The 72,089-nt window shown below is 38.5% G+C and overlaps 3 protein-coding genes across 3 annotated transcripts in view; all 3 read left to right on the top strand.

The window, feature by feature from the left end:
• The window catches only part of LOC149178100 (uncharacterized), a 37,380-nt gene extending 36,287 nt beyond the window's left edge, over positions 1-1,093 (top strand). Inside the window, exons 14-16 of the mRNA XM_089421982.1 lie at positions 1-92; positions 216-348; positions 476-1,093. The exon at positions 1-92 is cut by the window's left edge and continues 457 nt beyond it. Coding sequence (XP_089278108.1) covers positions 1-92; positions 216-348; positions 476-726 — 476 coding nt within the window. The 3' untranslated portion in view covers positions 727-1,093. The remainder of the gene's footprint in view (positions 93-215; positions 349-475) is intronic.
• Positions 1,094-13,347: 12,254 nt separating this feature from the next.
• Positions 13,348-15,434, top strand: LOC149178099 (uncharacterized). The gene is made up of 2 exons (XM_089423537.1): positions 13,348-14,649; positions 14,760-15,434. Exons 1-2 carry the CDS (start codon positions 13,473-13,475, stop codon positions 15,353-15,355), a joined length of 1,773 nt encoding a protein of 590 aa, XP_089279663.1. The 5' UTR covers positions 13,348-13,472; the 3' UTR covers positions 15,356-15,434.
• Positions 15,435-29,181: 13,747 nt separating this feature from the next.
• LOC149178098 (uncharacterized) lies at positions 29,182-64,796 on the top strand. Its single transcript, XM_089421981.1, has 16 exons — positions 29,182-29,371; positions 53,856-54,036; positions 54,132-54,272; positions 54,671-54,932; positions 55,737-56,860; positions 57,465-57,604; positions 57,725-57,906; positions 58,054-58,512; positions 58,608-58,733; positions 58,818-58,883; positions 59,036-60,876; positions 60,967-61,246; positions 61,445-61,678; positions 63,272-63,820; positions 63,944-64,076; positions 64,204-64,796. The coding sequence occupies exons 1-16, from the start codon at positions 29,182-29,184 to the stop codon at positions 64,452-64,454; spliced, it is 6,159 nt and encodes a 2,052-aa protein (XP_089278107.1). The 3' UTR covers positions 64,455-64,796.
• The last annotated feature ends 7,293 nt before the right edge of the window (positions 64,797-72,089 follow it).

Here is a 72,089-nt window from a genome sequence, read left to right as displayed (position 1 = left end):
ATGAAGATTTCAATCAGGACCTCAAAATATCACTACTCGAACCCATCTTCAAGAAGTTGGGAAAGGTTTCACTTAAAGTGCGGGATGTACAGGTATGATCAATTGCACTTTCCAACATATAGTCTGTTATATATACATATGTACGACATTTATTGACATTTGATTCTTAGATTTTACTTCTTGGGCGTTGGATCCTAACACTAACCTGTTTGCAGACAAAGTCCATATTTGAGTGGTATAAAGCCATTTCTTTGCAAATGGGTCATGAAGGAATTCAAAGCCATGGAGCAACAATATTGCTACCACTGTATAAAATCACAGAGGGTTTTGCAGGGAAGGTGATTTCTGGTGAGGAAAATGAGACTTTTGATTTTTACATGGTAGTATTAATGAGGATGGTTGGATAACTCTTTGCTTTTTTTGAAGAGGTTGAGTAGCTTACATTAATTTCTTGGTTATTTAATCCTTTATACAGGGGACTTGAAGCTATTGGCAGATGATGTTCTATGTCACATGAAAGACATCATGGGGGTTGAAAGTTTTGTACAAGCTTACAATTTAGTGAGACAGAATGTGAAGTCAACACGAGACAAGAGAAAGAAAATAGAAAAGATAGCTGCAATCGTTAACCCAATGTGGCATGCACAAAAGAAGATGAAGTTAACAGGAAAACGCCAAGCTCAGAAGAAAACGAAGATTTTTAAAAAGAAGTTACGGAGAGGTTGATTTCTCTGAGCCTAATTATCTTGCTTGGAATTTGCTCGGTTTTCTAGTATTCGAGTATTGCACTCTGTGTCATGAAAAGGGAAGGCATAAAACGCTGCTTGGAGACACTTGATTCAACGCTGCTTGGAGACACTTGATTCAGGTTTTTATGTGCTAACTGGAATTAGCTTTGCCAGTCCACAACTGGAATGAAGTCGTATCATAATTACTAGTCATTTGATCGATCATATAAGAAATACCCATGAGCATCCATAGGTTTTTGACAGTGACGTTGTAGTTGTGTGGTAAAATTGTTTAACAATATGGTGGTTCAAGGCAGATTGTATATAAATTTGTTCTAAATAATATTTTATTTAAATTATTCTTAGATTGTATCTAGAACTGATCTGTACTATTTGGCCTAGTAATTATCGTGTCATTTATTTCATTTGCAATGGCGCTGTGAAGATCAAATTGACACTTCAGACATCACAGCGAAAAGTTAACTAACTGACAAATGTGTATTAATGGCCAGGTTACATACTTTTGTAATAATCATTTTTATAATGCCACCCTTCCAACTACGGTAAGCTTGTTTTTGAAAATTCCAAGGAGATTATGATTTTGGCCATCTTCAAAAAGGAATATATATATATATATATTATAGTGTTGAAAAAGTTGGCAAATCGTGGTACATATTACAAAATATAAACTATATTATTTTTTTTCAAATAAGGAAAAATCGGTAAAAGAAAAAAATTGGAAAATTCCAAGGAGATTATGATAGATTATTATTTTGGCTATTTTCAAAAAGGAATATATATATATATATATCTATATCTTATAGTGTTGAAAAAGTTGGCAAATCGTGGTACATATTACAAAATATAAACTATATTATTTTTTTCAAATAAGGAAAAATCGGTAAAAGAAAAAAATTGTGATTTTCCAGACATCATAAAAAAAATCAGCAATTTCATTGACATATATAGAGATAAATTAGAAAATAAAATTAATATATAAGAAGTAAAATATGCGATCAAGTGATACATTATTTATTGATTCTCGATTATTTTATTTTTATCAGATCTTGTAAGGCTGATATACATCACATCACAAATATAATAATCATGATTTATAATCATGAGCAAAGTCATCAGAACTAGAACTGTGATTAGTGTGGGTTGTGAACTGATTTGTGCACGGAGTATTTAAATGGTTTCTAAAATCCCCAAAAATATTAGGCCACAACAACTACATTTAACAAAATTGCCACCTATATAGGGATGATAATCGATATCATTAGTAGCACACCATTGATCCTTTACTCTAGCTTTTGCCTTTATCTTCCGGGACATCAATGAACACCTAATTTTAATAAATTTGCTATATCTAACTATTTAACTATACTTAGTATGTCTAGTCAATGATTTTGTTTGAGTTAATTACAAATTTTTAGTATTTATTAATGTTGTAACAAAGGAATTTAACAATTAGTGCAACCTACTAGAAAGTACTTGGAAATTTTTGTTGAATTTTTGGATAGTTGTGGGAGGTTTTCCAGATACAGAAGTTAAAAGAAAGAATTTAAATTTAAAATTAGAAAAATTTAATTTAATTTAATTTTAATTTTTTTTTGCAAAGAGAGACGCGTCTCTTGGGCACCCTAAAATCACTATAAAAAGACAGATGAACTTCTGTTTTCACACATTCATCACTGACATCTCTCTCACACATGGGAAGTAATTTGAGGAAGACGTTGAAGTTTCCAAGGACTCAAATTTCTAAAACAGTCAATATTTGACCAATTGAATTTTGTGTGATTGCTTAATGATTTTTTGGGGTGTCCTAAAGTAATCATAAATTGTTCGAAGTAATTACTAGATGCAAAAAATTGTGTTTGTCTAATTAGAACTAGAAAATCAACAATTTTGGTGTTGTTGGTTAAATGGAAACATTGCAATCTTGTCAATGCATAAAAATATAAAATTTGAATGAGATATGAAATTTTGCTATCTCCGAATTGAGTTGGAACCAATTGTCAAATAATTAATGAGACTGTTAACATTTTAAGCAAAAAGATACAAATGAAAAAAACAAAAACAAAATGGCAACTTTTATATTAAGAATTTAGTATTATTGGTGGGACACAAGGTGACAAACTCTTTAAGGCTCAATCCCTTTCAATTTTTCTCAAAGGCCAAAAATAAGGTTATAAATTGTTATTGCAGTTAGCAAGGTGATATTTTCCTTTTGATTTACAATATTTATCTAAAATATTTTGGTATGTTGGAAGTAGAGTAACATTTTACACCAATAATATCAACACACGCAAAATTGCTTGATATATAGTAGTGTTGACAATATGTCAATGATACATGGAACATTGGAACTTAGCTGGCATGTTAGTATACATGACGAGTTCCACTGTTTATGGGCAATAATAACAAAAACAAGGTAACATATCTAAGTACTAATATCTTGAATTACCATGATAATAGTCATGTACCGTCTAGGCATTCATTATTTGGTGCATACGATTATCATGATGCGTACCATCCAAGCCACCATACTAGTTATTATAAAGGTGTCTAGTTTTTAGAAGCATTCATAATATTAATAAATAAACTTGTAGTTACAACTCCTTTGTTGATTTGTTATCCATTTCTTTTTAGTTACTAGATCTTTTTAGAGAATCGTACTTAATGCTATCTATAAAGTTTTAGTTTATTAGTTAGGATGGGGTGTTGTCATGTTATCCATTTCATTTTAGTTTCTAGATGTTTTTAGAGAATAATACTTAATGTTATCTATAAAGTTTTAGTTTATTAGTTAGGATGGGGTGTTATCATGCAAATAGAGCATGTTTGAATATGGTGCGTATGGAGCCCCTTCTATGTGAGAGGGGAGGTATTGAATCTCTATGATCAAATGGTTTTGGATTCATTTCAAACATTCAAATGAGTTAGCAGATTACTTATTCATTCTCACAATTACCAAACTTGGATGGTAATAATTTATATTCGATGGTTATTATTACAATGTTATACTTTTGTTTTGTCCCTCCCTATACACAATATTTGTGACTCAATTGCATTCAACTTAGTTTTATGTTAAAAGAGATTCAGAAATATTTGCACCTAAGGATGTAGCGGTATCACTGACAATGTCTAAAAGAAGCAATAGGACTCTCTATGAAGTCATAGCACTCATGATGTCTAAAGTAGTAGGGACCTAAGAATGTCTAAGGCTACAATCGTATCACTCATGACGCCTACAGGAAGTAGTAGGACTCGATATGACATATAAACCTCTTACAAGTTTTCATCAAGAAAGTTGGCGGTGCTTGAGGTTATTTAAGTTTCTGAAGTAGTTTTGATATTTAAAAGATTCTACAAACAACATGGCTGTGTAGGTCTCATTGATACTTTTCCAATGGTATATTCTAATTTAAGAAACTCCTCCCGGATGAGAAGTTATGGTTGTTTTGATCCAGGTGGATGTTGGTGGCCACCCACCTATCCCATTTGGACCCCCACAACTGTCTCTTTCAGTTTTTCAGTTTCCTTGATTGTAGCACAACTTACTATTTTTAGCAATTTTTCGGGTCCCGAACTTCCAGAGCCGTTTTGAGGCCCTAAACGATGTTCTTTGGGAAAACTGGGAGCAACACCAATCCTGGTTTCAGGTGTTGCTCTTCCCAAAGTTGTAGTGCTCGGATAGATCTTTCTAACGAGCTATTGTACGTGTCAAACGAAGATTGGGTGCCAAAGTTATGACCCTGGGAAGTTGATGTACCAACTTACCCAAAATGGGGTCCACAATTTGGCGTTTCATCTTCTAGGGTTAGGTTTTGGGATGTTAAGGGTTTTCCATTGTTTCTCAACAATAAATAGGCCTTCGAGCCTCATTGTAACATAGTTCAGAGGCATGTAGCCACCACATTTCTTCTCAGAGATAAGCTACCATTGCCCTAGTTGTTCTATTTGCATTGTTGTTTGTAAGCATATTTCAGTGTTTTACATTAATGAAATGAAGTATTATTTTCGCTGCATCTTTGTGTTTATGGTTTTCTGTATAATGTGTTGCGTCCTTGTTTAAATCCGGATCAGTGGTATTAGAGCGGTCTGCTTTTTCTTTGTTTTTCTTTGCATGTCCCCAACGAGGTCGGGATATAAGGAGTTAGGGTTTGAACTGGTCGAACCTTTGCAAGACTAGCCTCACAAATCCCGATGGCCTCCCATGGCAGATGAGAAGAAAGACGAGGGGGCAGGAGATCCTATCAAAATCTTGCTTGAAGAAGCCCTCGAGCGGCAAAGGAACACGATGATGGATATCTTTGCGCAGATCCTTCAGCTGGTACCCAGAGGCGACGCATCGACTTCTAACGGCTACTCTGGAAACGCCACACCGTTTAAGGTACAAGTTAATTTTGAAATCCCCATATTCGAGGGTTATATAGACGTAGATGCCGTACATAAATGGTTAAATCTGCTAGATGGGTAATTTTCTGTTCATTAATTTTCGAGTCGGGAAAAGATTGTTTTTGCTCTTCTCAAAGCAGCCCCCCACGTTAAGAACTGGTGGGAAACCTACTGTGAGCAGAAGAATAAAAGTACGGGCTCACTATTTTCAGCCGTACCCACTTGGGATTCATTTCGGGATGTCGTCAAGCAACAGTTCTACCCTGTCAAAAGCTATGAGGATAAATACATCAAATGGACCACACTGCGACAGGAAATGGAGCAAGATGTGCCGGAGTTCACAAACATTTTTCATACCCTTTGCACACAGTTGGGTATCAAGGACTCTGAGCTACATTTGGTACTCAAATACCGCGACTGCCTACACAGATACATCCAGAAAGAGATGGAGTTCCTGAACATCTCCTCGCTCGACATGACGTACTGATACGCTGTCAAAATTGAGCAAAAGTTCAAACAAAAGAAGCGAGACTTTGGATCTGCAAATCCGAAGACCAAAGGACAAAGCCAAGGCGGGGTGACCCAAGACAACCTGTCGAAGGCGCAAGAAAAGAACAACACCACGAAGTCGAAGGAGGACACAGGAAAGTGGTGTGAGTTCCACAAGTCCCACTCATAACACAAGTAAGTGTCGGACCAAGCAGTCGCTAGTGGCCAAGTTGACGGCTTCAGAATTAGATGCATGTTCCGACCCTGAGTCAGAACCTGACAAGGGGAATGGCATAGGGAAGTAGATCATGGATGCAGAGCCTAGCGTCACTGTTGCCACCGCCAAGATCCAGAGGAATGAGCTCGAAGACCTAGAGGAGGGGGACCGTCCTTTCCATTCACAGATTTGGTTGAAGGGTTTGCCACTGCAATTCATTGTCAACTGTGGTAGCCAAAAGAACCTCATTTCAGCAGAGGTCGTGAAGCGGTTGGGCCTACCGACTACACCACACCCATAGCCGTACAATATCGGGTGGCTTCATGAAGGACGAGATCTCAAAGTTCGCCAACAGACGAGGTATTGTGTGATGCTACACCTCTGGATGTTTGTGATGTACTATTGGGCCAGCCATACTTGTGGAGGCAACATGTTGTGTATGAGTCAAGGCCTCGCTGGTAATTCATTATACAGGATACCGGAGGTAGCCCCACCTACCGCCACCTCCTTGATCACTGCCAAGAAAGGCAACAAGCTCATCTCCCAGACTAGGAAATTCATTTTTTGTCTAGTTCGCTCCGAAAGTAAGGGGAAGATCATCACCACATCTATGACCCCCGCGAAGGGTTCCTCCACGCAGCAACAACAACAAAAGGATAAAGTCATGAAAGAACACAGGAACATCTTCTCCTTACCCAGATGGGTACCGTTACACTGTCAGGTTAAGTATTCATTTGATTTGACTCCCAGAGCACCTCTACCTAGCGGGGCGATATATCACCGCTCCATTCTGAAAAGTGACAAGTACAAGAAGCGACATGTTCAACATTGGGCGCCACACAAGTTTACACACAGTATTCCCCCATTCCTTCGCTTGCATCGAGTGTTCAATGTGGACCGCCCTTGACCATGCTTCCCACCATTACTAGACATGTCAGAGATTGTAGAACAGCTCACCGGGGACCAAGTTCAACAGCAACTTCCTCATCTCATGGAGGATCTCAATGCAATGGGGACCATTGCTTCTTAAGGGGGGAGGAATGATCTAGGTGGATGTTGGTGGCCACCCACCTATCCCATTTGGACCCCCACAATTGTCTCTTTCAGTTTTTCAGTTTCCTTAATTGTAGCACAACTTACTATTTTTAGCAGTCTTTCAAGTCCTGAACTTTCGGCGCTGTTTTGAGGCCCTAAACGACGTTTTTTGGGAAAACTGGGAGTAACATCGGTCCATGGACCGATGTTGCTCTCCCCAAATTTGTAGTGCTCGGATAGATCTTTCTAATGAGCTATTGTACGCGTCAAACAAAGATCAGGTGCCAAAGTTACGACCCCAAGTAGTTGATGTACCAACTTACCCAAAACAGGGCTCACAATTTGGAATTTCATCTTCTAGGGTTAGGTTTTGGGATGTTAAGGGTTTTCCATTGTTTCTCAACAATAAATAGGCTTTCAAGTCTCATTGTAACACAGTTCAGAGGCATGTAGCCACCACATCTCTTCTCAGAGATAAGCTACCATCACCCTAGCCGGTCTATTTCCATTGTTGTTTGTATGCATATTTCAGTATTTTACATTAATGAAATGAAGTATTATTTCCGCTGCATCTTTGTGTTTATGGTTATCTTTGTAATTTGTTGCATTCTTGTTTAAATCCAGATCACGTTTGAAGATCATCGCTAATTGGAAGCCAAAAACTGTAGGGAGAAACCTCCATCACTAAAACGTTAAATAGTGTGTAACTTCTAGAAGATATAGTGATGGATTCACGACAACATGTGCACTCGTTAACTAGTGTGGTCCTAGTAAAACAAATTATTACATGTGGCATGCGTAGGCTCAGTGGCCTTTTGGGCTTTGTTAGTTGAAAGGACACATGGGTATGAACTTATAACTAAGCCTCTAAGGGCATTAACCCAAGGATCAAGGTATATGTTACAACTAAGCACGATAAATAAGGCCATGGCTCCATGACACAGTTCCATTAAGTCATCCATGAAGGGTCATGAAATAAGGTTTAAGGAATGAGGATATGGTTAAGTCTTGGACACAAATCATCACATGTCGGGTACTGTGAACAGTTGACCACATCTGACTCAGTTTGAGGATGGAACATTGATTGAATATCTTTTCGCTCGGGGCAAGCTTTGTTTGGTAATGGTGGTAGATGTGGTTCTCTGAGGTAGTGGTAGAAGTGAGACATATATTGTTTATCAAATGGTGGCTTGAAGGCTTGCGATCAGATTCAATGAAGTCGAGGCGATGATGGCTTAGACATGGACATATATTGCTTATCAAGTAAGCCAAGTCAACGAAATTAGAAGATGTCGAGATGTGGTTCGAAATAATGGTGATTGTAACGCTGAGACAATGGAGATGTGATTTAATTAACATTATCAAGATGGTGGTAAGCTAAAGACATGGTTTGTTTTGCAAACAACGTTGAGGCAAGATTTAAAGTAAAAAAGAATCATAGTCTGAAGGCCGTGGCCACCAAGTCGAGAGTCAATATATATACTTGCTATGTGACAGTGAAGAGCCAAGCTAAGATTGTGGAGTGTTGATCACTATGGCCGTATTTGATTATGTGGTCGGATCTCCATAAGGATTCTTTTGGGAGCCTGTGACGAAGTTCAACGCAAACTCTATGACCTAAATGCAACCAAGTCATAACAATGGTGGCTTTGCATGCTAATGGCAATGACTTTCGTTGACATATTGCTTAAAAAATTTGAATATGTAACAACCCATAATTAAAATTTAAAAACTTAAATATATCAACCATGTTATCGATACAAATTTTCTACTAATTGGAAAAGAATTTTCAAAATATAGATTAGCAAATAAAATGTATCAATAGGGAGAAGAATGAAAAATAGATCTTACTAGTGATTTGAGGTTGTAATGCCATCCAGATCCTACTAAGCACAAGAAAGTGTTGGGGATGACTCTCCACCCAACCTTAGACATGTTGTCGTAAATATTTCTTGCATTTGTTACGCCCGAGCCCTCAATCAACTTACTACTGCCAGTGTCATTTGTCTTGCAACATTTCTTTCCTCAAAGAATGAGTGAATTAATGAATGCTTATCACCTCTCTTTTCTGTCATTAAATAGAACTAACTATTCTAAAAATGGCAAGGGGATTGGAAAGGGGTTCGCATGTGCACAATCCATGTGTCATCATGCCAACTTTTAGTTATTTTTATTTTATTTTATTTATTATTTATTATTTTATTATTATATTTTCTCCATTAGTAAATATTTTATTTATTATTATATATATATATTTTATATTTGTTATTTTTTTTATTTATATATTATTTTTTCATTTTTCATTATTATTATTTATTAATATGAGACATTATATACTTCCCTTTTTTAAGGAACTTCATCTCGAAGTTAGTATATTCATTTATTATTTTATTTATTTATATTATCAATTATTTATTTATTATCCATGTTTGTCCAACTCCCTCTATTGAACTAATATACCGATAGCCATCGAAAGTTAGACAACACCAGGGAAATCCCAAGAAACTTCAAGTCCTTTTTCCCAACTTTCGGAACCAGACATAAAGCCTCACCGGTTTATATCATAGCCCCAAGACTTGCCCCATGGCTTAAACGTCATCAACCCCAAGGCAGACATCTGATCTCGGTACTCAATGACTTTGAACATCTTGCAAGGCTAGACCAATTCCATCCACAGCCAACTAAGGTACACAACATCAAGAATTGAAGTCCTTACACCACTTCTGGCTTCACCATCCCAATCCAATTCTAGGCATTCGACCTCCTAAAGATGGTCTCATAACTCCTTAAGAGCTATCCATCAAGAGTTACACAAGACAAAATAAACATTGTCATATGTAGTGTTGAATGAGTCTATCCCCAACCTATATGGTTTACACCTTCTCCCTCATAAGTATGGGCTCCTACAAGATCATCAAATAATTTGACCCTCTTGGCTCATTGGTATATTTCCTGTCAATCACCACATCTCAAGATGCAACTATTGCATTAGTTATAACATCATAATATCATAGAAAAAATCCACATGCCTACTCTTGCATACCATAAGAACATAAGATTATTGTTATCACCACATTCTGAATAGTAAAAATTAAAATATGAATGAAATAATCAAATGCTTCACATAATCATAAGTTATAACTTCAACATATTTGTATCAAAGATATATCATAATATCACATAATAATTGGATCCATCTATCAATATAACCTCATTAAATAAAAAAAATATGATATAATTATATATACACGACTTAAATTACTCATGTAACTACCTTACATATTAGTATATCTTATTGTATTATAATATTATTATCAAAATTCATGTTTAATGTGCTTACATAACACCATTCAAACATAAGTCCGATAAAGTTTTTAAATGGTTGATCATCTTGATTATATAACAAGCTACATAGTAGCGAGTGCCTAGTTTAAATATAGCCAAATTAAATGAATGATTATTTTTTTTGTAAGCTTGTAGGACTACATCTTCATCATGTCCAATATATCACCCTATTAAACCGGTGATTTCACATTAAGAAGTGCCTTAACAAAACAACCAATCACTGTCTATCTAAACTTTGTGAACAAATTTTAAATTTATATAAATTTATTTTAAAATGACATACAGTAAATTATTAAACTAAACAACAAATATTTATTAAACAAAATAACTTCACAATTAAATATTAAATATTTATCACAAAATATAATCAATTATATTAAATATCAATTTATAATATAATTTTTTTTATTAAAAAATATTATTTATTTTTAAATAATATAATTTTTTTTTATTAAAAATATTATTTATTTTTAAATAATATTTTTTTGGTTATATAATTAAATATATTTATAATTTATTTTAAACCTCAATTAATTTTTCAAAAACAAAATTATCTCTATAATTGTTTTCCTGGATTTCAATTTTAAAAGTGAAGTCTTAAAAATAGTATATAAATACCATCTAATTAAGCTCATGATGTTTATTTTTAACTTAAAATTTCCATATACAACAATAAAACATATTCCAGGAATAAAGTAGCTTTCCCAACAAACAACACATTCATATCTTATATACAACCATGAAAAGACTCGTGGCTAAAATAGTTTTCCAACATCAATAGATTTTTATTAGATAATGGATTTGTTATTTATGATGACAATTATGTTATATATATATAAAAGATAATATATATATATATATATATAAAAGATTATGTTATATATATATTAAATAATAATGGATTTTTATATGATAATAGAGGGTTTTTTATGAATTTTTTTTCCAAATTAAAATATATATATATGGGGTTATTCATGAACATTTTATTTAAGTTATTATGAAGTGCATTAATTTTATAACTAAAAACTGAGCGGAAAAAAAGCACGTGAACTTTGAGGTTTCCACTAAATGAGGTTTGCATCCACACAAATATCAATTCCACTACCTTGATTTCCATGAGCGGCCAGAGGGACTTTCATATTTATTATTTTATTAAATTTATTTATTTTTTAAATATAAATTCTTATCTTTCAAGTATAATAATGTTTTGACTTAGTAATAGAAAAGAGAATATCTAAAATGAATTTAAAAGATTATGGCATTTTAAAAATGAGGTTTAAATGTGAACATTTTTTAAATTAGGGAAAGACAACACATGGAGATATGAAGAATGAAAATTTTAGGGAAAGATAACATAGGGAAATATGAAGAATGAAAATTTATTTATTATTATTTTTTTTTTTTCATTTAAAATTATAAAATAATAGTATATTTGTTTTTATAAAAAAATTTAATTATTCAATAATTTAGATTGATTTAAAATATGTTTGGTTAGTTACGAATATTTATTTTTCATACAAAAATTTAATATTAAAACGAAATATATGATTTCTAAATTTTAAATAATACAATGTTTCTTAGCATGTTAAAATTTAGTTATTTATATAATTAACAAAATAGAAAACAATATAAATTTCATATTTAATAATAATGAATTTTGAAATTATATTTTTCTAAATTATTTAAATCACCTTTTAAATAATACTCTATCTCTGCATGTAAATTAGTGACTCGAATGTATGGTGAGTAACTTAAATATTCGGATATCAAATCTATAATTTTGAATTTCAAATCATCGTTGCAAGTTCCCCTTGTTACAAAAATTTTATTCACTATCAAATCATAGTTTTCAAAACCGTTCCGGTCTGACCGGTTACCGGCCTAACCGGCCGGTTAGGAGGCTCACCGGTCAGAACCGGTGAAAAAACTCGGTCAGCACCCTAACTTGCCCAGATTTTAGACCTAACCGGTCAAAACCGGCCGGTTTAGGTCCTAACCGGCCGGTTTTTGCCTAACCGGCCGGTTCCGTCCTAAACCGGCCGGTTTAGGGACAGGCCGCCGGTAAAGGTAAAAAGCGGACGGTTTTTTGCAGCTGAGGGCGGTTTAGGGTTTTTGGGGGTGAGGGAAAGGGATTTTCCCTCCAAAAAGACCCTCACAATTGCTATAAGACACCCCTCTCACCCTCATTTGTCTCACACAACTGATTTGGAGTGTTTGTGAGTGTTTGTGAGTTTGTTTGTGAGCTTGGAGAGTGTGGAGTTTTTGCTGAAGTAGTCATCTTGGAGTTGGAGTTGGAGCTATTTTGGAGATAGTGTGTAGCTGTCAGTGGAGTTGCCATCATCAAGAGGAGGCTAAGGGAGCTACTTTGCATTTCCAGGTAAGGATTTGCACTTGATAATTCCTCATTTGGGTCTGCTGTCCATGAATTAATTTTTTTGTGCTATAAACTTCTCATTTCAATGATCTATCATCTATGCTAAGCCTATGAACTCTCTAGCTCTATGCTATCAAATTTTTTAGCTTGCATGTGCATTTTTTTTCCTACATTTATCATTGGTTTTCCATGTTCCTTAGCTGCAATTTTTTTTTTAAATGGCAGATTTATTTGCAAATTGTTATTATTTCAAGCAAACATGGCTCCAAAAGGAAAGGACAGTGCATGGGCTCATTGTGATGTAGTTGAGGGAAAAATGATATGCAAATTATGCCATAAATCTATTGGAGGTGGGGGTATTCTTAGGTTGAAACAACACTTGGCTGGGGTAAGAGGCCAAGTAAAGCCATGTGATGCACCAAATGCACTGTTAGGTCCTATTAGGGTAGAATACATTGCCAAGCTTGAAAAATTTTATGAGGATAAGGCTAGGGAGAAGGCCATCCAAGATGAAATTGCAAGGAAGAGGGAATTAATGGAAGCCATGAATCTTATGAAAGACAGTGGGTATGATGATTATGAGATTCAAGACTCCACTTCTATCCCTTCCACCAATGACCCCTTTCACTATGTTCATCCTTCTGTTGGAGTTGGCCAACCATCAAAAGGAACAAAGAGACCAAACATCCAAAGTTATTTCTCATCTTCTGCCAACATTGCCTCTTTTAAATCTAATCCCACTTCCTCCCAACCAAGTTCTCAACCCACTTTGGATCAACATTGGAAAAAACAATGCAAAGAAACTTCTCACCAATACATTGCTAGATGGTGGTATGATTCAGATATCCCATTTAATGCTGCTCGCTCACCTTATTACCAAGCTATGTGGGACTCTGTTATAGCTGCAGGAAAGGGCTTCAAAGGCCCTAGTATGCATGACTTGAGGGGAGCTCTTTTGCAAAAAGAGATATCTTCCATTGATGAGTATTTGACTGAGTTTAGAGAGTCATGGGTCAAAACAGGTTGTTCCATTATGTCAGATGGATGGACCGATGGAAAGAACCGCACTATCATTAATTTCCTTGTTTCTTGCCCTCAAGGAACCATGTTTTTGAAATCAGTTGATGCATCTGATAGGGTAAAGGATGCAAGCCTTCTATTTGAGCTTTTGGATAACATTATTCAGGAAGTTGGGGAGCAGCATGTTGTGCAGGTCATCACTGATAATGCCTCAAACTATGTTCTTGCTGGAAAGATGCTTGAGGCCAAATATAAGACCATATTTTGGACTCCATGTGCTGCACATTGCATAGACCTCATGCTTGAGGATATAGGCAAGGTGGAGTGGGTAAAAAACACTGTAGAGCATGCCAAGTGCATTACAAAATACATTTACAACCACTCATGGGTATTGAGCCTAATGAGGAAACACACTGGAGGCAAAGAGCTTGTTAGGCCTGCAATTACGAGATTTGCAACTCACTTCCTCACGTTGCAATGTCTCAATGGTCAACATAGAAACTTGCAGAAAATGTTTTCCTCTGATGAATGGTCTGAATCTCGGTGGGCTCGTAGACCAGATGGAAAAGACACCAAAAAGAAAGTGTTAGACACTTATTTTTGGAAAAGGTCTGTAGAGCTTGTGAAAATTACCGAGCCCCTTGTTAAGGTGCTAAGGTTGGTGGATGGGGAAAGATTGGCCATGGGCTACATTTATGAAGCTATGGATCAGGCAAAGGAGCAGATACGGGCAGCTTACAATGACAGGTTAGCTAAATATGGCCGTATATGGGAGATCATTGATAACAGATGGAACAATCAACTCCATCGTCCTATACATGCAGCCGGGTATTTTTTGAACCCAAGGTATCACTATAAAAATCGGCTAGGAGATCAGCATGATGGGGAGGTCAGAGCTGGATTGATTGATTGCTTGGAGCGCATGGTCCCTAACCATGTAGACCAGTTGGATATACATAGACAGCTTACTATTTTCAATCAAGCAAGTGGTACTTTTGGCAAAAACTTGGCAAAGATGGCAAGAGATGTGGACCAACCAGGTAAGCAATTCCAATTTCCATTTTGTTTTTCATTTCAAGTTAAAATTGTTTACGTTCTTTACAATTCAAATTATAAACTAAGTTACTAATTATTGTCTTTTTCTTTGCAGCACATTGGTGGGAGTCATTTGGTGGCCAGTGTCCTCAATTGCAAAGGTTTGCAATTAGAGTCCTCAGTCAAACTTGCAGTGCTTCAGGTTGTGAGCGCAATTGGTCTGTTTTTGAGCGCATACACACGAAGAAGAGAAACCGTTTGGAACAAAAACGGTTAAATGATCTTGTTTTTGTGCAATACAACCTTCGACTGAGGAGGAACCAAATGATGAGCAAATCACCTGATCTAGATCCCATTGTGTTGGACGATATTGATCCAACATCAGAATGGGTGGAGGAGACTGAAGATCCTGTGTTTGAGGCTGATTTTGATATCGACATGGCTTTAGCGGAGGATGAGGCAGATTATGTGGCGGCATCAGAACCAGGATCAGTAGCGGCATCAAGGAAAGGCAAGGAACCAATGGAAGGCACTAGTCGTGCAGGTCGACAAACTCGTGCTTCCACTAGGTCCACTTCTATTGTCATTGGTGGCATTGATACTGATGTTGCAGATGAGGCAGAGGCATCCTCAGACTCTGAACCAGATGATGTCTATGTAGCTCCTGATGATGATCATGTGTCTAGTAGTGGTGATGATCTTGATGATTGATCATGTGTACACTGTAGACTTGTAGTAGGCCAATGGCCTCATAGCTTGCAGCATGGTTTTTGGACTCTATAGGCCATTTAGAGCCTCATTTCTTATGTATTTTGCTATTCTGTCGATGATATGTATTGCACTCGGTGCCATTTTGATATATTCACCTTTGCATGGTATATAAATGAGCAAACTTTGCATATTTTGTCTCTATTGGCTTGGAATCATGGTTTTACATCTTAAAAATAGTTTTTTTTCATTAAAAATTAATTATTTAATGTATTTTTTAAAAACCGGTTCGTTTAGACCAAACCAGTCCCGGTTAGACCGGTTCCGGTCGGTAAACCGGTTAGCTAGGTGGACCGGTTCGGTCACCGGTTCCGGTTTTAAAAACACTGTATCAAATACATCAAAGAAAAAACAAAATGTAAAAATGTTATGCGGAAAGGCCAGGAACATGAATTGCTAAATAAGGAGGATTCCACAAATACCTTCATCCTACATGCTATTGTCAATTCGAGAATACCAACATTTTATGGTTCATAAAAGCATGAAATCTTCATCTCAATTTATCCATTACTTGCCTTGCAAGAAATCCCTTGTGCTCATCTAATGAAGAGACTAATGGAGGTGGAGGATGCCAACATTTTCTAGTTCATAAAAGCATGAAATATTCATCTCAATTTATCCATTACGTGCCTTGCGAGAAATCCCTTGAGCTCATCTAATGAAGAGACTAATGGAGGTGACGGTTCTAAATTTGGGCGCTAGTGAAATTCAAATAGTGAATTAATGACAGCATGTGCAATGAAAGACTTGATGGTACAACTAACTAATTTTGTGATACACATGTAATCATTGCAAAGTAAAAGATGAACCAATCAAATTTCAAATAATATATTAAAACATTATTAAAAAATAATAAAATTCAATCTCTAATGTTAAACTATGGAGAAACATGCAAATTTTTTTGGTTAAAGTAAACTGATAGTTGGTCAAGCAAATGAACACAATATATCCCGCCTGCAACAAATATATTAATGATCCGAATTTAAACAAAAACGCAACAAATTACAGATATAACCATACATACAAAGATGCAACAGAAATAATACTTCATTTCATTACTGTAAAATATTGAAATATGCTTACAAACAAAAATGGAAATAAACTAGTTAGGGCGATGGTAGCTTATTTCTAAGAAGAGATGTGGTGGCTACAAGCCTCTGAACTGTGTTACAATGAGGCTCAAAGGCCTATTTATTGTTGATAAACAATAGAAAACCCTAAACATCCAAAAACCTAACCCTAGGAGATGAAACACCAAACTGTGGGCCCCGTTTGGGTAAATTGGTACATCAACTTCTCGGGGGTCGTAACTTTATCATACGATCTTCGTTTCATGTGCACAATACCTCGTTAGAAAGATCTATCGGAGGGTTAGAAAGACCCATGTTGCTCCTAGTTTTCCCAAAAAACGTCATTTAGGGCTTCAAAACGACTTCGAAAGTTCAGGGCCCGAAAAACTGCTAAAAATAGTAAATTGTGCTACAATTAAGGAAACTGAAGAACTAAAAGAAACAATGGTGGGGGTCCAAGTGGAATTGGCAGATGGCCACCAATATCCACTTGGATCATTCCTCCCCTCTTAGGAAGCAATGGTCCCCATTGCGTTGAGTTCCTCCCTGAGATGAGGAAACTTCTGCTAAACTTCGTCCCTGGTGAGCCACTTGCCCTGGTGAAGGAGTTGGGCTGCTTTGACAACTCGATATAGTGGGGTCTTCTGCTGGCGAGTGTTCTTGATCTGTGTGTCCATGATCTGATCAGTTGTAGATTGTTTCATGCAATTTGGATTTAAATCTATGGGTGTGAGCTGTTATGCAGTGTCGAATGTGTCTAATAATGGTGGAAAGTATGGCCGAAGGCGGTCCACATTGAACACTGGGTGCAGGCCAAGGAATGGGGGAATGTTGAGCTCAAATGCATTGCTCCCACAGCCTTGGTAATGGTGTAAGGGCCATATCAGAGTGGTCTGAGTTTCCGATAGGCTTCGGTAAGGCGTTCCTTTTGCAAATGAAACTAGAGTTTGTCGCTCGCCTGAAACTTGTGTGGCACCCGATGTTGATCATGTCGCTGCTTGTACTTAGCATTTGATTTCTCCATAATGTCGTGGACCTGTTGGTGAATATGTTGGATACGCACAATGAAGCTGTTTGCCTTATTTGTTTCGGACTGGACATGAGACGAATCTGCCTGAGTAGCTGCAAATGGCATGGCCACATCAATGGGACATAGTGGCTGGAATCCCATGCCCACCTGAAAAGGGTCGTGGCCAGTCGAGCTATGGAGAGACCGGTTATAGCTGTGCTGAACATAAGGGAGGCTCTCATCCCATGTGCGTGGATGCTTTGAGTTGTACATACGCAGAATGTGTACGATCATCCGGTTGACAACCTCTGTTTGGCCATCAATTTGGGGATGGAAGACTATGGACTTAGTGAGTTTGGTGTCCAACATCGACCAGAGACTGGACTAGAATGTACTGAGGAACCTGCTGTCCTGATCCGAGATGATAGAATATGGGATCCCAAAGTGTATCCACACTTGTTCAAAGAAGAGTTTAGCAGTGGCTTCTATTGTGATATTGTTCTTGCAGGCCGCCATAATGGCCATCTTCGAGAACTTGTCAACGACCACAAAAGCACAGCCGTTTCCATGCTTAGTAGAAGGAAGGCCCGACATGTAATCCATGGAGATGGATTCCCAAGGTTGACTAGGGGTAGGCACAGGGGTATATAGGCCTTGCTTCTTGATGGTCTGTTTGGCAATGGCGCAGGCAATGCATGATCTAATGTACTTCCCGACATCTTGTCAAAGATTTGGCCAATAGAATTACTTCTACAACACTTCCACCGTTTTCTCGTCCCTGAAATGCCCAATAGCTCGATTGTAGTGTGCTTCCCAAATCATCTTGGCATGCTCGCTTGAAGGAACACGAAGGTGACCCAGGTGGCATAACAGGGCATCCTGGAGGTGGAAATCTGGAACATGCTGACCCTCCAAGAGTGTCTGGTATGTGTGGCTGAATTCTGGGTCGCTTTTGTAGAGAAGTGGCTAATCAGAAGTCTTGTGTCCACAAGAGTTGAGCACGATGGTTAACGCCATGATAGATGGTCGACTGAGCCAATTTGCAACATTATTGGTGCTGCCCTTCTTATACTTGATATTCAAATGGAACTGTTGCAGGTATGTGGACCACTTATGATGGCGATCATTCTGCAATTTCCCTTGGGTCTGTATGAACTACAGGGGTCGGTGGTCTATGTGGATGACCATTTCCTTCCCCAAAATGTAATGCTTCCATCGTTGGCAGGCCTGCACAATGGAATACATCTCTTTGTCATAAGTGGGATACTTCCGGACTGTGTCTGAAAGTGTCTCACTGTGATATGCCACTGGATGCCCGCGTTGCGTAAGGACTGCGCCAATAGCATAGTTAGAGGCACCTGTCTTGACCTCAAATGGTTGTTGCAAGTATGGTAATACGAGCATTGGTGCCGAGCATAGGCGATGTTTCAACTCTGTGAATGCCTTCTGTTGAGATTTAGACGAAAATAATTTTGCTTTCGCTCCTCCCTTTGTGACTTGACTCAAGGGCCAAGTGATATGAGAAAATCCCAACATGAACCTGCGGTAGAAGTTGGCAAGATCGAGAAAGCTGCAGAGCTCTGTTAGAATGGTTGGAGATGGTGTTATGAAACCAACTCACAAAAAGATAGAAAAGAGAGATCCACGCCTTAGAATTCAGCCTCTTCGAGGGGGCAACCTCCTTTACATTACATAAATGAACAATTCTTGGATGATTCAAATGACAAAACCTCCTTTCTATATATAGGAGTCTATGGAGCCACAATATAATCCAGCCGACCTAACAATAATAATATAAAGCCACAAAAATAACAATAGAGGGATTCTATGGGCACATTAATAACAATATGGGGGTAATGGGGGCACAACAATATAAATAATGGGTATAACTACAATAGTAATGGGGTAATCACTAGTATTATAGGGACCCAACATGCCCCTCTCCTTCAAAAAAGTGTTGTCCTCAACGCTTGAGTAGTTCAGGATACTTCTGCATAAAATTCTCATCCTCCCATGTGGAATCTTCAGCGGATAAGTTCTTCCACTTGATAAGGTACTCTGAAATTGATCGATTTCGTAGCTGTCGAGTTCTTGTTTCTATAACTGCTTCCGGTTCCAATATAATTTTTCCTTCCTTGTCAAGTTCTGGCAATATTGTTTGAACTGGGAGCTTGTCGCCTATAACCTTCTTTAAGCATGAAACATGGAAAACTAGGTGCAATCGAGAAGCTGCAGGAAGATGAACTTGTCACCTCCCAACCGCGCCTTCCTTTGTTCACAAAGATTGCATACTTAGAGCAGCGGTAATACAACCTTAATTCTTTGCACGTGTGAGGGAATACCTTCAGAAAAACTATGTTAGATTCCTTCTTCTTCCTTCGATTGTGTAGCCTTCTTTCTTGCTTGAATGAGAGGCCTTATAGGCACTCTTTTCTAGCCCAAACACTTCTCCTTTATGATTGCAATAGGAGAGCTTGATATGACAGCATAATAGCCTTCTTGCCTTTGCACGTGTGACTACAATTAGCCCTAGAACAGTTCCCAAAAGCGTGCTTTACTTCCTTCTTCGCTGCACTTGGAGACCTGTTTCCTTGACTTCTTCGTACCCTTTACTTGTCCTCTTTCTCCTTGATTTAAGAGATGTTATGATTATACTTTGAGGAGGTCGAATGGTTCCTTATATAGGAGCGTGTCTCCTTCTTTTAGGCCCTTCTTTTAGGTTGACATGAAGACTTGAAGCCGGGTTGCTCCATATAATTCGGATTGCTTCTTTTGATGGTGCCAACACTTGGAGGAAGCTTATGAATTTGCTTGGAGGTCTTCTTATGACTCTAATACATATTATTGCATAGTGTAACAAGCCCATAAGGGTCTTTAATAAATACATTGACTCTTTGATTTCCTAGAAGCACTTAAATATGTGCTTGACCTAATCAATGAGCAAGAAACTCATTGTTATAAACAACAAAAATAATATTTGCTTTACTTTACAAGTACAAAGATCGGAATTACATTTATGAAGACCTGACCTAGTTACACTTTCTTCAACAACTTGATGGTGTCAAGATGATCTAAGCCATCGATTGGAGTTAGATAGTGGCAATTGGTTTCTCAATGTGAGATTATAAGAGAAAATTGATGGGGTGCTTGGAAATCACATTCGAGACACAAAATTGCAATGATTGCAAGGGCATAGTGATAGTGTGAAAGACACTAGAAGTGGGGTTTCGAAAAAGAATTTGAGGAGAGAACTGTCGGAGAAATTCTTCACCGAGATTCCATTATTGCCAGAAGAGAAAGGAGGCCAAATTGTTTTGCAAAGAGAAGGCTAAATGAGGCAGTGCGTGAAGCTAGTTCAACCAATGCGAGTAGCTAAATGCTTGATTTAGTAGCCAAATTGATCCAATGAGGTACTAGCCTAGGAACATTAGGGCAAAGTTTGATCTAGAGCTAGGGCTTGGGATATCTCGCAATCCCACTGTCAGAATTTCTCCAAATTTGGAGAAGACCTTGAGGACACATCAGCGTAGTAGAGGCTAGGAGATTGAACTTTTTCCATGGCTACTTTGTCAGGAAAATGATGGCCAAGGTGGCCCAACATGGCTAGACCTAGAAAGAGGGTGGGGGGAAGTTGAAGAAAAGGAGGTTTTAAGTTGATAACCTTATGGCCGTTTGTGCCTAATTCCTTTGGGGATATGGAGTCATGAAGAATTATGAGAAAGGATCTCGTTTCTAGCTCAAGGAGGCTATAAGGGAAAGTTCGTTCAACGTTAGGGAAAAAAAGAGAGTGACCTTAAAGCATTTATGCTTTGTTTGCAAATGAAGATGGCTTATCAAGATAAATTTGATTTCTAGGAAAATTCGTTTAACAAACATGGCCCATACATAGAGATATGCTATATAGAAACATAATGCCACAATGAAGCAGCAAATGCATGCAACAATTAGCCCTAAAATAACGAAAATCCCATGATCAATGTATGTGACAGTCGCATACATTGATTCAGAAGCGTTGACACAGAGGCTGACACAGCGCCAGAAGGGCCACGTAGAACCAGCGTAAAGGGAGAGAGAGGAGTCTGAAATCTGTAGAGGAATTCGATTTTCAGAAGTTGGGAGCCGGGGTGTGAGATTGGGAGGCAGAAATTGAATTTCCTGGGCAGCAGATCGACCAACCAGAAAAGTGACGCAACACCCAGAGAACTTGACACTGGGCTGACGCAGACACTGCGTATAGGCAGCCAGAAGAGCTGGGGGGCAGTTAGTTTGGGGCTAGATCAGCCAAGATTTCTCAGTGATTGTGTGAGGTAAAGTCGCAAAGCTTCTTCCAGTATTTCTCTTTGTAATTGAATAACCCTGTGAGGTATTTAGTGATGTATTTAAATTTTTCTACTGATTAATAATGATAAACCCTTAGAGCTGCTGCACCGATTTTCTTGCATTGGGTTTTCCTGCGGACTATTTGTCCAAAAATCACTGTGTCCTATGTGTTTCTATTTTCCTTGCTCAGTTTCTATGTTTCAGAATCATATTTAATTGGTGTAGGATGCTTCAATAATTTACTTCAATGTTTCATGAAGAAATTTGAAACAAGCTTGTAATGTAATTTACAATCTAGGTGAAGTAGATTCAAATGGTTGCAATAGGATTCCTCAGACTGTTAGATCTAGGAATTTTCACAAGAGAAAGGAGCAGAAGGTTGACTATCGTTGACTAAGGATCTTGTGTCTTGGTCTTGGAGTGGCAGATAGGTCTAGGGTATTGATCTTGATATTTGTCAATTGGAATCTCTATAAGAAGAATTTGTTCGGGTTTTCCTCTCAATGAGAGGTTTTGGCCCTCGCTGATAACCTATATTTTGTGTCTCTTGTCTCTTTATGGTTCATGCATTAGTAACTGTTTGATGAAGAAGAACACTAATAACCTAACTAAAAGAAGATCCTAATATAAAGAAGTAAAAAACTCTCACAAGCTGTTACTAATAGAAGAGAAATCACATAATCACTATGCCCTAGATTTCTCAACAGTGGGATCACATCAATAACCTTATGGGTCTCCAAGTAGGTCGAAAATAAGTGTAGACTATCTGTACGGGCTTAGATGATGGAATAAACGATGCCACATCAGTGTACAAGTCCCAGGTCACCTGCCAAGGGTATGGTGCAACTGTGAGGCCGACTGAGCATGGTGTACTAGGTGCATCTTTCTCGTCCAATAGGTGGATCTCGGGCAATCTTTGAACATTTCTGGGGATCCACGGAGTGCTGTCTATTGCTGTGGAGGCCCATTGCTCTCTACACACACCCTACATATGCCAATTTAGCGTTCTAGAGAGTTAGGACCCCATATAAGAAGGCCAAACTTAGAATGGTCACCATCTGCAATCCTACGTAAGATCCAATGCGTCCCCTAGCCTTCCAGCACAATAGTCATTAAAGTAATCATGTAAAAGAGCTTACAAACCATCGACAACAAGTGGATAGTTCATAATGGCATGCGCTTCCGTAGTAGGTTTTGGCATGTGCTAATGTCTCCAAGCTCCAAAAGGGGTTAACCAAGTACCTTATTAGGTGGTTTCTACCTTTAGAGGGGATAATGTGTCCAAGGTACATCCTTCAAATGATGGTGGCGTGTGATAAAGGGGTGAATGGAATAAGGAGTGAAAGGGGCAATCCTAGGCCACATATGATGGTACAAGGGTAGCTAGAAGAAAGGAGGCCCACACCAAGGTATATAATGTATAGGCGGGAGCAATCATGGTACATGAGATGCCCCGTTGTGGCTCAAAGGATAAGAGCATGATGTGTAAGATATATCTGGATACCCCCTTTCTGGTAGGGCAGTTCATTTCTCACCGGGGGTTGGGACAATCATGGGTTCCTGAATGATAAAAAAGGATGATGTAGGGCCCATGGAACTAGGGTTATGGCCATAGCTCATGTATTGTCTTTTGCCCACGTGCTAAATATGTTTTTCCAACCATCTTTTGCATCTTGTGGTACATTTTCCTGTTGAATGTGGCCATTTATGCTTTTACTTTTTCTTTTCAGCTGATTTAACATCTGGGGCATAATTCCAAGCCTTACCCAAGGTGGGGGCATGGGAAAGGGGAGGCTAACCCTATGCGTATCCAGTGAGGAAATGTGGACCTAGGTGGTAGAGATGATGAATGGGATTATAATAAGTAGAAGGGGAGTGATGTATGTGGACAAGGAAGTGGGATCACAAAACCAAAATTGGGGTTTCCTAAGTAGTACCACCCTAAAACGAAATGGTCAACAAGGGAGATCCCACGGAACTAAGATCCAAGGGTAACATCCAAAATAGGTCAAGGGGACAAAAGTACAAACCTAGCTTACCCTTTCCACCGAATACCCCCATTAATCTATGTCCATCCATAAGTGTCCATGATAAGCAAACTGAATACTAAATTTCCAAATGTCAAGACATACCTTTAGGTTCGGGAGGCCCACCTTCAAACACACGATTAAGACAGATGGGTGAGGGACCACATGGTTGGGTTAGGTGGCGGAGAAATGGCACAATGAGCTAGTTTGTGGCTGCAAGGGGCTGTTGGATGTCATATGAGGACCATATTGGAGAAATTTTTTCTGTTAGGGATATCACGCACAAAGTGGTGGGTAACAGGTTTCATGCTCAAGAGAAATTTAATTTTAGGTCAAGCTCCCATTGAGTGCTTCTAGGATTGTCATAAAGTCAATTGAGTCATTGTCATGTATTGAAGACCCGTTTGGGCATGTTACATATTTTAAAGAAAATTTATTTGAGTCAAAATATAGTCAAAAGACCCTCCAAGACCTCGTCATCGCACAAAGATCAAGTCGACCTACATGAGGAGACAAGTTGGCCTAAAGGAGCAATTCGACCCATTAAGAAGCCTTTATAAAGAGGACTTCGACGTGATTTGGAGATGCCTTTATAAAGAGGACTTCGACGTGATTTGGAGATACTTTACTCTCACACACGAGTTCGATCACAAGGACTAGAAGAATTGTGAAAAAGAGGAAGACAAAGGAAGGAGGAAATGTTGAGCTATTTGGATTTTTTTCTTGGGCTACTTCTCTCCACACGTGCAAATAAATTAGGGCACATATTGTTGCAGGGAAGCCGAGTGGCAGAAGTGAAGTTAGGTCACCAAGAAGAGTTATTTTGGAAGCTGAGTTCTCTAGAAGAGAGAATCTACCTAGGCAAAGAAAAGTTGCAGTTGAAGTTACAGTTTTTGCCCAAGTCAAATTTGTAGTTTTTTGTCGAGTCGAAGTTGCAGTTTCTGTGTAAGTCGAAGTCGAAGTTGTAGTTGTAATTGCTTAGTATATCGAAGTTGTTGGAAGGAGAAGCTATTCAAACAAGAAGCATTGACTTGGTCTTGTAGGGGTTCTTGGTCAAGGGTCTAGGTGAATTCATCAATTGAAGATTCTATAAGAAGAAGAATTCTTGTCGGTTTTCCTCTCAGGGTTGAGAGGTTTTGGCCTTGGCAGATCACCTACATCTTGTGTCCTTTGTCTCATTGTTCTTTATGGTTTATTCGCTGTTTGATAAAGAAGAACACATAACAATAATCAAGTACCAGAAGAACCTAATTAAGGAAAATAAAAATTCCTCACAAATAGTTACCATTATAAGAGAAATCATCTAATAAGTCTGCCCTAGTTTTTTCAACACCTTGACCTCTTCATTCTAGCTGTCTACCTACAATGAGCTATGGGAAGTAGTCCCTATGAAATGTGAAGATGGAAAGACTCGTCGTAACCGACTAGTCCTGGAGACAGAACTGAGTGACCCAACAACTTGGTTAATTTAGAAAGGTCAATCATTAGATTTAGATTATTTGAAAGACCAGCGCCTTGATGGAGTCAAGTACTTGGAGACAAATTACAATGATATTAGAACAATGAAGTACTTAAATTTATAAGCGGAAACTAGAAACTGAACAAGAAATAGATACAACACAATGACACCGTTGGAAGCCCGACTGGTTATTCGATGTAGAGAGAAACTGGAAAAAACAAATAGTGAGATGATCTCACCCTGTCACTGGAAGAATTTGACCCTTATCTCGCTGGAAGGAGGCTTTGCTTCCCTTCTGTATCAGCCTCTGCGCAGATCTGCATCAATCCTACGCAGTTTCTTTGTCACCTCTGTTGGGGACTACGTTGCTCCTCTTCCAGATCCTCTGCTGCCCATAAACTTTTATTTTATGCCTCCGATCTCACACCCCGGTTCCAACTTCCTGCTCCTTAAACATGTTTTCTTTAGCATGAATTCGATCTCCCTCTGCGCTCTAGACGTCGTCTCTGTCTTGTACTCTTCGGCCCAGGAAAACTTCCGTCTTTTGGATAATATCTCTGCCCCTCAATGCAAAAGACACTTGAAAATTCTTTCTAGTAGTTGCTCTGCTTTAGAAGATCGATCTTCTTTTCTTCACTCGATGTGTTCTCCAAGTGCCCATCAAGCCTTCTCCTATAATCCTCTCGTTGATCAATCAACGACCCAGATTAGATCTTAATCAATGGCTAGGATCATATTGACTTAATCTCCGCCTTCTTCTAGAAGTTTCACTCATAGTTTAGATTAATACCCATTAATTATTTTAATTTCCTAAGTTTAGACTTAGGGTCCCATTAAAAATAATTAATTATTTTAATAAAATTGTCTCTGCGTGGAATTTCCCAAAACGATTTCTGGGTATTGGAGAATGCATGTGTCTAAGCCTACCTACAAAATTCGAGACTTAGAGCACATCTGATGCTACCAGAAATCAACACTCCCTCTTGGCGAGGAATGTGCTCTAGCAATGCACCCTTCTGAAGCATCACTCTGTTCTGTAAGATCTCCTTCTGCGCTGTTGATGTCTGACATCCTGTCCACCAACTACTATGCAAATGTTGCATTTGTACTGCTGTTGACCCTGCCACTGTCAACACTACATCCGTAATGCAACCCCCTCTCAATTTTGCGTCCGTACTGCTACTGGTACTGCCACTGCCAATTGCATCTGCACTGCAACCTTTTCCAACTGTTGCTGCTATTGCTACTGCATCAGCAACAAAAAAGCGTCCCAAATTACTGAACTAGTGTTCAGTATGATGCATCTCGCTGCTGGAGTCTGACTGCTGTTAGTCTCTGCGCTGACCCTTTGATTCCTCTATGTTCCTGCTGATGTTGCTCTGTGCTATCTGCACTGTTGCCAACACTGCTCTGCGCTGCTGAGTCTTTGGCACTCCTAATCATTGCAACTGTCACTCTTGCACTCCTTTGCACCAACTGACACTAGTCCATCCTGCTACATCTGATTTGGGCTTCCGTAGCAAGGAATTGATCCGAGAGGTAGGCTCCTTAAGGATCTTGCCCATCTGTAGCTCTTTCGAACTACAACTCTGAATCATTCCACCCCCCTCTTGGAGGTATCTTGACTCTCATGGCAAACTCATCTTCCTCGATCTTCGCGGCCGCAACCTTTAGATCATGCTTCTCATCTTGGTCCTTCTTCTTGAGAGGACACTGTGTTGCGTAGTGACCCATTTCACCACACCTGAAGCATTTAATCTTCGAAATGTCCTTCTTTCACTTCCGTTGCTCCTGTTGCCCCTTGGATGCAAGGGCTGCATTCTCATCCTCCTCCTTGGGCTTTGACCCACTATTGTTGTTTCTGTCAAGTTTACACTTGACCAAGTCTCTCCTTAGCTCCTCTTGCTTAAGAGCCGCCCACATCTCATCCCAATTTGGCAAGGTCGCCCTGTCAAGGATACTCTAGACAAAGACTCGCCAATCTTCGAAAACATAATTAGGGCAAGTCTTACCATCTTGAACCCTTGAGGTGTAGACCCCACAACTGCTAACTCATCTCGGGTCTCTTGAAGCTTCGTGAGGAACGGATCAATGCGTTCCCCCTTCTGCATCTGTATGGATCTCATCTTCTGCTCTAGGTACGTCTTCCGCTGCTCGAAAGATCCCTGATACAACGTAGACAACGCATCCCACATCTCCTTAGCAGTCCCTCTGCTAACGATGTGACGGACTACATGATCCTTCACTTTGTCGAGGATCATTCTCTTTGTCTTCTCCATTTCTCCTCTGTACTTGAGCGGATTTGGATCCGCGAGCACAACCATCACGTTGTTGACGTAGGATCTGAGAAAACGTTCATCTATAATGCACGACATCCTTGCCTTCCAGATTACATATTTGGATGCCCTATCCAACCTGTCCTGATCTCTCAGTCCACTGGTTGCCATCTCCGCTAATTAGAAAGTCGAGTGACCTCCTCTCTCCTTTGTGTTGTTGCTGGGCTAGCCTATGCACTCCCTGCTGGATTCAGTAGATTTGTTGCCCCTTGCTGCTGCTCAGCTGATGAGAATTCAGACTTCTTGGCTGGAAGTCCTCTGTGGAAGAATTCCCTCAACTGTGTCTCTCTCTTCCATTTGAAGTCTTTCTGCTTAGCAATTGCTTGCAGAAAATTGTGTCCCACCATAAAAACCCCTCTTCATTGAATCCTTTGTTGCATTGCTCCCTTTGTCGTTGATATATTTCGATCTAGAAATCTTACCTCTTTGTCGACTCACTCAGAGAGAGATTTACTACGAAAATCTAGCCCTCTTGTCCTGAACTGCGCAAAACATCTGTGGATTCAAATTACTTCCTCTGTAGGAATTTCGAATTCCCTGCTTCCTTCAGTGCTGGGTCTTTCAGCTCTGTTCTTCTTGCTTCACCTATAGCTCTGATAACATGTGAAAATTCAAGAAACCACCCGAATCACTGCTGCAACAAACTGATATTGCTTCCACTTGTTAATCCATGCAAGTTATTTACGGTGTTCTACTATAAATATCGAAGTAAATACAATTGCAACCTACACCATTTAAATTTATAATCAAAAACAAGAAACTGAACAGGAAATAGATACAACACAATGACATTGTTATTTCTAGACAAACGTCCCTGGTAAAACCCAATGCGGGTAAACCGATGCAACAGCTCTGAGGGTTTTATTATTATGCAATAGTAAATATGGGTACAATTCGTTGGAAGCTTGCCTGGCTATTCGATACAGAGAGAAACTGGACAAAACAAATAGTGAGATGATCTCACCCTGTCACTAGAAGAATTTGACCTTGATCAACGACTAAGATTAAAACCGACTTGATCCTCGTCTCTTAGAAGCTTCTTACCCTTATCTTTATTAATCGTCATTAATATTTTTATTTTCCTAAGTTTAGACTTAGGAGCCCATTAAAAATATTAATTATTTTAATAACTCCTCATTCGGGTGGAACTTCTCCAAACGATTTTCGGGTCTTGGACGATCTCATGTATTCTAGCCCCTCCACAAAATTTTGGAGCTAGAGCACATTCGATGCTACCCAAAATCAACCAGACTCAGAACACTTGAATATGGTAAATGAAACCAATGCACTCAACATCTTACTTGTGAATACTTATGCCCCCCTAGAGCTTAGGAAAACACGAATCAATGTTGAGCAAGCTGAACCTGTGTTAGCTGTTGAGAATACTGGAAGATTCATGAGCCTGCAGTATTCTGGGAAGAATAAAGATTAACCCCAAACAAGCTCTAGTGTTGAAAATGCATCTCAATCGAAGGATACTTCCCAAGGGAAAGTGCAAAAAAATCGAAGCCAAAACCTAAGAGTAATGAGATTGAGTTGAATGTTGACATGGACAGTGTCTTGGGTAAGGTGACTGTGCCAATTTCCCTTAAAGATATGGCTAAACTTCCTCCCCAAAGGAGGCAAATCAAGAAAGCTCTAGTTCTTGATGATGAACCTGATTACCCACTTGTCATAGTATTAAATTTGCACATTGATAAGAACGAGGGTCTTGATCCTTTCTTGGTATTTCGAGTAAGTAACAATTTTATATTGCATAGTTTTATGCTTGATTTTGGGTTTTGGCAAATGTCATGCCATTGAAAGTATTGCATCAATTGGAGATGGGAATTACTAGGCTATATAAGAATACATGTGGATTTGATTCTAAATCTATATTGTCTATGGTCTTATTAAAGATGTGAAGGTATCTTGGTTAGCTAACAAGGACATTTATGTAATAATGGATATTGTTTTCATTGATGTGCTTAATGCTTGGTGGTGGCTTTTGTCAAGGAAATGGTTTACTCCAATTGGTGGACAACTACAAATGGTTTTATCATATGCCACCATTCCTGAGCTTGATGGAACCCCTTTTTGTTCTCTATAGGGAATCTCAGTTGCCCGAGCATGTTGAAGATCTTGAACCATTCCCTTTCTCGTCGCACAACACTTATAGGACCACTTCTGAAAAGACTACAAATGACAATCTTGATCATGACTTTTCAAATCTTGTGAAACCTCTCGCTTCTCAAGAGGTCTATCAGATTAAAAGAACAAACACAAGACCAACCATTCTTAAGAAGCAACTGGTCTAGAGCGTATAAACTCAAAAAATATGAATATATATATATATATATATATATATATATATATATATATATATATATATATATATATATCTATATATATATATATATAATTGAATGATGTTTTGTTTTACAGGCAGGGCCTTGGCTTAAATAAGCCCTTGAGCACCTGTATGGGAAGGGGCATGATCTTTGATCATGCACGAATTACATATTAATTAATTACATAACATTGCCTTCCTCTTGAAAATATGCTTTGTCCTCAATGCATACACAATGATGAGTGTTTTTGGAAAAAAGCTTCTGTCTCCCATGAGGCTTCTTCTTCTGGTAGATTCTCCCACTTGATAAGGTATTCTTTAATTACTCGAGATCGCAACTTCCTTTCCCTAGTGGTAACAATTCCTTTTGGTTCTAAGATGAACTTGCCTTCATCATCTAATATCAGAAGCGTTGTTTGAGTTGATTAGTGTTTTCCCAATGCCTTTTTAAGACAAGATACATGGAAAACGTTGTGGACTCTACTTTTGTTTGTAAGGCTTAAGCTGTATGGTACTTGGTTGATCTTTTTGTTAATTTGATATGGTCCATAAAACTTTGGTGCCAATTTTTTTTTCCTTATTGTTTTAGGGATAATTGCTTGTAACGCTGAAGTTTAACAAATACCCATTCTCCAACTACAAATTCTCTCTATGTTCCGTGTCGGTCGACCCACTGCTTCATGCGATTTCTTGCAATATTTAGATTTTCTTTTGATGTTTGAAAAACTTTTTGGGTTTCTTCTAATTGCTCGTTTACTGCTGGAACTTGTCTCGGAAATGGCCAAATCCTTCCATTTGGGAGGTTCATATCCGTACATAGCTTGATATGGGGTCATCTTTGGGGAAGTGTGATAAGTTGAATTATACCACCATTCAACGAGATGTAACCACTGTGCCCACTTATTTTGCTTGTCTGCTGCATATCAACGAAGGTAAGCTTCTAATTTCTCAGTGATTTCTTTTGTTGAATCTAATTTCTTCATTCCTATGAAGCGTGCATACTTTGTGACTCTGTCTACTACTACAAGAATTTTATCTTTCCCCTTTGACATGGGTAATTCTTCAATAAAATCCATCGATATTTCTTCCCATTTTTGGTTTGGGATATTAAAGGGTGGAGCAACCCTTGGGTCCTAATGTTCTCACTTTTATTTTGTTGACATTGATCACATTCTCCTACATATTTTTGAATATCACTATTCATTTCCTTCCAAAAGAATGACTGGCGTGCATTCCTACATATTTGGCTGACAGTGAATCATGCGACTCTTTGATAACGTTGGCTTTAAATTTGGAATTTGAGCCCAGATGAATTCTTCCCTTGTACCATAGAATATCGTTTTTCCATTCAAATTTTGAATTCCGCGGAAGGTTATTAATTATAGCCTTGACTACATCTGCGTTGCTCCTTCGCGGTAACTGCATGGGCTTGAGTGGAGCTCTCTGAGGCTCTGTGTCAGCTCTTATGCCCATTGTGTCAGCTTTCCTAGTAGTTCCGGTAGTTCAGGCTCTCTACGTGGAACACAACTTTTTGTCACTGTGCTGGCCCCTTTTGGCTCTGCCTCAAGGCTGCGTGGGCCCAGACTGGCCCAACGTCAACTCTCCTAGCTACTGTGCTGCCTCCACAAGCTTCTCTCTGCCTCTCTGTCAGTATTCTTGAACTATCCCTGCCCCTCAGCTGCAAGATCTCCCTACTCAATTTCCCTCTTGAGAACTTTGTACCTTAGAAAATTGATTTCCTCAATCTCTCTGTGTTTTCTCCAACTGATCCCAAGCCTTCCTTTATACTTTTCCTGTTGAGATATCAACGGTTGTGATCTAATCTCTAATCAACGACTAAGATTAAATTAGACTTGATCCTCGTCTCTTAGAAGCTTATCACCCATATTTTCATTAATACCCATTAATATTTTAATTTTCCTAAGTTTAGACTTAAGCAACCCATTAAAAATATTAATTATTTTAATAAAATACAATCCGTGTGGAATTTCACCAAACGATTTCTGGGTCTTGGAGATCTCATGTGTTCTAGCCCCTCCACAAAATTTCGGAGCTAGAGCACATCTGATGCTACCTAGAAATCAACACGTGTTTCATCCTTTCCCCACATGTAGGATGCTTATTCCCTACGATCGACGGTTGACATGTCAGTGCAATGTGATTCATCCTTTCCCCACGAATAGTATCCTTGCTATGGTTGGCATGCATGTAGGAAGTGGTGTATCCTTTTCTTACTCTTGGTGATTTGTATGCACTTAGGATGTGGTTCATCCTTTCCCTACGTATGGTTATGACATGTCTTTGTAGGATGTGGTTCATCCTTTCCCTACGTGTGATTATGAATTGTGTTTGTAGAATGTGGTTTCTCCTTTCCCTACCAGTGGTTGTGAGCAAGATTTGATATATTCTTTCCCTTTTGATGTTCTTGCGTCATCCTACCCATGTAGTAGTGGACGCATGGGAAGTGCCTCTCATCTGACCAATGAGTTGGAAAAGTGGTTTGGGACCATAGCACTAACGATGGATGCATCGTGCATTGCTTTACTCCCTATGTTTAAGATGAATAACGTTTATCAAACTTGATCACTTGGGATCAAGTTTGTTTGTGGTTTTACATCTAGGTATGTGTACTAACTTTAGTCATTGGAGAGTGGCAAAAGTCTTGTGACTCACTCTCGATAAATTCTTCTTCATTATCTTTATCAGTGTTCAACAGAGTTGGGACGAGATGCAGAGATGGCACATAATGAGAAGATGTCATGTTAATGAATGGATTGTCAGGTGGAAATCTCCCTAGTTGAGAGGGAGTGTTAAAATTGGAAACCAGGTCCAAATTCCACTGTAGACAGGTCTTTTGAAGAAGATAATTATGACATTGAATTCCCCTTTTCGAGAGGACCAAAATCGACCTAAAGATCGTCAAATTTGGATAAGGAGAAGTGGGTTTTTGAATTTATGTTTTCTCACATGTAAATTATCAAGGTCGGCTTCACCTCTATGTCGGCTCATCAAGCCCAAACGGTTACATCTATTGGCACCCATCAAATTGTATATATAGAGGTGCCTTCTCCCTCATTTTACACACATCAACATGCTTGAATATGTGATTGAGGCCTTGAAGGAGGTCGAAGGATTGTTTGGTTGTGTGTTCTCTTCTGTCATAGGGTCGAGTCTTATGAGAGACAACTGCAGTACTTAAAGGGTAATTTTGGGCACCGTTGAAGTTTGATGTGTCTCCTTTAGGAGGCCGAATAGGAGCAACAAGCAACCACTGTGATTGAGTGCCGCTGTAGGTGTATATCAAGTGTTATATTGAGGCCGAGCTTCATACCTGTTATCACCTGTCGCCTACACCTACTTACAAGTTAGTGAGAAAAGCCTTCAACCCCACAAGGTTTGGTCGGTGGCAAGGAATTCAGAGAAGGGGCTGTAAAACTAATCCCGACTCTCTCTGTTTGAACTATCTCATAAGTTAGCTAAGGGGCGCGGGCCCTAATGAAAAGTTAAGTTAAAAGATGTGAGTTTCTAGGAGAGTGTCATAGTGAAAATGGATTACTTTTAAGGATTTATGAGCAAATATGATGTGAGCAAATTGAAATAACAATGCCAATCATTAACATGAGAAAAACCATAAAATCAATGCCTTATAAGGAATTTTCTCAACAATTTGCTCAAAGTAAAATGTAATGCTCTCAAAAGAGAAAGCAAAGTAACCCTCAAATGTAAAAGAATTGTTAGCACAAGATATGTAAGATACAAAATGCTTTTGAGATAATCAACTTTATGAATCAAAATCTATGAAACATATCTTGCCAAACCCAAAAATTAGTAATTAACTTCGAAATGTAAAAGAAAGGAAGTGCTAAACCAAGGCATCAATATGCAATTAGACTTGAAGCATGAAAATAAAGTACTTGTTTGAAAGGATTACAATACAGGCTTTTGGAATATCTTTGCATATGAAAACTCAAACCCTCAAGAGACAAGTAAAGTAAATGTAATGGAAAATGCTCTTGGTTAATTTTATCAATTGTCTCTACAACAAGATTACAATTTAACTCTTCAATTCTTAGACCTCTTTTGTGCTGTTGTTGGATGGCTTATTCATCATGACATCTTTGCAGAGTTGAAGCAGTCATCTGCACCTTAATATCTCTAAGGCCTTCATAGGTGTCAAGGGTCCTTTGATATTTTTCTTCCTTTGTCAGAGTTGTCGTGCCTTTTTTCGTGAGATGTCTTTAATGGATCTTGTCAGATAGTGATTCTTTATGACCATGGTGTTGTTCACATGCTTGATCTTTCATTTGCTTCTTCTTGAATTGTTTACATAACAACCTTGTACTTCCTCATGAGAGCACTTTCTTCATCACTTGCTTCTTGGACTAGTCAACGTTTCTTCTTCACTTGCTTCTTAATTAGCAATCTTATACTCCTTAAGAAAGTATTTTTTCTTCACTTGCTTCTTGGACTAGTCAACAACATTATACTCCTTATGTGAGAATTTCTTTTTGTTGACCTTTATTAGATGTAGTACATGCTCTTGACTATGTCTTCGGTGAAAGAGATCCTTTTGTACTTGATCATGTTTTTAGAACTATACCCATGACTCAATAACATATATGATGACATGACTTAAACTTTGATGCATACATACCTCATCTTGATTTTTCCTTTATCATCTCGACTTCGTTTGATGGTTCTTTTTTATTGGTGTAGCCTTTCTTGGTTCATCTTTTCTTGCCTGCATATCATCCTTCCTTGTATTTCGTGAATGGAATTCCCATTGACACATTTGCTCTTATTTATGAATCTTCTTTTGAAGATTCTTGTGATAGGATCTTGAAGATCCTCATCCTGCAAATGTTTCATCCTTTTGATGATGGAGGACTTCCATGATTTTTTAATCATGATCAATTAGTCTTTTATCATGGATGATGTCCTATAATAGGTATGCTCCTTCTATATGATTATTTTGAGCTATGTTTACACCATGCTCCTACATTCAAGAGAGAGAGGCAGTGAATCATGCAAATTCCTTGACGTAGAGGCTGACGCAGGGCCCAAAGGGCCACGCAGAACCAGCGCAAAGGGAGAGAGAGGAGTTCGAAATCTGTAGAGGAATTCGATTTTCAGAAGTTGGGCGTCGGAGGTAGAGCACATTTGATGGTACCCAAAAATCAACATGTGTTTCATCCTTTCCCCTCATGTAGGATGCTTATTCCCTACGTTCGACGGTTGACATGTTAGTGCGATGCGATTCATCCTTTCCCCACGAATAGTATCATTCCTATGGTTGGCATGCATGTAGGCAGTGGTGTATCCTTTTCTTACTCTCAGTGATTTGTATGCGCTTAGGATGTGGTTCATCCTTTCCCTACGTATGGTTATGACATGGCTTTGTAGGATGTGGTTCATCCTTTCCCTACGTGTGATTATGAATTGTGTTTGTAGGATGTGGTTTCTCCTTTCCCTACCAGTGGTTGTGAGCAAGATTTGATATATTCTTTCCCTATTGATGTTCTTGCATCTTCCTACCAATGTAGTCATGGACGCATGGGAAGTGTCTCTCATTTGACCAATGAGTTGGAAAAGTGGTTTGGGACCATAGCACTAACGATGTATGCATCGTGCATTTCCGTACTCCCTATGTCTAAGATGAATAATGTTTATCAAACTTGATCACTTATGTGTACTGACTTTAGTCATTGGAGAGTGGCAAAAGTCTTGTGACTCACTCTCGATAAATTCTTCTTCATTATCTTTATCAGTGTTCAGCAAAGTCGGGATGAGATGCAGAGATGGAACATAATGACAAGATGTCATGTTAATGAATGGATTGTTAGGTGGAATTCTCCCTAGTTGAGAGGGAGTGTTAAAATAGGAAACCAGGGCCAAATTCCACTGTAGACAGGTCTTTTGAAGAAGATAATTATGGCATTGAATTCCCCTTTTCGAGAGGACCAAAAATCGACCTAAAGATCGTCGAATTTGAATAAGGAGAAGTGGGTTTTTGAATTTATGTTTTCTCACATGTAAATTATCAAGGTCGGCCTTCACCTCTATGTCGGCTCATCAAGCCCAAATGGTCACATCATATATAGAGGTGCCTTCTCCCTCATTTTACACACATCAACATGCTTGAATATGTGTTTGAGGCCTTGAAGGAGGTCGAAGGATTGTTTGGTTGTGTGTTCTCTTCTGTCATAGGGTCGAGTCTTATGAGAGACAACTGCAATACTTAAAGGGTAATTTTGGGCATCGTTGAAGTCTAATGTGTCTCCTTTAGGAGGTCGAATAGGAGCAACAGGGAACCACTGTGATTGAGTGCTGCTGTAGGCGTATATCAAGTGTTATATTGAGTTCGAGATTCATACCTGTTATCACTTGTCGCCTACACCTACTTACAAGTTAGTGAGAAAAGCCTTCAACTCCACAAGGTTTGGCTGTAAAACTAATCTCGACTCTCTCTGTTTGAACTATCTCATATGTTAGTTAGGGGGCACGGGCCCGAATGAAAAGTTAAGTTAAAATATGTGAGTTTCTAGGAGTGTTATAGTGAAAATGGATTACTTTTAAGGATTTATGAGCAAATATGATGTGAGCAAATTGAAATAACAATGCCAATCATTAACATGAGAAAAACCATAAAATCAGTGCCTTATAAGGAATTTGCTCAAAGTAAAATGAAATGCTCTCAAAAGAGAAAGCAAAGTAACCCTCAAATGTAAACAAGAATTTTTAGCACAAGATATGTAAGATACAAAATGCTTTTGAGATAATCAACTTTTTGAATCAAAACATGTGAAACATATCTTTGCAAAACTCAAACATTAGTAATTAACTTGGAAATGTAAAAGAAGGGAAGTGCTAAACCAAGGCATCAATATGCAATTATACTTGAAGCATGAAAAGAAAGTACTTGTTTGAAAGGATTACAATACTTGCTTTTGGAATATCTTTGCATATGAAAAATCAAAACCTCAAGAGACAATTAAAGTAAATGTAATTAGAAAATGCTTTTGGTTAATTTTTATCAATTATCTGTACAACAAGATTACAATTTAACTCTTCAATTCTTAGACCACTTTTGTGCTTTTGTTGGATGGCTTATTCATCATGACATCTTTGCAGAGTTGAAGCAGTCATATGCACCTTAATATCTCTAAGGCCTTCATAGGTGTCAAGGGTCCTTTGATATTTTTCTTCCATTGTCAGAGTTGTCATGCCTTCTTTCGTGAGATGTCTTTAATGGATCTTGTCAGATAGTGATTCTTTATGACCATGGTGTTCTTCACATGCTTGATCTCTTTCTTCATTTGCTTCTTCTTGAATTATTTAGATAAAAACCTTGTATTTCCTCATGAGAGCACTTTCTTCATCACCTTCTTGTTGGACTAGTCAACTTTTGTACTTCACTTGCTTCTTAGTAAGCAATCTTATACTCCTTAAGAAAGTATTTTTTCTTCACTTGCTTTTTGGACTACTCAATAACATTATACTCCTTATGTGAGCGTTTCTTTTTGTTGACCTTTATTAGATGTAGTACATGCTCTTGACTATGTCTGCAGTGAAAGAGATCCTTTTGTACTTGATCATGTTTTTAGAACTATACCCATGACTCAATAACATATATGATGACATGACTTAAACTATGATGCATACATACCTCATCTTGATTTTTCCTTGATCATCTCAGCTTCATTTGATGTTCCTTTTTGATTGGTGCAACCTTTCTTGCTTCATCCTTTCTTCCCTGCATATCATCCTTCCTTGTATTCCGTGAATGGAATTCCCATTGATACATGTGCTCTTATTTATGAATCTTCTTTTGATGATGGAGGCCTTCCATGATTTTTTAATCATGATCAATTAGCCTTTTATCATGGATGATGTCCTATAATAGGTATGCTCCTTCTATATGATTATTTTGAGCTATGTTTACACCATGCTTCTACATTCTAGAAGATATTTTTAACCATGCATTTTGTTTTATTTCTACATGCTCTTATACTACTCAAAACTTTGAAAGAAGATTTTAAGTAAAGAAGTAGACTTAGTCATAGTAGAGATCTGGATGATCTTCCTTCTTCTGCGTATTGTCGTCTTCTTTCACCTCTTGAGTTATATGAGCTTCTTCCCTTTTTCTTTTGTTGTTGTTGTCCCTCTTAAGTTTAGGACAATTACTTTTGTAGTGTCCATATTCTTGGCATCCAAAGCATTGGACTTTGGACATATCTCTATTGTTTGTTCTTTGTGGACAAATTTGCCAAATTTTCCCTTTCTCATGGCCATGGTTGCAAATGCTTGCTCCTTTGATCCCACATCCTCTTTTGCTTTGAAAATAGTTTCCTCTATCTTACATAGAGACCATAATTCACTTAGTGGGGTAGCTTCCTTCTTGGCCAATATACTTGATGTGAAATTGCCTCAATCCTCATGCAAAGAATTGAGTACTATGATTGTCATTTCTCTGTCAGACATGATTTCTCCCGGCGCTTGAAGTTGATCCCTCATCTCAGAGATCTTCATGAAGTATGGAGCTATTCCATCCTTTGATATCTTCATCTTGTACAAATCATTTCATAGAGATATCACTTCTCCCGTTGTGCTTACCGAGAATAGCTCTATTAGCTTGTCATATATTTCTTTTGATGTTTCAAATTTGGAGACATAAGGAATGAGAGTCTTTGATGGATTCTATTAGAATCCTTTCAGCGCTTGTCTCATCCTTATTGTACTTGGCTAAGGCTTGAGTTTGTTACTTAGCAAAGATAATGATATTCCATTTGATGTGATCTAGAAGTTCATTCTCTTTGAGAAGTAAATCAATCCTCTTCTTCCATGCAAGGAAGTTAGTGGTCCCAACCGTTTTGTTTCTTTCTTTGCAAAAAGACATTGAGGTATATTCAGAAGGGGACATATACTTACTTGATAGATTTTGAGATGTAGTGGACTTGCTTTCTTCTTGAAGACTTGATGGCTTTCCTTCCTTAGATTTTCATGTTATTCAAGTTGCTTTCTTCAAATGGACTTGTTTGATGATGAGATTTACTTGATGACTTGTCTTGTAGTGCTTTTCCTTTTTGAAGATGGTGTAGCTTGATGTAGGTCCTTCTTTGATTTTCTCTTCTTGTAGGTGCCTTTATACAAAAGGCTTCTCCTCTTGCTTTGTAGTCTTCTTGTAGTCCTTTCTTGTTCTTGATGTGATTGAGACTTCTTGACTTGATGCTTCAACCTTGTAGTTGACCTTGAGATGTTCTTCCTTGATGAGTCACCTTATGAGTGTTCTTGAGATGCCCTTTCCTTGATGTGTCACCTTAGCTCTGATACCATGTTGAAGAATCAAAGGTAGTTATGTATTGTAGGATTCTTCTAGAATTGATAACTTGATCTTCTTCTTCTTCTTATTAGTGTGTGTGTTTACTTCATCAAATGGCTACCAAAACACAAGAAACAAGAACACATGATGTTGGCTCTATGCCAGGGCAAAACCTCTTTCTTAGAGAGGAAAACCCTTTCGTAAATTTCTCTTATTGAAGATTCTATTGATCAATGCCAAGCAGTAGACCTTTGAAAAAAAGATCCTCCAAGCACAAGTCAAGCCCTTTCAAGATCACTTCCTCTTGCAACACTTCATCCTCCCTCTTCCGACACTTCGTCTTCCTCCTTCCAACACTTTGTTCTTCTTCTTCCGACAACTGTAGAAACCCTAGATTGTATGCCCTAGAGTGATCATTGTCTTTTTTATTCCTTCGCTTGAGATGGAGCCTTTCTAACTTAAGAAGATGAACTTGTCATCTCCCAACCGGGCCTTCTTTTGTTCACAAAGATTGCAGACTTAGAGCAGCGGTAATTCAACCCTAATTCTTCGCACGTGTGAGGGGATAACTTCACAAAAACTATGTTAGATTCCTTCTTCTTCCTTCGCTTGTGTAGGCTTCTTTCTCGCTTGAATGAGAGGCCTTATAGGCACTCTTTTCTAGCCCAAATACTTCTCCTTTATGATTGCAATACGAGAGCTTGATATGACAACATCATAGCCTTCTTGCCTTTGCACGTGTGGTGACTGCAATTAGCCCTAGAACAGTTACCAAAAACTCGCTTTACTTCCTTCTTCGCTGCACTTGGAGACCTGTTTCCTTGACTTCTTCGTACCCTTTACTTGTCCTCTTTCTGCCTGATTTCAGAGATGATATGATTATACTTTGAGGAGGTTGAATGGTTCCTTATATAGGAGCGTGTCTCCTTCTTTTAGGCCCTTCTTTTAGGCTGACATGAAGACTTGAAGCCAAGTTGCTCTATATAATTCGAATTGCCTCTTTTGATGGTGCCAACGCTTGGAGGAGGTTTATGAATTTGCTTGGAGGTCTTCTTATGACTCTAATACATATTATTACATAGTGTAACAAGCCCATAAGGGTCTTTAATAAATGCATTGACTCTTTGACTTCCTAGAAGCACTTAAATATGTGCTTGACCTAATCAATGAGCAAGAAACTCATTGTTATAAATAGCAAAAATAATATTTCCTTTTCTTTACAAGTACAAAGATCGGAATTACATTTATGAAGACCGAACCTAGTTACAGTTTCTTCATCAACTTGAAGGGTTCAAGATGAGTCATCGATTGGAGTTAGATAGTGGCCATTGGTTGCTCAATGTGAGATTATAAGAGAAAATTGATGGGGTGCTTGGAAATCACATTCGAGACAAAATTGCAATGATAGCAAGGGCATAGTGATAGTGTGAAAGACACTAGAAGCGGGGTTTCAAAAAAGAATTTGAGGAGAGAATTGCCAGAGAAATTCTTCACCGAGATTCCATTATTTCCAGAAGAGAAAGGAGGCCAAATTGTTTTGCAAAGAGAAGGCTAAATGAGGCAGCGCGTGAAGCTAGTTCAACCAGTGCGATTAGCTAAAGGCTTGATTGAGTAGCCAAATTGATCCAATGAGTTACTAGCCTAGGAACACTAGGGCAAAGTTTGATCTCAGAGCTAGGGCTTCGGATATCTCACAATCCCACTGTCAAAATTTCTTCAAATTTGGAGAAGACCTTGAGGACACACCAGTGCAGTAGAGGTTAGGAGATCGAACTTTTTCCATGGCTACTTTGTTAGGAAAATGATGGCGAAGGTGGCCCAACATGGCTAGACCTAGAAAGAGGGGGGGAAAGTTGAAGAAAAGGAGGTTTTAAGGTGATAACCTTATGGCGGTTTGTGCCTAATTCCTTTGGGGATATGGAGTCATGAAGAATTATGAGAAAGGATCTCGTTTCTAGCTCAAGGAGTCTATAAGGGAAACTTCGTTCAACGTTAGGGAAAAAAAGAGAGTGATCTTAAAGCATTTATACTTTGTTTGCAAGTGAAGTGACTTATCAAGATAAATCTAATCTCTAGGAAAATTCTTTCAACAAACATGGCCCATACATAGAGATATGCTATATAGAAACATAATGCCACAATGAAGCAGCGAATGCATGCAACAATTAGCCCTAAAATAACGAAAATCCCATGATCAATATATGTGACAAAGTAAAAGAAAATAACATCAAAATCATACTTACATGTGAGAGAATATATCCAACCATCAAAACATTTGCCAATAAAGAAGTTGCAAGATAAGAAAATGCAATCCAAACATCGAAATTCATCCATGCCCCAATTCATCCACCATGAAGGAAATGTGAAGTCGTCGAGAGAGAGAATGATCCAATCCAAGTGATGATACAAAATGAATTCATGTCAGTCCTATATATACACTTATTAGGAGTCGAATTACCTAATTGGTTCTACATTATCCCCTAGAATAAAATAATGTGGAAAGTAACTAAATTTGGTGACAAGCCCACTAAACTAGCTCATAAATAAAATAGGGCATCTTGGCCCTATTTCAGAGAATTTCAGAGAAGAATTTATATTATCACAGTCTGAAGAAAAAGGATGTGAAGTAAAGCGAGGTTCTAAACTCTAGTTTTTGTATATGTTTTAGGGTAATCTTGCCATCATAGGTGTAAAGGATGAAGAGAAGGCTGTCACAGTTGTGAAGAACTAAATTATGTCTGTTATTCAAAGTCTGTTGCAACAGTGAGGACGAAATTTTTGCAGTAGTAGGGAGTTGAAGTGGAAGAAGGTAGAAATTTAATATATTGCAGTAGTGAAGGCCGAGGAGAGGAAAGTTTGTTGCAACAGTGGTATAATCCTTCTAAGGGGTTGAAGTGGAAGAAGGCCTAAAGTCTAAAGCAAGCCAAGGTTGAAGAAGAAGTCAAGAAGGAGGTGTTGATTTGGAGTTGCATCGAATGTGCTCTAAGCTTCAAGTTTTGTAGGAAGGTTTGGGCACATGTATTCCAAAGAACCCAAAAAGAATTTTGGGAAATTCCACACGGAAGTGATTTTTTTAAAATAATTAATATTTTTAATGGGCTTCCTAAGACTAAACCTAGGAAACTAAAAATATTAATGGGTAATAATCTAATCAAGGGTGAAACTTCTTGAAAAAGCTATGGATCAAGCCTAAACGCTTTGAGCCTTTGATTAAGATGTAATCTAGGCCGTTGGTTGTCCAACAGGAAGATATAAGAAGGGGCTTGAGGGTCATTTTGAAAACACACAGAGAGATAGAGAAAATCGATTTTATGAAGTGAGAAGTTCTAAGGAGGAAAAATTGATTGAGGAAATCTCTTGCAGTTGAGGGGTAGGGATAACAACTTTCGGAGAGAGAGATTCTCAACCGAAGATACATCAACAGAGAGGGGCAGTGAATGATCCAGAAGCCTTGACGCAGAGGCTGACGTAGGGCCAGTAGGGCCACGTAGAACCAGCTCAAAGGGAGAGAGAGGAGTCCGAAATCTGTAGAGGAATTTGATTTTCAGAAATTGGGAGCCGGGGTGTGAGACCGGGAGGCAGAAATTGAATTTCCTAGGCAGCAGATCGACCAACCAGAGAAGTGACGCAACACCCAGAGAGCTTGACACTAGGCTGACGCAGACACTGACACTGTGCAGAGGCAGCCAGAAAAGCCGGTGTGCAGTCAGTTTGAGGCTATATCAACCAAGATTTCTTAGTGATTGTGTGAGGTAAAGTCACAGAGCTTCTTCCAATATTTTTCTTTGTAACTGAATAACCCTGTGAGGTATTTAGTGATGTATTTAAATTTTTCTACTGCTTAATAATAATAAACCCTCAGAGCTGCTGCACCGGTTTTCTCGCATTGGGTTTTTCCAAGGACTATTTGTCCAAAAATAACTATGTCCTATGTGTTTCTATTTTCCTTGCTCAGTTTCTATGTTTTAGAATCATATTTAATTGGTGTAGGATGCTTCAATAATTTACTTCAATGTTTCATGAAGAAATTTGAAACAAGCTTGTAATGTAATTTACAATCTAGGTGAAGTAGATTCAGCTGGTTGTAATAGGATTCCTTAGACTATTAGATCTAGGAATTTTCACAAGAGAAAGGAGCAGAAGGTTGACTATCGTTGACTAAGGATCTTGTGTCTTGGTCTTGGAGTGGCAGACAGGTCTAAGGTCTTGGTCTTGGTATTCGTCAATTGGAATCTCTATAAGAAGAGTTTGTTCGGGTTTTCCTCTCAAAGAGTGAGAGGTTTTGGCCCTCGCTGGTAGCCTATATTTTGTGTCTCTTGTCTCTTTATGGTTCATGCATTAGTAATTGTTTGATGAAGAAGAACACTAATAACCTAACTAAAAGAAGATCCTAATATAAAGAAGTAAAAAACTCTCACAAGCAATTACTAATAGAAGAGAAATCACATAATCACTATGCCCTAGATTTCTCAATAGTGGGGTCACATCAATAACCTTATGGGTCTTCAAGTAGGTTGAAAATGCCTGTAGACTATCTGTAAGGGCTTAGATGATGGAATAAATGATGCCACATTAGTTTACAAGTCCTAGGTCACTTGCCAAGTGTATGGTGCAACTATGAGGCCCACTGAGCATGGCGTACCAGGTGCATCTTCCTCGTCCAATAGGTGGATCTCGGGCAATCTCTGAACATCTCTGGGGATCCATGGAGTGCTGTCTACTACTGTGGAGGCCCATTGCTCTCTACACACGCCCTACATATGCCAATGTAGCCCTCTAGAGAGTTAGGACCCTGTATAAAAAAGGCCAAACTCAGAATGGTCACCATCTGCAATCCTACATAAGATCCAATGCGTCCCCTAGCCGTCCAACACAATAGTCGTTAAAGTAATAAGGTAAAAGAGCTTACAAACCATCGACAACAAGTGGACAGTTTATAATGGCATGCGCTTCCATAGTAGGTTTTGGCATGTGGTAATGTCTCCAAGCTCCAAAAGGGGTTAACCAAGTACCTTATTAGGTGGTTTCTACCTTTAGAGGGGATAATGTGTCCAAAGTACATCCTTCAAATGATGGTGGAGTGAAAGGGGCAATCCTAGGCCACATATGATGGTACAAGGGTAGCTAGAAGAAAGGAGGCCCACACCAGGGTATATAATGTATAGGCGAGAGCAATCATGGTACATGAGATGCCCCATCCTTGATTTGTCCACCCTTCTTTATATGCCTTTCGCCTTTTATGAATTTTCTTTAATTAACTGCTCGTGGCTCAAAGGATAAGAGCATGATGTGTAAGATATATCTAGATACCCCCTTTCTGGTACGACAGCTCATTGCCCACTGGGGGTTGGGACAATCATGGGTTCCTGAATGATAAAAAAGGATGATGTAGGGCCCATGGAACTAGGGTTATGGCCATAGCTCATGTATTGTCTTTTGCCCACGTGCTAAATATGTTTGTCCCAACCATCTTTTGCATCTTGTGGTACATTTTCCTGTTGAATGTGGCCATTTATGCTTTTACTTTTTCTTTTCAGTTGCTTCAACATTCGGGGCATAATTCCAAGCCTTACCCAAGGTGGGGGCACGGGAAAGGGGAGGCTAACCCTATGTGTATCCAGTGAGGAAATGTGGACCCAGGTGGGAGAGATGATGAATGGGGTTATAATAAGTAGAAGGGGAGTGACGTATGTGGACAAGGGAGTGGGATCACGAAACCAAAATTGGGGTTTCCTAAGTAGTACCACCCTAAAACCAAATGGTTAGTAAAGGAGATCCGACGGAACTAGGATCCAAGGGTAACATCCAAAACAGGTCAAGGGAACAAAAGTACAAACCTAGCCTACTCTTTCCATCAAATACCCCCCATTAATCTATGTCTGTAAGTGTCCATGATAAGCAAACTGAATACTAAATTACCAAATGTCAAGACATACCTTTAGGTTCAGGAGGCCCACCTTCAAACAGACGATCAAGACAGATGGGTGAGGGACCACATGGTTGGGTTAGGTGGCGGAGAAATGGCACAATGAGCTAGTTGGTGGTTGCAAGGGGCTGCTAGATGCCGTATGAGGACCATCTTGGAGAAATTTTTTCTCTTAGGGATATCACCCACAAAGTCATGGGTAACAGGTTTCATGCTCAAGAGAAATTTACTTTTAGGTCAAGCTCCCATTGAGTGCTTCTAGGCTTGTCATAAAGTCAATTGAGTCATTGTCATGTATTGAAGACCCATTTGGGCATGTTACATATTGTAAAGAAAATTTATTTGAGTCAAAATATAGTCAAAAGACCCTCCAAGGCCTCGTCATCACACAAAGATCAAGTCGACCTACATGAAGAGACAAGTTGGCCTAAAGGAGCAATTCGACCCATTGAGAAGCCTATATAAAGAGGACTTCGACTTGATTCGGAGATACTTTACTCTCACAAACATGAGTTCGATCATAAGGACTAGAAGAATTGCGAAAAAGAGGAAGACAAAGGAAGGAGGAAATGTTGAGCTATTTGGATTTTTTTTCGGGCTACTTCTCTCCACATGTGCGAATAAATTAGGGCACATATTGTTGCAGGGAAGCCGAGTGGCAGAAGTGAAGTTAGGTCACCAAGAAGAGTTATTTTGGACGCTGAGTTCTCTAGAAGAGAGAATCTACCCAGGCAAAGAAAAGTTGCAGTTGAACTTGCAGTAGTAGTTGCAGTTTTTGCACAAGTCAAAGTTGTAGTTTTTTGTCGAGTTGAAGTTGCAATTTCTGGGCACGTCAAAGTTGCAATTGTAGTTGCTGAGTATGTCGAAGTTGTTGGAAGGAGAAGCTATTCAAAGAAGAAGCATTGACTTGGTCTTGCAGGGGTTCTTGGTCAAGGGTCTAGGTGAATTTGTCAATTGAAGATTCTATAAGAAGAAGAATTCTTGTCAGTTTTCCTCTTAGGGTTGAGAGGTTTTGGCCTTGGCAGATCACCTGCATCTTGTGTCCTTTGTCTCATTGTTCTTTATGGTTTACTAGCTATTTGATAAAGAAGAACACATAACAATAATCAAGTACAAGAAGAACCTAATTAAGAAAAATAAAAATTCCTCATAAACAGTTACCATTATAAGAGAAATCATCTAATATCTCTGCCCTAGTTTTCTCAACACCTTGACTTCTCCGTTCTAGCTGTCTACCTACAACAAGCTATGGGGAGTAGTCCGTATGAAATGTGAAGATGGAAAGACTCGTCGCAACCGACTAGTCTCAGAGACAGAACTGAATGGCCTAGCAACTTGGTTAATTTAGCAAGTTCAATCATTAGATTTAGATTATTTGAAAGACTAGTGCCTTGATGGAGTCAAGTACTTTCTTTATATAAGTTATTCACCAAGTAATTGGATGAACAACTGCTTCCTTAGGATGCTTCACTATCCTAAATGAGATGTGACACCTAAGAATTTAATTGAGATGCAAGATGTTGGTTTATTTTAGATTAGATGCTTAACTAGATGAATCCTTTCCCTTAGCTATTTTGAAACTAGTCTCCAGAGTAGGTTGTGGAGAGAAGCCCAGGGGAAGATAGAAATGGCTATATTAATGATACTTCAATTGGAAATCTAAACATTCGATGCCTTTGGCATTGCAGAGACTGTGGCTTTGACATCTGCAAGGTCAATGTGTTAACCACTAAAGAGGGTCTAGACTTCATAAGCTAGATGAGAAAGGAGATCCAAGAGTCTTTCAAACAGGCTTATGCTTTAAATGCAGGGCTCATCATATGATACAAATGCAGGCTGAGTGATTACCTTTAGTGAGATTGTTAAATTTCTTAAGCACTTGGAGACAAATTACAACGATATTTGAACAATGAAATACTTAAATCAATATACTATGACAATCTTCACTAAAAGAGGAGATGCTCAATGGAACAAGATAAAAGGCGCCGAAATGTGTGAAAATTCGAGAATCCACCAGAATCACTACTGCAATAAACTGATATTACTTCTTCTACTTGTTAATCCATGCAAGTTATTTAGGGTGTTCTACTATAAATATCGAAGTAAATACAACTGCAGCCTACACCATTTAAATTTATAAGCGGAAACAAGAAACTGAACAGGAAATAGATACAACACAATGACATTGTTATTTTTGGACAAAAGTCCCCAGAAAAACCCAATGCGGGAAAACAGTGCAACAAATCTGAGGGTTTTATTGTTATGCAATAGTAAATCTGAGTACAATTTGTTGGAAGCCCAACTGGCTATTCGATACAGAGAGAAATTGGAAAAAATAAATAGTGAGATGATCTCACCCCATCACTGGAAGAATTTGACCCTTATCTCATTGGAAGGAGGCTTTGCTTTCCTTCTTTGTCAGCCTCTGCGCAGATCTGCATCAACCCTATGTAGTTTCTTCGTCACCTCTGTTGGGGACTGCGCTGCTCCTCTTCTAGATCCTCTGCTGCCCATAAACTTTTATTTTTTGCCTCTGATCTCACACCCCGATTCCTGGCTTCTTAAACTCGATTTCTTTAGCATGAATTCGATCTCCCTCTAGGCTCTGTGCTTCCTCTGGGTCAGCTTTGTGTGGGCTAGCGTCAACCTCTCTCTAGACGTTGTTATGCCCTCTCTGTCTTGTACTCTCCGGCCTAGGAAAACTTCCCTCTTTTGGATAATATCTCTGCCCCTCAGTGCAAAAGATCACTTCGAAATTCTTTCTGGTAGTTGCTCTGCTTTGGAAAATAGATCTTCTTTTCTTCACTCGATGTGTTCTCCAAGTGCCCATCAAGCCTTCTCTTATAATCCTCTTGTTGATCAATCAACGACCTAGATTAGATCTTAATCAATGTCTAGGATCATATTGACTTGATCTCTGCCTTCTTCTAGAAGTTTCACTCATACTTTAGATTAATACCCATTAATTATTTTAATTTCCTAAGTTTAGACTTAAGATCCCATTAAAAATAATTAATTATTTTAATAAAATTGTCTCTGTGTGGAATTTCCCAAAACGATTTCTGGGTATTGGAGAATGCATGTGTCTAAGCCTACCTACAAAATTCGAGACTTAGAGCACATCCGATGGTACTAGAAATCAACACTCCGTCTTAGCAAGGAATGTGCTCTAGCAATGCACCCTTCTGAAGCATCACTCTGTTCTGTAAGATCTCCTTCTGCGCTGTTGATGTCTGACATCCTATCCACCAACTACTACACAAATGTTGCATTTGTACTGCTGCTGACCCTGCCACTGTCAACATTGCATCCGTAATGCAACTCCCTCTCAATTCTGCATTCGTGCTGCTGCTTGTACTGCCACTGCCAACTGCATCTGCACTGCAACCTTTTCCCACTGTTGTTGCTACTGCAGCGGAAAAACATCCCAAATTACTGAATTGGTGTTCAGTATGATGCATCTCGCTGCTGGAGTCTGATTGCTGTTAGTCTCCGCGCTGACCCTCTGATTCCTCTGCGCTCTTGTTGACGTCTGCTCTGTGCCATCTGCACTATTTCCAACTCTGCTTTGCGCTGCTCGGTCTCTGGCACTCCTAATCACTGTAATTGTCACTCTTGCACTCCTTTGCACCTACTGACACTAGTCCATCCTGTTACATCTGATTTGGGCTCCTGTAGCAAGGAATTGATCCGAGAGGTGTGCTCCTTAACGATCTTGCCCATCTGTAGCTCTTCTGAACTACAACTCTAAATCAGCCCACCTCGCTCCTGGAGGTATCTCGACTCTCATGGCAAACTCATCCTCCTCGATCTTCGCGGCCGCAACCTTTAGATCATGCTTCTCATCTTGGTCCTTGTCCCTGAGAGGACACTGTGTTGCGCAGTGACCCATTTCACCACACCTAAAGCATTTAAATTTTGAAATGTCCTTCTTCCGCTTCTGTTGCTCCTGTTGCCCCTTGGATGCAAGGGCTGCATTCTCAACCTTCTCCTTGGGCTTCGATCCACTATTGTCGCTTCCGTCAAGTTTACACTTGACCAAGTCTCTCCTTAGATCCTCTTGCTTAAGAGACGCCCAGATCTCATCCCAATTTGGCAAGGTCGCGCTGTCAAGGACACTCTAGACAAAGACTTGCCAATCTTCGAAAACATAATTAGGGCCAGTCTTACCATCTCGAACCCTTGAGGTGTAGACCCCACAACTGCTAACTCATCTCAGGTCTCCTGAAGCTTCGTGAGGAACGGATCAATGCGTTCCCCCTTCTACATCTGTATGGATCTCATCTTCTGCTCTAGGTACGTCTTCCGCTCGAAAGATCCCTGATACAACGTAGACAACACATCCCACATATCCTTAGTAGTCCCTTTGCTAGCGATGTGACGGACTACATGATCCTTCACTATGTCGAGGATCATTCTCTTTGTCTTCGCCATTTCTCCTCTGTACTTGAGCGGATTTGGATCCACAAGCACAACCATCACGTTGTTGACGTAGGATTTGAGAAAATGTTCATCTAGAAGGCACAACATCCTTGCCTTCCAGATTACATAGTTGGATGCCCCATCCAACCTGTCCTGATCTCTTAGTCCACTGGATGCCATCTCTGCCAAATAGAACGTCGAATGACCTCCTCTCTCCTCTGTGTAGCTGTTGGGCTAGCCTATGCACTCCCTGCTAGAGTCATTTGATCTGTTGCCCCTTGCTGCTGCTCAGCTGATGAGAATTCAGACTTCTTGGTTGGAAGTCCTTTGTGGAAGAATTCCTTCAACTGTCTCTCTCTTCCCTCTGATGTCTTTCTGCTTAGCAATTGCCTGCAGAAAATTGCGTCCCACCAGAAAAACCCCTCTTCATTGAATCCTTTGTTGCATTGCTCCCTTTGTCGTTGATATATTTCGATCTAGAAATCTTACCTCTCTGTCGACTCACTCAGAGAGAGATTTACTACGAAAATCTAGCCCTCTTGTCCTGAACTGCTCAAACTACCTGGGGATTCAAATTACTTCCTCTACAGGAATTTCGAATTCCCTTCTTCCTTCAGCGCTGGGTCTTTCGGCTCTGTTCTTCTTGCTTCACCTACAACTCCGATACCATGTGAAAATTCAAGAAATCACCCGAATCGCTACTGCAACAAACTGATATTACTTCTACTTGTTAATCCATGCAAGTTATTTACGGTGTTCTACTGCGAATATCGAAGTAAATACAACTGCAACCTACAACATTTAAATTTATAAGCAGAAACAAGAAACTGAACAAGAAATAGATACAACACAATGACACCGTTATTTTTGGACAAACGTCTGCTGTAAAACCCAATGCGGGTAAACCGGTGCAACAACTCTGAGGGTTTTATTATTATGCAATAGTAAATCTGAGTACAATTCGTTTGAACCCTGCCTGGCTATTTGATACAAAGAGAAACTGGACAAAACAAATAGTGAGATGATCTCACCCTGTCACTAGAAGAATTTGACCCTGATCTCTATGGAAGGAGGCTCTGCGTCCCTTCTGCAGCAGCCTTTGTGCAGATCTGAGTCAACCCTATGCAGTTTCTGCGTCAACCCTACGCAGTTTCTACGTCACGTTTGCTGGGGATTGCGCTTCTCCTCTTCCGGATCCTCTGTTGCCTAGAAACTTCGATTTTCTGCCTCCCGGTCTCACACCTTGTCTCCCGACCTCTGAAACTCGATTTCTTCAACAGGAATTTGATCCCCCTCCAGGCTCTGTGCTGGCACTGCGTTAGCTTTGCATGAGCTAGCATCAACCTCTCGCTGGACGTCGTTCTGCCCTCTCTGTCTTGTACTCTTCGGCCCAGAGAAACTTCCCTCTTCCGGAAACTATCTTTGCCCCTCACTGCAAAAGATCACTTCGAAATTCTTTCCAGCAGCTGCTCTGCTTCAGAAAATCGATCTGTTGATCTTCACTTGATGTGTTCTCCAAGTGCCCATCAAACCTTCTCTTATAATCCTCTCGTTGGTCAATCAACGACCCAGATTAGATCCTAATCAATGGCTAGGGTCATATTGACTGGATCTCTGCCTTCTTCTAGAAGTTTCACCCACAGTTTAGATTAATACCCATTAATTATTTTAATTTCCTAAGTTTAGACTTAGGGTCTCATTAAAAATAATTGATTATTTTAATAAAACTGTCTCCTCGTGGAATTTCCCAAAACGATTTTTGGGTATTGGAGAATGCATGTGTCTAAGCCTCACAAAATTTGAGACTTAGAGCACATCCGATGCTACCAAAAATCAACAAAATGTTATCAAGATCAAGACAATTGCTCATGAAATATAACAATGCTAGAATGCCAATTAGATAATGACCAAAAACAAAAGAGTGCCATTGTGACAATTAGATGCAAGAAAGAGAGAGAGCTTAAAAACAATTAGCAATTCCTTTTATCACGATTATGATTATCGATTGACTTGATTAGCAAGAATGTAAAATTAGATATAGAGCTCGCTTGCAATAAATAATATTAATTACACTTGTCACAAAAGAAATTTTCACAATAAACAACCATAATAAGCAAAGTATCCAATTATTCAATTATCCACTTCATGTGATAGCAATAACAAGTAAAAATATCCTGTAGAGCCAATGTCACAATGAAATTAAAGAAAAGAGCATTTGGTTCCTTAGAGCAATGAGCCAATCCGATTAACCTTTTAGAGCATTTATGAATTAGATTCACCAATTATGTTCTTTGAAGCAATGAAAAGCACTTAAGTGCAAAATGCTAATGCGCGAGATGACAAGACACTAATGAATCTTTTGACCAAACTTTAAGTCCAAATCACTACTTGGTAATCCATGCAAGTTATTTACTGTGTTCTACGGTAAATATCGGTGTAAATACAACTGCAATATTCACTATTAAAAATAATATGCCGAAACAAGAAACTGAACAAGAAAGAGATACAACACACATCTACGAAATCCCTTCAGCAAATATTAAAATAAATTCTACTGTAGTTATCACACAATTACCCAGAGAAAAATACATGCACAAGAGCCAATCACATCAACACAGTTATTTTTGGACAATTGTCGCTGAAAAAACCCAATGTGGGAAAATCGGTGTAGCAGATGAGGGCTTTATTAATCTTCAACAGCAATTGCTTTTACAAGGAATGGTTCTACAGAGAAACGGAAAGAAAACCCCTGAGACTTTCCCTTTAAGACCTTTTGACACTTTGGAGACCCAGCTCCCACTTCTGCGTCACTCTTGCGTCACTCTGTGTGGCCCAGCGTGGCTCTGCGTCAGCCTTCGTAAGCTCTGCGTCTCTCCTATGGATTGTGTCTCTCTCTGCACTGTCTCCCATTGTCCCTGCATCACCTCCTCCTCTGTCACTGCCTGCTGGTGATACCCTCCTCTTCCTCCACCTTGCAACTCTCCCTCTGGAATCGATCTCCTCTACTTGAGAATTGATTTTCCTTGAGATACTGAGTATCTGCCGGTGTGTCTCCAAATGATCCTCAAGTCTTCTTTTATACTTTTCTTGTTGACGAATCAACGACCGAGATTAAGTCCCTAATCAATGACTAAGATTAAAACAGACTTGATCCTCGTCTCTTAGAAGCTTCTCACCCTTATCTTTATTAATACCCATTAATATTTTTATTTTCCTAAGTTTAGATTTAGCAGCCCATTAAAAATATTAGTTATTTTAATAACTCCTCATCGGGGTGGAAATTCTCAAAACGATTTCTGAGTCTTGGAGATCTCATGTGCCTTAGCCTCTCCTCCAAATTTCAAGGCTAGAGCACATCCGATGCTACCAAAAATCAACAAATAGGATCAATTCAACCTTTTCAAGAAAGTATTGATGTTTGGTCCTTTCCCCTCACCTTGTCCGAGATAGGAACATCATTGGTTGCTACGTTCCATCCCCGAACTTGGGTTGGGTCCATTTGGCCCCTTGTGGTCCCATTTCTCAATAAAGATTATTCATCAAGGACCATTTCCCAAGGATTATAGGGATTGAGAATCTTGTTTATAAGCCTATCCTTTCTCCCTCAACCCTCCAATCCTCACCCCTTACCCTTGGTGGACCAACTCCCTTGCTTAAAGAGCAAGCAAGTTCCATTCTTTACTCCATCCTTTTGGAAAGGGTTTTCAGGGTCACTTCTCACCTATCCATTGACATATACGTTACAAGTGATCCCTACACAACCGGGACTCCTCCCATTGGTGAAATTACGTAAAGAGCAGGGAGACTTAGCCGTGGTGATAGTGGGTTAAGCCTCCACCGTTGCCCTTAACCTAGCAGTTGCCCTCTTAGGAACCCCTTTAGGTCCCCTGCTGGTTTGAATGGTAACAAGACTCACCCCATGTGCCCTTCTGCTGGTACAGTTATGAGTTGTGGTGCACTCTCTGTCATCAGATTCAGTTGGTCAATTCTTTGGGAAATCTGTTGTTGTGATTTTTGGGAGTTTTTGTTAACTTAGATTGAGATGCTCGTCATCAATGTCCTTTATTTTAAACAAATTTTGAAGGATGCAAGCTTGAACAAATTATATTATTTTCATACTAAACAAACATTAAAGATAATCATGACTACATGCAATAAAACAGTTGGACACATTTGATAAATAATTGTTGAAAATTAACGTATCTTTTTCTTTTTGTTCATGGCAGACCTGGATAGTAAATTTAGATATTTCCTCAATGAAGATTCAGAAAGTACCACAGTGGGAACTGTTGTGAGTCTTCTGATACGAACTGCTCAAAAAGTTCCAAGGCTTGCAGAGGCTCGATCCCAGCAACTCATCCCTCTCTTTTTAACATTTCTTGGTTATTCTAACCAGGATAGTGCCAGGTATGGTTGAACATTCCAGTTTTTTACTTCGTATTGTACTCAGTTCTGTTGGGTTTACTAAACATGACTTAGTTGTAAATTGTCCTATGTTTCAGTGTTGAAATCTATGACGAGAGCCAATGTAAAGGGAAGGAGAAGAGAGACATTATCAAGGAATGGCTAATTTTGATTAAAGAAATGAGAAACCCCAGATCATGTTTTAGAAGTCATTTTCTTAAGGAAATCCTTACTAACAGGTGGGTTTAGAGCATTTGCCTGTTTAGTCTATATTCTGGGTGTCTTTCCTGACATCTCAAATGCGTATTTTGTTCTATCATTTAAGAAAGCTAAACTCTTTGAGTTTTGTGTGCTTGACTTTTGTTTTTCTCCTCTGTGACAAAGATTATTTTGACATCATTATATTTCAAGGTTTCAATTCAGTTTTGTTGTAGGATTGAAATGCATATATTGGTTGCTTTATTTGATTGTGTCCTTGATTAAATCCATTGGAGTACACACAGTTCGGTTGAAACTTGAAGTGTGTGTAGGGCCAATCTTTTCTAACGCTGATGTATTTGAAATATTTTTTATTATTCTCACCTATGTCTGCTGTTGTGGAACTCATCTAACAATTCATGTAATGAACCTTTTGTAGGCTTCTAGAGCAAAGTGATCCTGATATTCAGCTTAAAGTTTTGGAATGTTTGTTGAATTGGAAGGATGGTTTTTTGCTTTCATATGAGGAACATCTGAAGAAGTTAATTTCTCTGAAGACTGCACGTGAAGAAGTGACGACATGGAGTCTGTCTAAAGAGAGTCAACAGATTGAAGAGGGTCACAGGGACAAATTGATTCCTATAATTATACGGATACTCATATCAAAGGTCAAGAAGATTAAGGGTGGCTCTTCAAGAAAGGTAGATATGTGTTTTTTTCCTTCTGAAAAACATAGTGTGTTAATTTTGCATTAGCTACAAATTCACTTATTGTGTATGTGAATACTTTGTTTTAATAAAAGACCAGCTTAAAAAAGGATCAAGGCAGTCCGAGGAACATTTTCTTACTTGTCCCTGCTGCTTGAAGAAAAATGTGCACATCTTGAAGGACCAAACTAGAGTCTTTGACAACTTTTGCACGTTAATGTGGAGTTTGTGAAGAGCTGTTTATTGTCCACAGAGTCACAGATTTTTGAAATTCTTCTGTCAGAATTAATGGCTAAGCTCCTTGTGCATGGATTCAGCGGTGCATTCCATTTTGTGATTTCCAAGCCATGTCCCCATCGTCCACACAATCTTTCCATGTTCTTTAGAGACAGAATAATATAGCACTTTGTTAACGTGACATAGCAACTCAGTTGCAGGTCCCAGCTTTTCATTTTTTATGCCCCGATCAAGACTTGTTTTTGACTTCCTCTGTTTGCATAACATTGGCTGCTTTAAATAATATGACACTTACTTCTGACTGCTTGCTTATATGATCATATTTTTTAATTTCCTTGGAATTTTTATTGTACTATGAATTGCATTAATTTTTTTTTGTGCATCTTTACGTGCAACTTGCAAGGAAGGTATGTATATACTTTTAAATTAAACAAATATACATTTAACTTATTGCTTTGACAAATATCTGATGAATTATTTTAGAATAGAATCTTGGATTAAAGATGATTCGTTTTGTTTTCAAGGCTTCACCAAAGCTCATCATGTTATTTTATTGTCCAGTCTGCAGGAGTTCTCCAAAGGAAGGCAGTTCTGTGGTTTTTGGCACAGCTTGAAGTGAATGAGTTGGCTCCCTTTTTCATTTTGCTTTTGAAATCTCTTCAAAATGCATTTATTGATGAGCATACCTCAATCTGTGGATCAAAATATTCTTGGGAAGCTGCTATAGAACAAGGCACATCAATGGATTTCATTAATTTGATTAGTATCGAAGGAGTTGCTACTTTGCCATACAAAAAGAAATCAGGATTTTTGCATGTAGTGAAGGATGTTTTGGAGACCTTTGATGAAGCAAGAATGGTGCCTTATCTTCTCCCATTATTAGCATTTGTCCTTCGTATATTAGAATCCTGTGCATTAAGTTTAGAACATCAGAAGGATGCCATCTTCAATCACAATAGTACACAGGGGGTTGAAACTCCTGCTGACTATGAGATGCCCAATGTAGCAATGTTAGAAAAGGTAAGTGATACCGACATAACTGGGGAGCAAAAGCAACCTTATTCAGTGGACTCGAAGATGTCTGAGGCAGATAACTTCCTCATTGCAGATTTTTCTGTGCAGAAATTGGAGAATATATCGGCATCACCCATGTTAGTTGCCAGTGGGGTTCAGATTAGAAGTGTCACTATGAGGCATGGGGGGAAAGATAAGAACCCAGCATTGTTTCTTAGTGGAATGAAAGACTTGAGATCATTATGTCTCAAGGTTATTTCCATTGTGCTGAATAAATATGATTCTATTGATTATGGTTCAAATTTTTGGAATATATTTTTTACAGCAGTAAAACCATTGGTTGAGAAGTTTACACAAGAAAGTGGGAGCAACAAAACACCTAGCTCATTGTTTATTTGTTTTCTGGAAATGAGTAAAAGCTTAAAGCTTGCTTCATTTCTTCAGAGAGAGAAATCACTTGTCCCCAATATTCTGTCGATTCTGTCTGTTAAAAGTGTGTCCGAAGCGATGGTTTCAGCTATTCTGAGTTTCGTTGAGAACCTTCTGAATTTGGAGGATGGAAATGATGAAGATCAAGAGAATGTTTTGCTGCAGGAAATTCTTTTACCACATCTTGATATACTCTTCACAAGTATGCAGAATTTGGTTCAACTTCGTCGGGAGAGCAAGAGGTAGTAACTTGTTGGATTTGGAATTCCTTTGTCGCTGTCTATTTTTTCTGCTACGTTTTATGTTTTAAATTGATATTCTGTATTATCCTGTCTCCTTTAAGTTGTATGCATTGCTGAGTTTGTGTTGCAAAATTCTTCAAATATTTACTTCAAGGTTCTTAAGTGGTTAGAGCTGCCTTGAGATGAAGAAATTTGTCAAAGTTGTTTCTCGTATCCCAAAAGAGTTAAGTGACCCGAGGAAAGACTTCCTATTCTGTGAAGTTCTTCACTTGCTTGTTGCTAGTACTAACATCTATTTGATAAAGCCTATGATCTACAACTTTTCTGTAGGACTTTTTGTCTACTGTTTTTCCTCTCTGTTGCTTTGTCTTCTTTCCTTGCCTTCTTCCCATGCTTTCTTCTTTATTTTGTGATTTCTTGGTTAAAATTCTGATCTGGCTTTAATTTGCTTCCAGAATATTAGAAAATCATCCTCTCTGATCTCTCATTATGTTATCACTGAAGTTTTATGTTACGTGTAAATAGCATGTACTACTCAGAAACAGTCTTCTGTCAGATTCCATATAAATTGTCAACTTTTGACCTTCTGGTTTTTCATTATCAGGAAACGTATCACAGGTCCTGGGAAGCGTGAACTAAGAATTTTTAAATTGTTGGGAAAATATGCAACACGTTCAGAAGTAGTGAATCAATTTGTTGATTGTTTGTTACCATTCCTTGATGTCAAAAAGGTCAGCAAGAATGGTGAGTAAATGGCATGGGCAAAAGTAATTTACAGAGATTGCAGCTATATTTCAGATTTGATGTTTATTAATGTGCCATAATTGACATTTTTTAACATATTGTAGTTAATGTGATTTGCAGAGCATTTTATAGAGATTCTATGTGTTCTGAAAGAGATTTTGCCAGCTCTGGGTGACAGTAGTGTTCTTAAAATGCTAACTATGTTCAGTTCATTGCTAACTTCATCACCATTGGATATTCGAGTGGCTATTTGTGATATCCTGAAAGGGCTTTCAAAAGTTGACTCTTCCTTGGCCTTGCCTGTAAGTTAGCCGTTCTTGTTTGGTTTTGTTGAACCAGAGTTTGATATTGTTTAATGTCCCGTGATGTTAGTTTACAGTGAATTCATTGGTTATATTGGCAAAGTATGTTATTAATCATTGACCTGAATTCTTGATGCTTCCTTGCAGGCAAAACTGGTAGGTGATTTAAATGCAATATCAGTATCTACAGTTGGAGAATCTGATTATGATAAGAGGCTTGCTGCTTATGAGAAAATATCTCCTCAATTATTCTCCCAGATAGGCAAGCCATATACCTTGCTTATTCTCTCACATTGTGTGTATGACATGTCATCAGAAGACCTCTCACTCAGGCATAGTGCCTCCAGTTGTCTGCTTTCTTTTATTCAATTTTCCGCCTCTGTATTAGAAAGTGAAGAGGTAATGCAGCAGGATGATTTTCAAGATGACCTGAAAAGTGAGAAGAAACCTAATCATATAAACACAGTGAAGCAAGGACTGCTTGATTCTTGCATCAATGATTGCTGTGGAAATTGGTCTAAAGTCTCTGTTAAGCATGTCATTTATAAATTTTTTCTTGCACATGTGAAGAAGGGTATAACGAGTTCAGAGACCTCCATCCAAAGGGTATTTTTTTTATTACTTATTGTAAATTTGTATGTCACCATATTAAATATTTTATAGGTAAGCACACCATTTAACATTGTTAAATGTATCTATAGGAATGGGTGGCTTTACTGCGTTCAATGGTACTTAGCCTTTCTGGTATTGCAACTTTGAATGAATGCAAGCCTCTTTCCAGCACGGATGTAGAAGTGGACTTCTTCAACAACGTTCTTCACATTCAGGTTCGATAGCATGCCTTTCCTTTCCAGTTCTTCCTTGTGCTGAAATTAGTCTAGATGTTGACTGGAGTTTCTTTACTTATGCAGAACCATAGGAGATCAAGAGCAATGACTCGGTTTAGAAATATCCTGGATGCTGGAAATCTATCTGAGGTAAGATATAATGTTTGAGTCAGTATGCATTTATATGTTTATATCTGTGGGTGACATTGGAGTGAGATATTGTTAGTCTTTGCTCTATCCTTTTCTGATCATACCCTGCTGCAATGTATTGACATTTCTAGTGTATATGGAATGTTATGCAGGGAAATCTCATGCAAATATTTGTGCCACTCTTTTTCAGTTTGTTGTTTGAGGCCAAAGTTGACAGGGAGGGAAATGTTGTGAATTCTTGCATAGAAACCCTTGCTTGTATTGCTGGTCACATAAGATGGCACTCTTACTTCAGTTTATTGATGAGAGCATTTCGAATGATGGCTTCCAAGGAAGATAATAGAAATATACTTATACGGCTGATTTGCTCTATATTAGATAAGTTTCATTTTATTGATGGAATGCCCTCAACTGTAGAACCAGAAAAACATGATCATCAAATAGAGATTGGTGAAACAGCATTTGATAAGCCAGATATGGGGTTGAGGAGGAATGGTGAGAACAAAAATATTCTTTCCCCTGAAATACAAGAACGTCTGCAAAAGTGTGTTCTACCTGAGATAAATAAGTTGATGATATCTCCCTCAAATGTGGTTAATATTTCAGTTAGTCGTGTTGCAGTGAAGTTATTGAAACTTATGCCTTTGGAAACAATGGAGTCAGAGCTTCCTCGTATTATACAGCAAATTGCAAATCTACTGAAGAGTCGCCCTCATTCTGTAAGAGATGAGGCGAGGGCTTGCTTAGCTGCATGTGCCAAGGAATTAGGACCGCAGTATTTGCAGTTCATTGTAAAAACACTACAGACAACATTAACAAGGGGATATGAATTGCATGTTTTAGGCTATACAGTCAATTTCATCCTATTGAAAGTTTCATCTTCCCTGGACATTGGAGATATTGATTATTGTGTGCAACAGCTTCTAGAAGTTGCAGAAAATGATATTATGGGAGAGGTTGCTGAAGAAAAGGAAGTTGAAAAAATTGCCTTCAAAATGAAGGAGACAAGGAGTACCAAATCTTTTGAAAGTTTGCAGTTAATTGCTCGTAGTATTACTTTCTCTGCACATGCTAGTACATTGCTGGTACCTGTTAGACACAATCTTCATAGAACACTTACACCAAAAGAAAAAGTTAAGATTGAGTCCATGCTACGCTATTTAGCAACCGGTCTTCAGGCTAATGCATCACTAAGTCAGACAGATTTGTTTGTTTTTGTATACGGATTGATTGAGGATGGTATTGGGGAAGAAAAGATGGGTAGGAAGACTGCTTTGTTTATTAAACCTGGCCTAGCATCTTCAATATCATCGGGCTCATATAAAAATTCAATGGAGGGACCTGCAGATGATAAGCTAGATACACCCAATAGGTATCTAATTTCAGTGTTTGCACTGAGACTTCTTGAGAACTATCTGAAAAAACTCAAAGTAGATAAGAGTGATCAATATTTAATAGTGATGTTAGATCCTTTTATAGAACTACTGGGGCACTGTCTGAAATCTAAGTATGAAGGAGTTATATCACATTCTGTGAAATGTCTGGCTTGTCTATTGAGACTTCCCCTTCCATCTATTGATATTCACAGTAGCAATATTACCTTCTCAGTTTTTAATATGGTCCTTAGATCAGGAAAGAGTGACAGTCCCTTAATGCAGTCTTCTGTTAATTTACTTGTTATGCTTTTGAGACATGCAAATACAACCATCTCAAATGATCAATTAAAGATGCTTCTCCAATGCCCACTCTTTATCGATTTAGAGAGTATCTCAACTACCATTGCACTATCACTTTTGAAGGCAATTGTTAGGCGGAAGCTGCTGGTTCCAGATCTGTTTGATTTGGTCACTAGAGTAGCACGCTTGATGGTAACTAGTCAAGCTCTTCTGATTCGCCAGCAATGTAGTCAACTTATTTTACAGTTTCTTCTTGACTACCCTCTTGGTGCCAAGCGACTGCAACAACACTTGGATTTCTTAGTTGCAAACCTTAGGTAAGGAGTCATTAATTTATTACCAATCATCCAGTTTATTGTTATGTGTGCTGAATATAAATTTTCTTCTTTTAACTGCGTTTGTTGCAGCTATGAACATACAAGTGGCAGGGAAGCTGTACTGGAGATGTTGCATGTGATTATTTTGAAATTTCCAAGTAATGTGGTAGATGAGCAAGCAGAGACATTTTTCCTACCTCTGGTGACTTGCCTGGTTAATGATAGTGACAATCAAGTTCGAGCTATGGTAGGAACAGTTTTGAAAGTTTTGATCAGACGTGTAAGTCAGCGACCATTGCAAAGGATGCTAGTATTCAGTCTTTCTTGGTATACGAGTGAGAAGCAGCAGCTATGGCGTCCAGCGGCGCAGGTGTAGTGGCTCTCTATTCTCTAAAACTAATAATGTCAGGAAACCAGTCTTCCATGTTCTCATAATGATTGAGATATGGTTTTGAAAGCAAGTTGACAGAAGGATGTTGATATGTAGTTTACTAGAGCAGAAACAGCTTTGTTTAAGGAATTTGGTTTCTTTTAATTGGTGACGCATTTGTTTTTTATCATTATGCAGGTGTTAGGTCTCTTGATTGAAGTCATGAAGACAAGTTTTCAGGCACACATAGAAGATGTAAAACCTAGAGTAATACACATCTTAAAATGTGCACTCACTGCTGATGGAGATGGAAAACCAGAAGTTGGCGAGGAGGACATGTTAGCTTTCTGGAAAGAGGCATATTATTCACTTTTAATGTTGGAAAAATTAATGCTTCAGTTTCCTGAGATTTCTTTGCACAAAGACATTGAGGTATGGCTTAACTTAAGCAAAATGTTAGCATGCTGCACTAGTCTTTTTGGAATTTTTTATTAATTTCTTTTCAAGCTAATTATATCATGCCATTCATTAGTCTTAGTTACTAATGTATTATGTTTACTTTTGATCTCTAGCATATTGCCAGGCTGGTTTCAACTGATTTCTTTTGAATGAAGGAAGGAACTTGGTTTGTAAAGTGGGATCACCTAAAATGTTAATTCAATTAACATGCTGAATGTCTGTTTGCTACTGTTGCCATCATGAGTCAGAGTTATAACATGCATAGAATAATGCTTTGCCAAATAGGACATGTGCCTAATTTACAAAATCGAAACTGAATTGTTGAACTGTATTGAAGTCTCTAACAAGTAAAGAAATGAAATTAGGAAAAAAAAAATTATACTGTTGTAGCATCCTGCAATATGAGCAATGGCTGCTCTATGTCGATCAATTGCAGATGGCCTACCAAAACATGTAAGTATCCCCTGCGATTATGATGGTAATATACTTGTTGATTGTTTCGCCTTTACACATTAATTGAAGCTACTGGTATGTTGTTGGTACCAGGGGATGGGTCTGGCATTTTAACACAATCATCAGCCAATAATAATAGTGGCCTCCAACCCTTCCAAATTATCCTTTGGATTGTCATCCCAATTCATAAGTTGTAGTGCACATGAACCAAGCTATCTGTTGATCTACATTCAACCCATTTCTTTACATTGTGGATGAAGTTGTAGGTGTTTCAGGGTGTCTAACCCTCTTCCTTGAGGGTGAGGGACCTATCAGGGCCTTCCCCTAGGACCCAACATTCGAAAGAAAACTTTAAACTGATTTCTTTATACAAATCCTAAGAGCAGTCTCGTGAGTGCACCTCGGATTGCACAAATTGCATGATAGTTCCTTGGAGCACTTCAGGGAGCATGCTCCTAAAATTCTTTGGGGACTGCAAATCCACAGGTCAGGTATGTGCTCCCAAAAATGATCCCATTCTGAATTTCTCAAGAGTGCACTCCCAAGGGCACACATACTGCATGTTCAATGATGTGTATGTTTAAACTTTAAATGATTATCAATAAAGTTTTTTTGTTTAAAGTTGAAAAAATATACAAATTCAAATTTCATATATATTATTAATTTTAAATTTATAATTTATAAAGTATAATTATTAAAATTTAATATTATTATATTACCCGACGAACCCACGCACCATGTTTCCAAAAATGTTGTCCCCGTCCCCGTCCCCGTCCCCGTCCCCGTCCCCGCACCCGCGTTTCCTGGCAACATAGATTTGCGTTGAATAGCATGATTGCCCTGTATTTTGTTAACAGTGATTCCTTGGACCATATACATTGAAGGAAAAACTAAAGTTTCACAATATTTAACCTGTTTGGTCACATCCTTCATTGTTGTTTTGATTAATTAGATCAAACTCACATCTTGGTTCTCAATCTTTGTGCTGTTGCATAGCAAAAAATTAAAAATGAATCGAATTCCTTTATATCTTTCTGAATACGTTTGCAAGATTTGTTTTATTTAGACAGTGAAATTTGTTCACCTAGTTTTTCTTAACGACTGTTTGTGCAGGAAATATGGGATTTAATTTGTTCACTTCTGGTTCATCCACACATGTGGTTACGAAATGCATGTGGACGTCTTATAGCTACATACTTTTCTGTTTCCGCATCTGAAATAAATACAGGGAATCAGACAAACATTTCAAGCGGAAAAACTGCAATGCTTTTGCAGCCTAGCAGACTCCTCTTATTAGCTGCTTACTTTTGTCACCAACTTGATACAGATCTTCTTGATGAAGGCACGAGTGATGTAGTTGTGAAGAATCTTATATATGCAACCTGTGCACTGTATTCCTTTGTGAAAAGCAGACAGGAAACTGATCTAAGTGATTTCTTTTTCACCCTTGATGCTAGCAATCAATCACGTATCTTGAAAGCATTTTCATTGCTTGGTTCAAAAGCATGCAGAGAGGTTTGCACCTATTTGGTTAGTAGGCAATGTGGAGATGTTTCCAATTTTGAAGTAAATGAAGATTTCAATCAGGACCTCAAAATATCACTACTCGAACCCATCTTCAAGAAGTTGGGAAAGGTTTCACTTAAAGTGCGGGATGTACAGGTATGATCAATTGCACTTTCCAACATATAGTCTGTTATATATACATATGTACGACATTTATTGACATTTGATTCTTAGATTTTACTTCTTGGGCGTTGGATCCTAACACTAACCTGTTTGCAGACAAAGTCCATATTTGAGTGGTATAAAGCCATTTCTTTGCAAATGGGTCATGAAGGAATTCAAAGCCATGGAGCAACAATATTGCTACCACTGTATAAAATCACAGAGGGTTTTGCAGGGAAGGTGATTTCTGGTGAGGAAAATGAGACTTTTGATTTTTACATGGTAGTATTAATGAGGATGGTTGGATAACTCTTTGCTTTTTTTGAAGAGGTTGAGTAGCTTACATTAATTTCTTGGTTATTTAATCCTTTATACAGGGGACTTGAAGCTATTGGCAGATGATGTTCTATGTCACATGAAAGACATCATGGGGGTTGAAAGTTTTGTACAAGCTTACAATTTAGTGAGACAGAATGTGAAGTCAACACGAGACAAGAGAAAGAAAATAGAAAAGATAGCTGCAATCGTTAACCCAATGTGGCATGCACAAAAGAAGATGAAGTTAACAGGAAAACGCCAAGCTCAGAAGAAAACGAAGATTTTTAAAAAGAAGTTACGGAGAGGTTGATTTCTCTGAGCCTAATTATCTTGCTTGGAATTTGCTCGGTTTTCTAGTATTCGAGTATTGCACTCTGTGTCATGAAAAGGGAAGGCATAAAACGCTGCTTGGAGACACTTGATTCAGGTTTTTATGTGCTAACTGGAATTAGCTTTGCCAGTCCACAACTGGAATGAAGTCGTATCATAATTACTAGTCATTTGATCGATCATATAAGAAATACCCATGAGCATCCATAGGTTTTTGACAGTGACGTTGTAGTTGTGTGGTAAAATTGTTTAACAATATGGTGGTTCAAGGCAGATTGTATATAAATTTGTTCTAAATAATATTTTATTTAAATTATTCTTAGATTGTATCTAGAACTGATCTGTACTATTTGGCCTAGTAATTATCGTGTCATTTATTTCATTTGCAATGGCGCTGTGAAGATCAAATTGACACTTCAGACATCACAGCGAAAAGTTAACTAACTGACAAATGTGTATTAATGGCCAGGTTACATACTTTTGTAATAATCATTTTTATAATGCCACCCTTCCAACTACGGTAAGCTTGTTTTTGAAAATTCCAAGGAGATTATGATTTTGGCCATCTTCAAAAAGGAATATATATATATATATATATATATATAGTGTTGAAAAAGTTGGCAAATCGTGGTACATATTACAAAATATAAACTATATTATTTTTTTTCAAATAAGAAAAAATCGGTAAAAGAAAAAAATTGGAAAATTCCAAGGAGATTATGATAGATTATTATTTTGGCTATTTTCAAAAAGGAATATATATATATATATATATATATATATATCTATATCTTATAGTGTTGAAAAAGTTGGCAAATCGTGGTACATATTACAAAATATAAACTATATTATTTTTTTCAAATAAGGAAAAATCGGTAAAAGAAAAAAATTGTGATTTTCCAGACATCATAAAAAAAATCAGCAATTTCATTGACATATATAGAGATAAATTAGAAAATAAAATTAATATATAAGAAGTAAAATATGCGATCAAGTGATACATTATTTATTGATTCTCGATTATTTTATTTTTATCAGATCTTGTAAGGCTGATATACATCACATCACAAATATAATAATCATGATTTATAATCATGAGCAAAGTCATCAGAACTAGAACTGTGATTAGTGTGGGTTGTGAACTGATTTGTGCACGGAGTATTTAAATGGTTTCTAAAATCCCCAAAAATATTAGGCCACAACAACTACATTTAACAAAATTGCCACCTATATAGGGATGATAATCGATATCATTAGTAGCACACCATTGATCCTTTACTCTAGCTTTTGCCTTTATCTTCCGGGACATCAATGAACACCTAATTTTAATAAATTTGCTATATCTAACTATTTAACTATACTTAGTATGTCTAGTCAATGATTTTGTTTGAGTTAATTACAAATTTTTAGTATTTATTAATGTTGTAACAAAGGAATTTAACAATTAGTGCAACCTACTAGAAAGTACTTGGAAATTTTTGTTGAATTTTTGGATAGTTGTGGGAGGTTTTCCAGATACAGAAGTTAAAAGAAAGAATTTAAATTTAAAATTAGAAAAATTTAATTTAATTTAATTTTAATTTTTTTTTGCAAAGAGAGACGCGTCTCTTGGGCACCCTAAAATCACTATAAAAAGACAGATGAACTTCTGTTTTCACACATTCATCACTGACATCTCTCTCACACATGGGAAGTAATTTGAGGAAGACGTTGAAGTTTCCAAGGACTCAAATTTCTAAAACAGTCAATATTTGACCAATTGAATTTTGTGTGATTGCTTAATGATTTTTTGGGGTGTCCTAAAGTAATCATAAATTGTTCGAAGTAATTACTAGATGCAAAAAATTGTGTTTGTCTAATTAGAACTAGAAAATCAACAATTTTGGTGTTGTTGGTTAAATGGAAACATTGCAATCTTGTCAATGCATAAAAATATAAAATTTGAATGAGATATGAAATTTTGCTATCTCCGAATTGAGTTGGAACCAATTGTCAAATAATTAATGAGACTGTTAACATTTTAAGCAAAAAGATACAAATGAAAAAAACAAAAACAAAATGGCAACTTTTATATTAAGAATTTAGTATTATTGGTGGGACACAAGGTGACAAACTCTTTAAGGCTCAATCCCTTTCAATTTTTCTCAAAGGCCAAAAATAAGGTTATAAATTGTTATTGCAGTTAGCAAGGTGATATTTTCCTTTTGATTTACAATATTTATCTAAAATATTTTGGTATGTTGGAAGTAGAGTAACATTTTACACCAATAATATCAACACACGCAAAATTGCTTGATATATAGTAGTGTTGACAATATGTCAATGATACATGGAACATTGGAACTTAGCTGGCATGTTAGTATACATGACGAGTTCCACTGTTTATGGGCAATAATAACAAAAACAAGGTAACATATCTAAGTACTAATATCTTGAATTACCATGATAATAGTCATGTACCGTCTAGGCATTCATTATTTGGTGCATACGATTATCATGATGCGTACCATCCAAGCCACCATACTAGTTATTATAAAGGTGTCTAGTTTTTAGAAGCATTCATAATATTAATAAATAAACTTGTAGTTACAACTCCTTTGTTGATTTGTTATCCATTTCTTTTTAGTTACTAGATCTTTTTAGAGAATCGTACTTAATGCTATCTATAAAGTTTTAGTTTATTAGTTAGGATGGGGTGTTGTCATGTTATCCATTTCATTTTAGTTTCTAGATGTTTTTAGAGAATAATACTTAATGTTATCTATAAAGTTTTAGTTTATTAGTTAGGATGGGGTGTTATCATGCAAATAGAGCATGTTTGAATATGGTGCGTATGGAGCCCCTTCTATGTGAGAGGGGAGGTATTGAATCTCTATGATCAAATGGTTTTGGATTCATTTCAAACATTCAAATGAGTTAGCAGATTACTTATTCATTCTCACAATTACCAAACTTGGATGGTAATAATTTATATTCGATGGTTATTATTACAATGTTATACTTTTGTTTTGTCCCTCCCTATACACAATATTTGTGACTCAATTGCATTCAACTTAGTTTTATGTTAAAAGAGATTCAGAAATATTTGCACCTAAGGATGTAGCGGTATCACTGACAATGTCTAAAAGAAGCAATAGGACTCTCTATGAAGTCATAGCACTCATGATGTCTAAAGTAGTAGGGACCTAAGAATGTCTAAGGCTACAATCGTATCACTCATGACGCCTACAGGAAGTAGTAGGACTCGATATGACATATAAACCTCTTACAAGTTTTCATCAAGAAAGTTGGCGGTGCTTGAGGTTATTTAAGTTTCTGAAGTAGTTTTGATATTTAAAAGATTCTACAAACAACATGGCTGTGTAGGTCTCATTGATACTTTTCCAATGGTATATTCTAATTTAAGAAACTCCACCTGGATGAGAAGTTATGGTTGTTTTGATCCAGGTGGATGTTGGTGGCCACCCACCTATCCCATTTGGACCCCCACAACTGTCTCTTTCAGTTTTTCAGTTTCCTTGATTGTAGCACAACTTACTATTTTTAGCAATTTTTCGGGTCCCGAACTTCCAGAGCCGTTTTGAGGCCCTAAACGATGTTCTTTGGGAAAACTGGGAGCAACACCAATCCTGGTTTCAGGTGTTGCTCTTCCCAAAGTTGTAGTGCTCGGATAGATCTTTCTAACGAGCTATTGTACGTGTCAAACGAAGATTGGGTGCCAAAGTTATGACCCTGGGAAGTTGATGTACCAACTTACCCAAAATGGGGTCCACAATTTGGCGTTTCATCTTCTAGGGTTAGGTTTTGGGATGTTAAGGGTTTTCCATTGTTTCTCAACAATAAATAGGCCTTCGAGCCTCATTGTAACATAGTTCAGAGGCATGTAGCCACCACATTTCTTCTCAGAGATAAGCTACCATTGCCCTAGTTGTTCTATTTCCATTGTTGTTTGTAAGCATATTTCAGTGTTTTACATTAATGAAATGAAGTATTATTTTCGCTGCATCTTTGTGTTTATGGTTTTCTGTATAATGTGTTGCGTCCTTGTTTAAATCCGGATCAGTGGTATTAGAGCGGTCTGCTTTTTCTTTGTTTTTCTTTGCATGTCCCCAACGAGGTCGGGATATAAGGAGTTAGGGTTTGAACTGGTCGAACCTTTGCAAGACTAGCCTCACAAATCCCGATGGCCTCCCATGGCAGATGAGAAGAAAGACGAGGGGGCAGGAGATCCTATCAAAATCTTGCTTGAAGAAGCCCTCGAGCGGCAAAGGAACACGATGATGGATATCTTTGCGCAGATCCTTGAGCTGGTACCCAGAGGCGACGCATCGACTTCTAACGGCTACTCTGGAAACGCCACACCGTTTAAGGTACAAGTTAATTTTGAAATCCCCATATTCGAGGGTTAGATAGACGTAGATGTCGTACATAAATGGTTAAATCTGCTAGATGGGTAATTTTCTGTTCATTAATTTTCGAGTCGGGAAAAGATTGTTTTTGCTCTTCTCAAAGCAGCCCCCCACGTTTAGAACTGGTGGGAAACCTACTGTGAGCAGAAGAATAAAAGTACGGGCTCACTATTTTCAGCCGTACCCACTTGGGATTCATTTCGGGATGTCGTCAAGCAACAGTTCTACCCTGTCAAAAGCTATGAGGATAAATACATCAAATGGACCACACTGCGACAGGAAATGGAGCAAGATGTGCCGGAGTTCACAAACATTTTTCATACCCTTTGCACACAGTTGGGTATCAAGGACTCTGAGCTACATTTGGTACTCAAATACCGCGACTGCCTACACAGATACATCCAGAAAGAGATGGAGTTCCTGAACATCTCCTCGCTCGACATGACGTACTGATACGCTGTCAAAATTGAGCAAAAGTTCAAACAAAAGAAGCGAGACTTTGGATCTGCAAATCCGAAGACCAAAGGACAAAGCCAAGGCGGGGTGACCCAAGACAACCTGTCGAAGGCGCAAGAAAAGAACAACACCACGAAGTCGAAGGAGGACACAGGAAAGTGGTGTGAGTTCCACAAGTCCCACTCATAACACAAGTAAGTGTCGGACCAAGCAGTCGCTAGTGGCCAAGTTGACGGCTTCAGAATTAGATGCATGTTCCGACCCTGAGTCAGAACCTGACAAGGGGAATGGCATAGGGAAGTAGATCATGGATGCAGAGCCTAGCGTCACTGTTGCCACCGCCAAGATCCAGAGGAATGAGCTCGAAGACCTAGAGGAGGGGGACCGTCTTTTCCATTCACAGATGTGGTTGAAGGGTTTGCCACTGCAATTCATTGTCGACCGTGGTAGCCAAAAGAACCTCATTTCAGCAGAGGTCGTGAAGCGGTTGGGCCTACCGACTACACCACACCCATAGCCGTACAATATCGGGTGGCTTCATGAAGGACGAGATCTCAAAGTTCGCCAACAGACGAGGTATTGTGTGATGCTACACCTCTGGATGTTTGTGATGTACTATTGGGCCAGCCATACTTGTGGAGGCAACATGTTGTGTATGAGTCAAGGCCTCGCTGGTAATTCATTATACAGGATACCGGAGGTAGCCCCACCTACCGCCACCTCCTTGATCACTGCCAAGAAAGGCAACAAGCTCATCTCCCAGACTAGGAAATTCATTTTTTGTCTAGTTCGCTCCGAAAGTAAGGGGAAGATCATCACCACATCTATGACCCCCGCGAAGGGTTCCTCCACGCAGCAACAACAACAAAAGGATAAAGTCATGAAAGAACACAGGAACATCTTCTCCTTACCCAGATGGGTACCGTTACACTGTCAGGTTAAGTATTCATTTGATTTGACTCCCAGAGCACCTCTACCTAGCGGGGCGATATATCACCGCTCCATTCTGAAAAGTGACAAGTACAAGAAGCGACATGTTCAACATTGGGCGCCACACAAGTTTACACACAGTATTCCCCCATTCCTTCGCTTGCATCGAGTGTTCAATGTGGACCGCCCTTGACCATGCTTCCCACCATTACTAGACATGTCAGAGATTGTAGAACAGCTCACCGGGGACCAAGTTCAACAGCAACTTCCTCATCTCATGGAGGATCTCAATGCAATGGGGACCATTGCTTCTTAAGGGGGGAGGAATGATCTAGGTGGATGTTGGTGGCCACCCACCTATCCCATTTGGACCCCCACAATTGTCTCTTTCAGTTTTTCAGTTTCCTTAATTGTAGCACAACTTACTATTTTTAGCAGTCTTTCAAGTCCTGAACTTTCGGCGCTGTTTTGAGGCCCTAAACGACGTTTTTTGGGAAAACTGGGAGTAACACCGGTCCATGGAACATCGGTCCATGGACCGATGTTGCTCTCCCCAAAGTTGTAGTGCTCGGATAGATCTTTCTAATGAGCTATTGTACGCGTCAAACAAAGATCAGGTGCCAAAGTTACGACCCCAAGTAGTTGATGTACCAACTTACCCAAAACGGGGCTCACAATTTGGAATTTCATCTTCTAGGGTTAGGTTTTGGGATGTTAAGGGTTTTCCATTGTTTCTCAACAATAAATAGGCTTTCAAGTCTCATTGTAACACAGTTCAGAGGCATGTAGCCGCCACATCTCTTCTCAGAGATAAGCTACCATCACCCTAGCCGGTCTATTTCCATTGTTGTTTGTATGCATATTTCAGTATTTTACATTAATGAAATGAAGTATTATTTCCGCTGCATCTTTGTGTTTATGGTTATCTTTCTAATTTGTTGCATTCTTGTTTAAATCCAGATCACGTTTGAAGATCATCGCTAATTGGAAGCCAAAAACTGTAGGGAGAAACCTCCATCACTAAAACGTTAAATAGTGTGTAACTTCTAGAAGATATAGTGATGGATTCACGACAACATGTGCACTCGTTAACTAGTGTGGTCCTAGTAAAACAAATTATTACATGTGGCATGCGTAGGCTCAGTGGCCTTTTGGGCTTTGTTAGTTGAAAGGACACATGGGTATGAACTTATAACTAAGCCTCTAAGGGCATTAACCCAAGGATCAAGGTATATGTTACAACTAAGCACGATAAATAAGGCCATGGCTCCATGACACAGTTCCATTAAGTCATCCATGAAGGGTCATGAAATAAGGTTTAAGGAATGAGGATATGGTTAAGTCTTGGACACAAATCATCACATGTCGGGTACTGTGAACAGTTGACCACATCTGACTCAGTTTGAGGATGGAACATTGATTGAATATCTTTTCGCTCGGGGCAAGCTTTGTTTGGTAATGGTGGTAGATGTGGTTCTCTGAGGTAGTGGTAGAAGTGAGACATATATTGTTTATCAAATGGTGGCTTGAAGGCTTGCGATCAGATTCAATGAAGTCGAGGCGATGATGGCTTAGACATGGACATATATTGCTTATCAAGTAAGCCAAGTCAACGAAATTAGAAGATGTCGAGATGTGGTTCGAAATAATGGTGATTGTAACGCTGAGACAATGGAGATGTGATTTAATTAACATTATCAAGATGGTGGTAAGCTAAAGACATGGTTTGTTTTGCAAACAACGTTGAGGCAAGATTTAAAGTAAAAAAGAATCATAGTCTGAAGGCCGTGGCCACCAAGTCGAGAGTCAATATATATACT

The sequence above is a fragment of the Pinus tabuliformis genome, chromosome 4_1, assembly GCF_031772625.1.
Source record: "Pinus tabuliformis cultivar Carrire ecotype Pingquan chromosome 4_1, CPIR1, whole genome shotgun sequence".
Taxonomy (NCBI): Eukaryota; Viridiplantae; Streptophyta; class Pinopsida; order Pinales; family Pinaceae; genus Pinus; species Pinus tabuliformis.
Note: the sequence above shows the minus strand (reverse complement) of the source record. Positions and strands in the feature narration are given on the sequence as shown.

What these genes read in the sequence shown, in the direction of transcription:
- LOC149178099 (XM_089423537.1), top strand. Translation starts at nt 13,473, where the DNA reads ATGTGGGACTCTGTTATAGCTGCAGGAAAGGGCTTCAAAGGCCCTAGT. An exon ending in AAGAGATGTGGACCAACCAG is followed by an intron (nt 14,650 to 14,759) that starts GTAAGCAATTCC and finishes TTTTCTTTGCAG; the next exon opens with CACATTGGTGGGAGTCATTT.
- LOC149178098 (XM_089421981.1), top strand. Translation starts at nt 29,182, where the DNA reads ATGGACAGTGTCTTGGGTAAGGTGACTGTGCCAATTTCCCTTAAAGAT. An exon ending in AAGGAAATCCTTACTAACAG is followed by an intron (nt 54,273 to 54,670) that starts GTGGGTTTAGAG and finishes AACCTTTTGTAG; the next exon opens with GCTTCTAGAGCAAAGTGATC. An exon ending in AGGGTGGCTCTTCAAGAAAG is followed by an intron (nt 54,933 to 55,736) that starts GTAGATATGTGT and finishes TTTATTGTCCAG; the next exon opens with TCTGCAGGAGTTCTCCAAAG.